The 72089-nt window shown below is 40.4% G+C and overlaps 2 protein-coding genes across 2 annotated transcripts; one reads left to right on the top strand and one right to left on the bottom strand.

The window, feature by feature from the left end:
- The first annotated feature begins 17454 nt into the window (after positions 1-17454).
- Positions 17455-20235, top strand: LOC139686883 (proteoglycan 4-like). Its single transcript, XM_071583958.1, has one exon. The coding sequence runs from the start codon at positions 17455-17457 to the stop codon at positions 20233-20235; it is 2781 nt and encodes a 926-aa protein (XP_071440059.1).
- Positions 20236-42233: 21998 nt separating this feature from the next.
- On the bottom strand, positions 42234-71864 carry LOC139686882 (tachykinin-like peptides receptor 99D). The gene is made up of 6 exons (XM_071583957.1): positions 71496-71864; positions 69319-69505; positions 68061-68296; positions 47989-48089; positions 46384-46474; positions 42234-42452 (listed from the first exon to the last, which is right to left on the bottom strand). Exons 1-6 carry the CDS (start codon positions 71862-71864, stop codon positions 42234-42236), a joined length of 1203 nt encoding a protein of 400 aa, XP_071440058.1.
- Between the last annotated feature and the right edge of the window lie 225 nt (positions 71865-72089).

Genomic DNA, 72089 nt, shown 5'->3' with positions numbered 1-72089 from the left:
TTTATCTCTTAATACCTTCGCTATTACCGCAGTGTGCAAAAGGAAGCACCTTTCCAAAGAATCGAATTGCTGTCCATCCAATGCTGTCTTCAAGTTTCAAATGGTGTCCAGAGTTCACCCACAGACCCCCAGAATATTGTACGTCTTCTTTTTTCTACAGGTATGAGAAGGTCAGAGGCATAATTTTCGGTTATGCCAGGTACCGAAAATAATGAGAAATTCCCTTATGGTCAAATCGTAATGAAGAGTTTATTTTAAACTGCTAATAAATTACATTTAATCAAATTAAATTTAAATGTCATACGCTCCATTATGCTTTTACGAGCGACCCATTTTTGCGTGTTGTACCAGGTTGTGCGTAAGCTTTGAAGAATTCTTTAGCTCAACTTGAAAAATTCCGGCAGAATTTTTCATTTCAAGGAGACTTGACCGCGCTTTTTAAACCGGAATATAACAAAAAATGAAATGAAAAAAAATCAAATGACCGTCAGGATCCGGCTGTGATGTTCGAACAAGTCACATTTTCGAAGAAAATATTCGAGAAGATTGAAGTCCTCGAAGAAATCCCAATGAAATAATAAACGTCATCGAATTATTGCGTAGGTTAAGGAAAATTCAAAGAAATTGTGAGCCGATATCACACAGCAAAATATTGTCCTCCTCGCAAATATTCCCACACAAATCTCCGTAAGAGTACAAACAGGATTGCACAATAAGTACATAAAATCAAGCTTTCCTATTTGAATCGCATGAATGGAACGAAGTTAGGACTCGAAGCTAAGCCTTGGCTTGAATTATCTAACTCTCAACAAACGCCTATACTCGTAATAGTCTGTTGCATGGTAACAGTTGGGTAAAACTTATACATACGTTTCACTTTACTGCCAGCGCAAGAAAAACATTACAAGCAGCTGTGGGAAGAGGAGATGGACATTTGTCATATACCTGTGTACACCAATATGGTGATATGCGTTATGTAATTAGATTATTAAGATCCAAAAACAATCTAATTGAGGCCAGAAGTATGAATTGACAATTCTTTCCTTCTAACAATTGTGCTCGTTGTTTTCCCGAAGTTTATCGGTACAATCGCTAACCGTTATTTTTTATATGCGATGGAATTTTTCTTTCAGCGGTGAGCGCAGGGTGGAGCGACGGAGAAAGGTCGGAGTTGCCTTGAAGACAAACTATGATAGAAGACTCCATCGTTTTTTTGTACGACTTCCATAAGTCTCAGAATTAATCAATATGGCATTAAATGAACAAAATTTACAAAGAAATCTTACACAGAGCGGACAGAATAGTTAAAACACGGAAAATATTAAGGAAAAATACCAATTTGACAAACTCAAAAAATGGAAATAGTTTGGTGAAGACCGTAGTGAAAGGAAACGTGGTAGGGAATAAGTGAAGAAGTGATGGCTGGGTGTGAATTTCGATTAAAAGGTTTTCGTGAACTAATGCTATGAGGAAATGAAGATAGAACAGGACAAATTAGAGGGATATTACGAATTTCTATGAAGGAGGCGATGATCGCAGTGAAAGATAGATGCGGCTTCATAGTTTCGGCGGGTGAAATGCCTTCGTATCAACTTCGAAGTCTCGAGTCCAAATGCCACAGATATGAGCGCTGGGTATTCGCTCATTTAAGTTTCTAGTACGATAAAATCCAATTTACCAATGAACTGGTGGGGTACCGAATTGAGTTCTCAATGAATTTTTATCTGATATTTTTTGCTGAGGAAATGCCAACATTTTCTTTTCCTATTCCACTCTAAGCACGTATTCTGTTGTTAACTTTCGCTCGCAAGCGACACCCTGGTTCAATTCTCTCTTCCCCTTTCTCTTCATCGTAATTTTCATGAGGAAGTAAAACTGGGAAGTGATCCCCTCCCTTAAGTATTTCATTCACTTCACGCAAAGAACCTCCCATTATATCCACAATTTGCGTAAAAAAATACCGGGTAAGATACCCGAGAATGTGAAAAACGTGCAGAAACGAGATGAAAAAATGAATAATCCTTTTATCTTCAGATACAATATTTGGAACGCATTGGACTTCATGGTGTAATAATATACACTTGCCTCCACTTCAGCCTCGTCTTGGAAATACGCAGTCTGTTATCATCCAGGTTTGCAACAGAGTGAAAATTTTGAATCGTTTCTCTTTGCTCACGCGATTACTGTAATCATTTCTGACAAACGTCGAATTTTGGGATGCCGAGATCGGTTTTTGTTTACAAATTATCAAGAGAAATGTTTGGAGCCCATAGTGGAAACTTCCAAGCTTGTTCTGATACAGTACTCTCGTCATTGTTGGCCCCTGGGGTAAGCCACAATTGTTGACCCGATTTTACCACGTGAGAGTAACAACGCGTTCGAAATTTACGGAGACCTTGTTATTTACCTCGCTATCTATTTTGCTCAGTTCATCAGAGTAAATTACCATTCGCAGAATAAATATTTGTTAAGTTAAACGGATGTCGCAAATTTTGGATTCATGCAATAGCTATTCAGTCGCGTGCAATTTTTCCCAGCGCCCAAGATCTTGTTTCAATTTCATAATCGCCATTGAAATACCGCTAAGTTTTAAGGAAATAGTTTATACGTATAGATATATATGATATGAAGGCTCACATGCGACGTATTTTGTGTTAACTTGCCCTACGAAAAATTTTGTAATATGGATGAAAAGGATTTATTTTATTATGAAAATAAGCAAAACATTTTGATCACAAATTAGTTTTTCTATACTCTCCGGACGTCTCGGGTGGACCGTATGCCGCCAAGGATCCCTATAAATACTCCTGGCTTGTCATTGTGTTTCTCGGAGGCCGAAGCACCATAATTCACCACGACCATGCCCGAGGATGTACGCTACTCGACCCACGTCTTTTGGGAGGGTTGGGTTAGAAATTGGGCGCCTTTTCCATCTGACTAAGCTCATAGAGTACGTTATCTCAAGTTAGACTGCTTACAAAAGGCAAAGCAAACAGTTGCCACTAGGAAACGGGAAACTATCGCAATCTATTTTACCCTCGACCGTCTACTAAAACGGCAACAGCATCGGGTAAGCGATTCCTCGCGTAGTTTCCAGAGCGCGGAGCCGTATTTCAACCACGAGATTCCTTCCCGTTCTCCGTTTTACTTTTCCCGACGACTTACTACTATCTTCCATCGCCCGGAAACGGTCGGGAGAGACGGCGGCCCTTCCTCGGCGACTCGGGCGGGGGAAAAGTTGGGCGGGCGGGGGAGAAAGCGACCGAAGTCCCGGTTGGAATACGCCACGAGAGATGCGCTCTGTCGAGGAGAGAGGGACGAGAGAAGGTGCGCACGCGAAGGGAGGAATATTGAAGCGTGGGTGCGAGGTGGAGATGGGTGAAGGGGTGTGTGTGTGTGGGCGGGGAAAGACGTGAGGTGATAGGGCTCGTTACCGAAATAAAAGTAGATGGTACGCGACAGAACAACATCGTCTTCGGTGTCCTTAACTCACGCGTGTCCACGGGAAAGGAAACCATGGTTTCAGAGATTTTCCTGCGCCCCATCTGTCCGCCTCGTCCCCGCCCACGGCGTGAATTAATAGCCGGTTTGAAGACGCGAGCGAGAGTTTGCATGAAGTCGACCCTTTCTTTCTTTTCGTGGGTGCTGTGGTGGTGATTCACGGAGCGACCGTTTCGAGATGTGCCCCCGCGACGAGGAACTGCTTCGAAAGAGAGGGTGGCGGGTGGGGGGTGGTCAGGGGTCATGTGCTGAGCGGCGGTTGCGCGCGGCAGTTGACAAGCAAATGATTGATTTTTATCGAATCGGATTCATAATAGATTTATAGAGAAGGGCGATTAATGCATAATTGTTCTCAAAATATTGTCTACGTGATTTCAGGGAAAGCATGGCGGAAAAAATTCCAGCAATCCTCAAATCCTTGTGAAACAAAAGATTTATTGTTGAATAAATTGCCTACCGCCTACAGTTTGAGGTAGGTTTTGAATGGACACAGGGTGAACATCATTACATCTGAATAGAATGGTTTGAGGTGTCACTTTGTAATGGCATGTAAAGGCATGACTTTGTAAGTCAAAACCTAGGTCGTGTATAATAAAATACACGAGGAATAACTAAGTATTTCTTTTCCGATCATTACATCTCATAGCCTCGCCCAAAAAGATTCAACCTGACTCCTCTTACTACAATAAATCCTCATTCGACTCCGTACACTTTTTATCTTCCTTCATTGCGTCCAACATGTTTATCATCATCCTCCCCCTACCTCGCCTTCCAAACGTTCTCCCCTCTATCACACTCCTCAATATTCCATTGTCAATCAAAATGCTTGCCATACATCTTTCCTGCATCCTTTGTGTTTCATCCAACAATCCCATCTCCTACCTCACCACACCTAACACTTCCTCATTTGCTTTCCTTTCTGTCCACTTCACCTTCTCCATCCATCTCCACACCCACATCTCAATGACCTCAAATGTACGCCTGATTCCATGCTTCGACTACCATGTTTCTGTAGCGTGCAAAACTACGCTCCTTATTAAAGCTTTTACGAGCCGTTTCTAAACCTTCTTACTGAACGTCCCTTTCATCAATTCCCTCCTGCTTGTAAAAGCTTCTTTGCCTATTAATTAAATAGATTAACTACTATTAGTCAAACCGAATGATTAATGAAAATGAATTGGATAGAAGAATCGAATAGTGGGTGAAAATAAATGCCTATAAAGGGCACTTTCAAGAAGCAGAGGAAAAAATTAACTGGGCACAATAATCAGGCATAATCCTCGGGCACAATAGTAGTTTACTGAAGACCATATTTGAAGGAATCATTGAGGGATCACTGAGAAAGGCCAAGGGTGAACTACGAGATGCAGGTAATGGAAACTGTTGTAAGAAGTCTTAGCGAATGAAAATGTTGGCAGGAAATAGAATGGTTTGAGTAGTTTCTACAAACCAGACCTAGGATTGAAAACCCGCGTTGATGAGGTTATCAATATTAAATGTCCGCGGCAAACAGTAAATACTCGTAAGATGTGCTCGGTTTAGCAAATATCATAGTTGCTGAAATAATCCAACTCACTCGAATGGATAATAGGACGACGGATACTCCACCCAGGGTTCGAACCCTGTTGTGATCGATAGTGAAATCAAATCGGCTTTGGTATCTGATGCACATAAAGTCGACCTTGCAAATGGGCTCCGATTGATACAAGTGAAATGTGCAACGCGATAGCCACTTTATTGGGAAGCCAAGCCTATTTTCTTTTTCAAGGATCCGGGACCGAAGTTTCCATGTGAGCGGTTTTGTGGCTATAGCATTGCTCATTCTGAGATATCGCAATGCAAATGGCCTGATAGAATTCTGAACTTAATATGAACCGTTTCGCAATGACATGAATTCCCTTTTCGCCTGATTTCAACACACCTGTTCTCCTCTCTTGATTCCTAAGAGATGAGCATGTCTCATCGATGTATCGGAATGAGCGGCCACGAGTGTGAAGAGACCCTTGCGGCAAATACATACTTAAAATGTGAATTTCCACATCCATATTAAGAAAATTAAAACCTTCAATATGATAGGAACTAATTAAATCATGACACCGAACCCAAGCACCAAATTGCGTCGGTAGTATCATCGTCATCATAAATTAATTATCATAAAGCTTCATAATTAAAACCATAACAGAATAAGTCCTCGGCGATAGTCGACTATATGAACTTCAAATCCAATTATCACATAACTTATACTTCATGTTTCTCGGAGACAAAAAAATCAGCCTAATGGTTGCTCCCATTCACGTGCTTTTTCTGAACAATTTTTCACTTTTTGAAGAACTACAGAAATGACATACATCGCGTAAACATGGCGAAACGCTAAAGAAATGTCGAGGCTGTCTTTTCAATCCTCGACCAGGGTTTATGGGTCATGGTTACAAAGTCAACTCAATGTTGCAATAACCCTTAATCGAATACCACTGTATAGAGAAATGTCTTTTTTTTGCCTTGTTTTTTCATTGTAAGATATTCCGGAATATGATTCGGTGATACGGGACACCGGATTTCACTAAAATACTAACGTGTCGATGACCATAAAGAAATAATGTCAACTTTTTTTTCAATTTTATTTCGTGGTTTCAACGACCAGAGGAATTAGGGAATTCTTCTCCTGACCTCATTGAAGGAATTTAAGGAGATTAAAGTTGGAACATGGGTTAATCCGATAGCCTTGGCTAAATATTTTTAATATTCCCTCACATGAGAAAATCGTATAAAGTCCCATTTTTGCTCAGAAAGTATTTCCCAAGTTATTAAATTGCAATGATATTAAACATACACAGATATTTCCATCAACACAGGTTCTTTATATCAAACCAATGCAAAACCTAAGTAAAAATTATTAGTTATATCATCCGTTTTCGTTTCAGTGAAAAGCGGAACAAGACAATTCGTTCCTCCATGCTTTGTTCTCAAATGCGAGTACTTATTTTTTATTCCCACACCGAAGAAATTTTGAAATAAATATAAACAAAATAGATATCATAATTCAAATCGCACCTATTCACGAACAAAGGTGCCTATTTAGTTAACTTATACATGTATAGGGGGACTGTTGAGACATCTAAACGGAAATCAGTCTTGGATTCAAATAAATCCCTAATCACAATTACGTTGTTTACATGAAAAATCTCCACTCAATTAAGCATTATTCTTCCTCTGTGCGCAGATCGAAAAAAATCGGAGGATTGTACACAATAATGCTATCAGCAATTTCGACATAAGAGATGCGTGTTTGCCCAGGGGGTAGAAAGCCGCGCTACTACCCTGAGGGCGCGAGTTCGATTCCGGGTACACTCAGCTTCACCCAAGCTGTATAATTTTATGGATACGAGATCTTCCTGGAAAATAAAAGATAGAACACGAGAAAAAATGTTCCCGTCCACCCTGAAGCTTGAAATTCACACGCTATATATGGATACTAAAGCGTTGATGGAGAGGAGAATGCTGGGAAAGAGAGGTAGAGGGAGGAAAGAATATGCGTTTTTGATGAAATTAAAGGATGTTGAAGTATGCACAGCAAAGTAATGCGTTATTTTAATATGTAGTTTAGGGTTTAAGAATATGTTACGTTAGTTGGGGTTAGGAGAAGAGTATGTAGTCCCAAGGTTCATCAAAATCTGGTATCTACCATCCTAAGCTGGGACTCTACTGCTAATGACAGTAGGGCTTAGTTCGAGGTGAACTCTGCTATTGTTTGGAATTTATCAATTTAAGAGGAGTTAAAGCTTCATCCGAAATTATTTCACTCATGCAATGAAATCAAACTGCTTTCTCTCTCGACCTTACGTAATTCGGTGATGTTGGACGTTTAAATTCAATGGGCTTGAAAAGGATAAGATCTGATAGCGAGGAACACTTAGTAATCAAGAAAAGGACGTCGCAGAACGCGGTTTGCAGGACAGGGCCAGCACGATTATCCATTGCACCCACAGCTTAGATTTTGTGCGAGTGGTTTCAAAGAGCAAAAAATGATTGCAGTTCGCTTTATCCTCAATCACTAAGCCAAGAGTTTTCCAGTTATGACTTTCGGCACATTGAAAAAAAAATCTACGAAAATTTTCATGAGATGTTTCTTCGCGAAGACATTACCCCATAAAAAAAAAATCGCACTGGCTCGCCCACTCCCGTCCTTCGCATTTCCCAAAGTGTCAAAATATTTTCCTTTCATCCTCCGCTACAAGACGGTTGCCGAGCTGGCATCATCATCACCGCCATCCTCCTGCAATACCGACCACCCAACACGGCCGATCAGGTCCGAGAATCGCGCCGGCAAAGAAACCTCTTCCGCCATTAAAGTGCTAAAAACAGAGGGAGATCGTTAAAATGAAAAAATAAATAAAAAAGAAACAAATTCCGGCCCTCGCTTCCCTTGGGAAAGAAGACGATCTTGTCTCGGTTTGGGGGAGGAGAAGGGGGAGACGAGGAAAATGTGGGGTGGGGAGAGGTCACCTTCCTCGGCCGCGACCTGTGGCCGGTGCTTCGGACTCGCATGCGCATTTTTTTTCATTCCCAACTTATTATTTATTTCTTTTAGAAAGTCACGTCTCCCGAGCGTCGTCCCGCTCCTACCGGCAGGAGCGGCGTCCTTCGACGGCCACGCGTCGCTCACGGCTCCCGACGGCAGACGCGTCGGGGGCGCTACGCAGGCGGCGGCGGCGGCTTGCGCTAGAGGGGGACGAGGGGGGGGCAGCACATCCCGTTGGACATAAACAGCACTCGCGAGAGGAGGGAAGCGGATGGGAGTCAGACTGACGATGCCCAAGCAATTCATTCGGGGCCGATCCACGGGCGAGAAAACATCCACGTCCGTCTAATAATGAATGGGTGTCGGAGCGTAATGTCTTAACGATCTCGGAAATTTCGGTTCCCTCCTCGCACAAGAAGCCGCCTCTCGTTCCCTTATCTTCTTTCTCATTTCGACTTAAACGGGAAAGGCTTCCCTCCGTTATTAGGTACAAAGGAGACGCCAGACCATGTGTCTCTCCTCAAATAAAAATATGGCTGTCCGAACACCAACGGCCGCGGATATAATCTTTTACCTCCTTTCCTTAAATCGTACGTATTTCAATGAGAAAACTGCAACTGCAGGTACTGCAATAATGGCATGGGAAAGGAAGGTGAGAAAACAGACACTCAGGCCAAATTCCAATTTCTCCTCTACATATTTGAACATTTCGTTCGCTGCATCAATTAATGAGCTCCGAGGTCCGTCCGCAAGTACATGCCATTAATTGTGGAAGACACCAAAAGACAAGTTTGACGTTGAGGAAATCATAGCGCATTTACAGAAATATCTTCCCAGGACACCTCGTCCGCAGTTTGGTTTTGCATTGGGGAAAGGAACTTGTGTCTCATACAAGTACTCAATGCGGTCATTTTGATCCAATATAATCGTTTAATATTAAAATGATTTTGTATAAGCTTTTGAAATATGGGTGCGGAGAGGGATGGAAAAGGTAAAATGATCAGAAATGAAAACAAACGAGGAAGTGGTGTTGGTAGGTATGGTGAGGGAAGAGAGGGCATTGTTGGGAGAAATAATGAGGCAGCGAAAATGGAAGCAGAGCCTTTTGATTGGCAATGGGATGTTGAAGGCTGTGACAGAAGGGAAAACATAAGGCAAGCGAAGAAGGGGTAGGGGGTTGGAGGGAATGAAGGAAGTATGCGAAAAAGAAGAGGGGCTAATTGTAGTGTTGGGTGTCAGGTTGTGTTTTGTTAGGAAAGGCAACGAAACATACCACCCTGAAGTAACATGAAGCACGCAATGACTTGCAACGCTACTGTTAGCAGGGGGGTAATGCGAAACCATGATCCTCAAAGAAAATGTTTTAAATACAATAGGTTCTCTTCAAGCGCACGCTGACCGTTAACTAGTGTTTTACTTTCCACCATGTTTCCAGTCTTTACATTGGAGCGATGTATGGTATCTGTAAATTACAATCACGTTTACATTGACGAAGGCCGGTGTAAAAATCTTACCACCAGCGATGACATGTAGGTAAATGAGAAATAAATGCACTTGAACCTTTCCACAATATGCACCGTTAACTCAATATATTTTTAATGCAACAATTTCAGAGTGAAAAAATCATTCGCCTTATCCCGGTAGCGCATGACTCCGTTAAAAGTTACTGTTGCGGCATCTCCAGCAGTTTCTTTGGAATTTGTCAATATATTTTCCTTGTCAAAAACATTCTAGGGCCGGTTTCCGCCCTTGGCTCATCTCTTTCGTTGTTTACCCACTCTTACCTAAACATGTCAGATTACTATTGAGATTTATGCGCTGTATTTTAAATCAAATTTCGAACATTTTACCTATCCCGGAAGTGTTTTGGACGAAAATGGTTAAAGTAGGTAGGGATATTAGGCGAAGAATTGCATTAGGCAAAGGAGCTTTACTAGTTAACTGGTAAATTACCAATAATAATCTATTTTTCTTAAGCTTGTTATCTACTTTTTTCCAATCACTACCTCCCGCGTTGTCTATGCGTATTATTCTTCATCAAAATCCCACGTGTAAGTTTTATAGATCATTGAATAACCTCCAACATATATTGGCCTGTCACTCCTATAACTTCATCTCTTAATTTCTCATCTTCCATGTTGAAGTATTTCAAGAGGCAATCACCCTTTTGGTGAGTCTATGAATTGTTACATGCATATGCCTATTAATACACAATCGCCGTCAAAGTCTAGAATAGAGTAAGACCATAGAGATGGGATAATAACCGTATGTGACTCCTAATTCATTTGGAATCGCAATTGGTAAGTCACATACGATTAGGAAGGTTGAAACCAAAAAGTAAGCACATTTTAAGTATATTGCAAATTAGATGTTCAGTTACTTAAGTTTCAAAAGGAATTGCAACAACCATTGTAACGTATTTACCAAAATAAAGTCGTACCTTTGCGAGCTGTGTTCAAGGAACTCAATACTAGTCTCAACTTGATACTAATGTGTTATCAAAAAAAGGTAATGATCCAACTCTCAATTAACCCTTCCATGTTGCACACGCGCTGCTTCAAACTATTCTTTGTGTGACACTGCAAGTAATAATGGCCATCAGAAAGAAAAGTTTACCGAACTGGGCACTAATGATCAGATACGAGACGGCTATCGTGAACTCGTGAAATATCGTCACGCAACTTTCGAAACTAGGTATTCTACGAATCGTTTGTTATTCGTGATGACGGTGGCTCTGGGAATGGGTGGTATCCAAATATTACGACTCATCCAAAACTTTATTTCTTTTCCTGGTTTGGTAGGTCCGTTTCCCAAATCGAAAATATTTTAACCATGGGAAAGCTTTCCCTATAAATCCTATTCCAATAAGTTCCGTCTTCTGCCAAGGACCAATATTCTTCCGCATAGCTTATCATTCGTGTTTCTTAAATAGGCAAGATGAAGGTTCAAAGATTGGTAAATCAGAAGTTTTGACGCTCTACTACTTGGGAATTTGGCGTTTCACTTCTCAAAACATTCGATAGGTTTTTCTCGAAAAAATGCACTCGTGCATTCAGGCAAAATTTAACCAAAGTATATTTTTACACATGCCGTTCTTAACTCTAGATTAACATTGAAATAACGATGGAAATGAACCGAACTTAAAGTTCTTCGGAGTGTAAACAAATGGTGGGGCATTCATGGATAACCAACATATCATGAGTACTGTGTTTCTTGAAGGGTTTCTTCCCATAAAATTTTAAAATAACCATACGATTCGACCCGATCTAGCCGTCTCCTCTTACCTTAGTTTCAAATCTTAATTTAAAGGCTTCTTTGGGCAATGAGTGATTTCAAAGGAAGTACGAGAACGGAAGTCGTAGAATAGCCACAAAAGAAGAAGCATACTCCTATAAGTTACTCCTACTGTTTAGCTCTATCCTAGAATACTCGTTCATAGTAAGGGATCCATATGAGGTGGGACATTAAAAAGATAGAAAAAATTCAAAGAAAGGCAGCAAGATACGTACTCGGAAGGTACAAAAGAACAGAGACTGTTACGGAAATGTTGGGTATACTGAAATGGGAGAGTTTTCAAAATAGGAGAAAAAGGAGTAGGTTAGGCGCGATGTATAGAATTGTTAAAAATGACGAAGCGTGGGAAAATTTATGGAAAGAGATGGAAAAACCGAACCTATAGAGAAAAAATGACCTTAGTTTCAAAATAAAAATAAGACCAGCAAAAGCAAATTGTCAAAAATACTCTTTTTTAAACAGAACAATTGTTGAATGGAAACAGCTGCCTGGAGGTTTGTTTGAGCCCTTTCCATCCAATTTTAGTAGTTTTAAGATGAAGTGTAAAGCAGCCACTGGGTGATAAACTTTTTTGGCCAGTGATTATTATACTATTATACTTACATTAAAATTTTGTTCTGTACGTGATGTGGACGGCGTGATAATTTGTATTGCAAAAGTGAGTGATGTGTTAATGGTACGTGATTTTGAACGGTATATGAAGTTGATGAGAGCGTGATTATGGACGGAATACGGCTGTTCGTTGTATGCATGGTGTGCACCTGTACGTCCCCAGTATTTTTTACTTGACTAATTATTAATTCCCCTATTATTTAGCTGACCGGGAGTGCTCCCAGTTTCAAACTAAAATATATCAATTCGATGTTTTTACCAGTACCAGCTATCACACCCACAGCTGAGAACCACTTCATCCGTGCTGCCACCCGAGTTAAGTGGCGACGAGCGGATAATCGCAGTCCGCTCTTCTTCTCGGGACGAGCCCGGAGGATTACAGGATATGAGCACGGATCACGCGAAAGAGTCGGGTTTCGCGAGGAGAGAAAGTGGTGCGGGCCGGAGGAAAATAAAAGAAAGCTGAAACAAAAGGGGATCACGATCCATCGAACCAATCAAGTTCATTAGCGGAGCACGAACCGGCGAATCTTGAGTCTCGACCGCCCGCCCGCCTGACAGCCTGCCCCCGAGGTCTCCTCCATCGAAATGGCAAGGCGAAAAAATGCGTTTGTGGCCTCGCACCCTCGCCATTGGGCGAGGGGGGTGGGGGGGAGTTAGAGCCGAGAAAGAATTCGCGTGGTTTAATCGGTGGGGCTCGGGAAACCTATGTCGTATGCGTCGGCGGAAGTGTCGATCCAGACGAAAGTAAAAATTCACGACTTTCCTCTCCGCGGAGAAAATCCCGGAAATCGTGCGCGAAACAAAAGCGATGCGATTACTTCATTGCGTCAATCCGTAGGTGAAGGATTGAAGGAGGAGAAATCACGTGTCCGATTGGGAGAGCTAGTGGTAATCAGAATACGGCGATCATTTCGAAAACATGACTAAAAGGTTGTCCTGGCGAGATTTCTGCAAATGCGCCATTATTTCCTCAACGTCAAACTTTTATTTCGGTGTCTTCCGCAATGAATGAGTGACATGCACTTGGAAGAAATAGTTATTAGAGAAAGGTGAATGAAAAACTAAATTCTGAATTTACCCACTCTTCGCGAGAGACGGCGAGGGGTCAGAAAATATAGCGTCCTATCTGGCGGACGGCGTGGGCTGCTCACCTGCTTCATGTGTTCTCCACATACTACATATTACAATATCTTTTTATTTAGCTATTAATACTTTCTACCTTCCTTAATTTCATCCGAAATTTTTATTCTTTTCCTCGCTTTATTCGCTTAAATCGCTTTCTCGACCACACGATTTCCCCTGCATCCACTTTTACTACCTTCTTCGAATTTCTCTCAATGGTCATTTTTCTCCCCTTCCAGGCCTAGAACTTCAATACTCTTTATACCTTCCATCCATTTTATTTTTATCATTCATCTCAGCATTCACGTATCGGAGGCTTCCAAGCAACGCTTATCCTCATGCCTCAACGACCAAGTTTCCGAGCCTAACAAAGTTACATACAAAGTTTTCACTAGCCATTTCTTTGCAGCTTTAATTAAGGTATCTTTCTTTAACCCTCGTCTCTTTGTAAACGCTTCATTAACCTACGCAATTCTTCTTCTAATGTCTATACTACTCTACCCATCTCCAACAAAATACTTCCTAAATAGGTTAACTGTTCTATCTATTCTAGTTTATATCCCCCAACTTTGACGTTTCTCCCAACAGGTATATAGCCAATTGGGAAAATAAATTCTAATCAAATTTATTCTCGTTGATTGGCATCTACTGATGTGGTTTGGATTGTAACGTTCTTTCGAGCCCTGATACGATTTCAACATTTTAAATCCCGTTCAGTACATTCTCTCAGTGTGGAATAGGCCTATGAATTCGAATTCATATAGTGATTAGAGAGGACATTGTTTCCATTTTTAATTTGAACAGAATAGTGAGTACTAGATTACAAAGAGCCCCCCGTGGTATTGAATCGTTTGACGTGTTACACAAAGAATATACGAGCTCGTTAAAATGCCGTGATTTAGCTAAGTATACGCGATTGCCGCAGTGGAATATCGCGCGATGCACCACGAGTATTGCACACTGGTTTATGACCATTTGCACAACATGGAGACGACGCAATGTCTTCTCACGAGGACAGCAGAACACTACCGGAAAACGAAGAGCCCACTTTTTGCGAAAGGGCACCCATAAATTTTCGGCCTATCGAGGCAGAGCATGTAAAAATTAGTGGGCCGGAAATTTGCTTAATGTGCTTTCTTGTGAAGCGTCGATATCGTATTCGCCACTACCGAAACGTTCAGGGCGATTAGTGCCGAATCGGCGAGATGAAAAATGAAGGAATTCGCGATCGATATTTGCATTAAATTCCCTCCCTCAACTCCTCAAGGCCAGGCGTACCGCCTCTAAATGTCGAGGTCAAGGCTTTCGAGCGCCATGCCGAGAATCCCGCGCATAATCAGATCCATTTCGCGACACACGGGTTCATGGCCTTGCCGCGGGCCACCATCACCCTTTCGCCTCTCTAAAAGAGCGATCTTCCCCTGCTCCTTTTTCCATAATCTACCCAGCATCTGCCTCCTAAGGAAGGAAATTGCCCCGGGTTTTTTTTTTCAGCAAGACCACGTACCTAAGCTTTTCATTATTGATGGAGAAGTAAATCGGTGGTATATCTCAACCCGTGACATCGGGGAATTCTTGCGGAATAATAAGTAGTCCCTGTGATTTATTTCGATGTCTTCTTTGTTCAAAAGCCTTCGCATCGATCCGTATCAATGCACAACGCAGAGACGGAACCTTTACGAGCGAGCGAGCGAGCGGTCAAAGAGTGCATTCAGTATATTTTTTTTTATTTCCTGCATGGATCCGAGAAGAAAGGTTTTTGCGCAGTCTTCGAGTCGGGATGTAAATCATCCACTCGTAATTTCGTCCACGCAAAAGTCAGCACCGCTGCCCTTGACCTTTATAACTGACAGAGGCCATAGTTTATGTGACGCTAGGGTTTATTCTATTGGAGTCAACTTTGGTGTAGTAATCAAGCCATTCGATGATAAGACGTGAGAAGAACGCTATTTGAAATGAACTCTCAGAAATGTAGGAAACGTTTCGCCAAAATATATCTGACCCAAAAGATCGAGATAACTTGTAATAATCACCGTATTAATTCTGAATCTAACAGTTTCAGGCTTAACTTGGTGGAATTCTTTCATGGTGAGGTGAAAGAAAGAGAAAAAAAACAACTTTGCACTTCCACACACTTTTTTAATATAACACGACCATGGTTTCGATGCTGCGCATCATCTTCATCCACCTGAAGATGATGCGCAGCATCGAAACCATGGTCGTGTTATATTAAAAAAGTGTGTGGAAGTGCAAAGTTGTTTTTTTTCTCTTTCTTTCACCTCACCAGTATTAATTCTGCATAAACTCATTAATTATGAAGTTTATTGTTAAGTAAAATTACTCCACTCTTTTTTTACCCTTATAAATAGTCTATTTTTTCTCAGTAGCGCAAAATATACTATATGTGTATTTAAGAATAATGGAATTTTGAAGGTTACCATAGATGGAGCAATTTTTGCCGGGATAATAATTAGAGGAAAGGTGATGGAAAATGTGCAAGAAAATATATACGTATTTTGGTACACCTTTTGAAATTTCATAATTGCGATTAATTTTCGACAAAAAAAAACTTCTCCGAGCTATTTTATGATAAAAGACATTTATGCTGAACTAGCTACTTAATGAGAAAGGAACTTTTTAGAATTTTGACGCAATAATATTTCAGTGACTTGCATGAGGTACAGGAAACTTTTATGAGCAGGTGAATCTGTATCCGAATTCTTAATCAGCACCTTACTGATCGTTTGTATATGAGTAATGGAAGCTGATTTGTATTTTTTTAATTCTCTAAGAATTATCGCCAGCATGTCTACGTTTCCTTTTGATTCTACCAGCTTTTCTGCTGTTGTAATTCGTATTAGCGAAAGGCTACACACTTCTTTGACTTAAAAACTGGTTTCAAAATATTCGGTTTATTTTTCCACACTGAGAATGAGCAAGAGGGTCATGAGTAAATAAAAACTGCATTTTTATGTCACAGTTCTTAACTTAATAATATAATAGTGAGTGTTTTAAACCTCGGCTGACTAATAGGGCGTTAGAATCGTTCGCCTGATTGCTAAACGACTGACTCTAATTGACGATCGACACACGCGCCAAGTACTCACAGAAGGCCCACTCTCCTTCCATCGGATTATGAGAAACACCTCAAGTAAGCAATTAAAATTAGTGTGGATCATCACTGGAAAAATGAATACCTCCATGTAGGTAGTATAAATACCGACCACAAATCTACTTGATGCTGTAAAACGCAATATCCTTCTTGAAGACAAGCCAAGGGTGGGCATCTTTTACGGAAGGAGATGACTAAAGATGAATGTAAAAAACCGACATTCCATCACAATCTTAAACTTATTACTCCTTCAACAGGAATCACAGCGACCGACACTGAAACGTCCAAAGAAAAAAGAAAAACTCGATAAAAGGATTCGGGAGGTTTCCCATTACCTGGCCACAGGTAGAGTTTTTCTGTCAAAAGAAGGTGCGTAATCATAAGCAGGATGAATATAAACACTAGGCCGGCCATCTTTCATTACCATAGGCTATAGATTAAGGGATTGGTTTACAGTAGCCCTCCAATCTCTTCTATCTCATGACAATCACACTATTCCTTCGTAGTCCCTTACGCTGGCTACATAACTTTCCCTTTCTTTCCTCTTCCTCCCATCATAACTCATCTTAAATGTATGTTCAGTGCTTCCCTCTTTTTTTCCTTCTATGATGCTTTCCTTTATGACCCCAAAAATGAAGCAAAACTGTAATTCTCACCGGGCACACCACACAAATTTTCTTCAAGCTTACTATCATTAAAAAAAGGTTTGACATATTTTTATGGAAAAGTTTGCTATGAATAGTAATTCAGAAAAAAATCATGACTTAGTGTGCTTTAGAATTCGTTCCATTTGCCTCCCTTAACTTTATGTCAGCTTTTCATATGGAGTTCTCTCTTCACTCATCATTCAAAAGCTTTCTTCAGTACTCTCAAGGTCGACACATTATTTCATTTTAATCGTTCTAGGTGACGTCGAAATTCAGCACCAGTGACTCTTTTGCCTGCTTTGAGAAAATTCTTCTAATTGTTTAAAGGTGCCCTTCATTAATTCAATCCATTGAAAACGCTATATGTGCCACCCTTTAAATTATTACAGTGTCATCATCATCTGCTAGTAAAAACGGAAGAGAAAGAATCAGAGGGCATGAGGAGGCGTTCGTTCCTCTTTTGCATTAGCTTCTTCTCAACTGCCACAAGCAAACAAATACGATATGAGAAAACAACACTGAATATCATTTAAACCAAGAAAGATAAGCTAATTATACAAAATAGTGACACTCCGATTTCCATCAATTTTTTTTCCTTAACAGGGCATTCTTTCTTTCCTTCCAGATCGGAAAAAGCAGTGAAGATGTCGCCTGTTTTGCTAGCGACGGCACTGCTGTGCTGCTCTCCCCTGTTCGCCAGCGCGGAGGGCCGTAAGCCCACGGTCGATCTGCTGCGCGATCCATCCCCACTCTCGCATTCGGCTTTCAACCGAGAGCTCCAAGGAGTATCACCATTGTTCGCCGCGTTCACGAGGCAGAGGCGACAGGCTACATTACAAGGCAACCAAGTAGTGAAGGACGATGGGGCCCCCTGCAACCACGCCTTCCACAGCTACCTCTGTTCCACAGGAAGGAAAGCAAGGCCGCACAGGCCACCGCTGGTACCGCAGGGGGACAGAGAGAACGGACTTCAGTCCTCCATCGTTGAGTCCAGGCTGAGGCTAAGCACACTACCACCGCCGACCTCCAGAAGTCCTTCCCCGACTACCACAACCCCACCCCCGCCACCTCGAGAAGAAGACCCGTTACTGCAGGGGTACTTTTCATCGCCTATCAAGTCGGAGTTGCCGGTGGTGGCCTCGCCTGCCGAAGCCCCCGTGGTGAAGACAAAACCCTCTCCGGGAGAGAAGGTTGGGGGTGGTAGCTTATGCGATCACCCTTTCCACTCCTTCCTATGTGCAAAATCTGGAGGGAGGCGGAACAAATTCGGAACGAAGAAGTTGGAATCGGAAATCCCGCAGCCATCATTCCTGTCCGAATCCATTCTCCAACCCCTTCAGGCTGCAAGCACCACTCCCAAAACCACAACGCGGGCATCTACTACTAGGTTTCCAGTCACAACGAGACCGGTCACACAACGACCAACCACCCCCCGAACTGTCACCCAACGAATAACGAGACCCACCACGACCACTCAGAGACCAACGACTACTGTAGCGCCGACAGAGAACCCACGAGAGGGTCAGAGCTCCTTTGCAGTAGGTTCTAGGGTCCCAGCACCTCTAGAGACCGCTCAGGCAATTAATGCTCCAAAAATAGCACCACCTGAACACAAAGATGCTTGTGGACACTCCTTTCACTCATACTTGTGTTCCCCTGGAAGTGGAAAAAGGAGGCGAATCTATAACGGCCGACGTCCAACTATTACAAAGGTTAAAGACCCAGATAACTCTTTGACTGGGGATAGCTCAAATCCTTATGGGCAACTAATCTTACCATTATCGGTGACAACCACAACCACGCAGAATCCAACATCCACCATAAGAACGACACCAAGACTAATAACCACGATTAGGCCGACAACCACAACTACACGTCCCATAACGACAGCTAGGCCGACCACACCGAAGCCAACAACGACCACCAGAAAACCAACAACAACCACACCACGGCCAACAACTACCACACCTAGACCAACAACTACCACACCTAGACCAACAACTACCACACCGAGACCAACAACAACCACAAGAAAACCAACAACAACCACACCACGGCCAACAACTACCGCACCGAGACCAACAACAACAACCACAAGGAGACCAACAACGACTACAAGGAGACCGACAACAACTACAGAAAACCCTAGAGAGGGTCAAAGTTCCTTTGCCGTTGACTCTAGAGTTCCACCACCCCTACAAACTGCTCAAGCAATCGATGTTCCAAAAATAGCACCACCAGCCTCAAAAGATATTTGTGGTCACTCCTTTCATTCATTCTTGTGTTCCTCTGGAAGTGGGAAAAGGAGGAGAATTTATAACGGTCAACCCGACAGGCCAGTTCCCAACAACATTTTAACTGGCGATAGCTCCAATCCATTTGGACAAGTAATTCTACCGTTGTCTGCGACTACTACAACTACCCAACAACCGACCACAACAACTCGAAGAACGACCACCACGTCAAGGCCTACAACTACAACACGAAGAACCACGACGACCTTGAGAACAACACAAAGACCGACGACCACGACCAGACGGACTACGACCACTCCGCAGCCAACAACGAGTACGACCCAGTACACATACACTCCACCAACTACTTCCAAGCCAACCACTGTGATTCCATTAGTGCCCCAAGAAGCTAGACCGTTTGAGCAATCAATTGCGGCCCCTCAGTCTAAGAAAGAAGATCCAAATTGCAATCATCCTTTCCACTCTTTCCTCTGTACCCCGACCAAGCCGAGAAGGAACAGATTCGGCGAACGAATAAAAATACCTCAGGCATCGCAATCAAATCCGCAAAGGGTACTCCCACCGTCGTCGCCTACACGGTCTAGACCAGTCCCTAGTGTCGCCACACCTGACCCATACTTCTCAGGTGAGATACTCCTCCCCCTTTCCGCCACGACTACTAAGGCCCCCTGCGTGTTAGGGGACCTGAGGCCGGAGTGCGACCCAAGCCTCAGAGGCGATGCCTCTTCTCCCAGCGTATCTGGGGTGAAGGTTCCTGTGCCTAAGCCACCGCCGCCACCGTCCCCAAGGAGGACACCAAACCCAACTCCTCCACCACAGCCACCACCAGTCCCAAAGCGCCCTCCGCCCTCATCCCCATCTCCAACTCCGTCGACACTTCCTCCACCTCCACCTTCATCGACGCCACCCCCTACTCCTCCCCCGCGTCGCCCCCCACAACCTCGACCTCCACCTCCGGCTAGGCGACCCCCTCCAGTGCCACAGCCCGACCAAAGGCCCGACCCCGCGGAGTTCGCCCGTAGCTTTTCTGCCACGAACGTGGTGGAGAGCAGCGGGACTCATGGCGGAGATCCCTGCGCTCACGCCTTCCACTCTTACCTCTGTGGGCCTTCCAGTCGCCGAGGGAATAGGCGGAGATCCTTCGGAGAGAGATCCTTAGGCAATCAATAAGAAATGAATCAATTAAAATCAACGATGGCGCATTAATTCTGAGGAAATCCCAGGATAGCCCATGATTGAGGCAAAAACCGTGCCTAAGGCAACCTTGTGTCAGAAAATAAAGTCGTATTGGGCATAAACGGTCGAAGAAACGTCTTCGTTGTGTGTTCAGAGGATGTGATTTCTTTGTCTTCATTCCCTGTTTACTCTTCACGAATAATTTTCGTTGATCTTTCAAAAAACGAGTATCTCTGTCATGCAGGAAACGTAAAATCAAAATTATCACTTTGGATAAAATAATCTCCACGTATTTCCTTTCGCTTTAAAGATGCCTCTTTGTGTCATAGCGGGATTTCCTAGTGAAAATTAAGTCATTTTTAAATTAAACACCCATCCTTATGATGTATTCCTTGAGCTTCACAACATTGCCAGTTAAACGTGCATTTGCAACTGGAACTTATTGTGGCATGTACCAGTCCAAAACTTAATAGGCGGTCGAAAGAAATTAACTCAAGGTTCTATCTAGCAGGCGGCGTTCCGAAAAGACACCGTCAAAAAGCAATTATTATAGTAACTTAGGTTTAGCCACTGTACTGGGACTCTTGGCAAAATGGGCAGTATTTGAGAAATATTCAGACAGAGTTTCTCCGAGGTTAACACGTGCATGAGAGATGAGCTAATTTTCGATTTCTGATTCATGATAAATTGAATATTTACGTAATCATTCTTTGGGATCTTGTCCCTAGCCATGCAGTAAAGTTGACCTAGTCCAAGTATAAAATTCGAACAAAAAATTAGCAAAACTGGAGAGATTTACTTTTATACATTACGAATCCGCAGGGTCACCCGTTTGAATCCGAAATCTTTTGTCATATACGAACTCAGAATTGCATATTTCTATTGAAAATGGCGACTTTTTCCTCAATAATTGTTTGGGGTTTCAACACCATGTTCTGGTTTATAGGAAATCCTAATTTCCGTTACGGTTTCGCTATATTAATCCTGAAATAAAAACCTCTAATTAACTGCTGTCATTCCGTGTGTATGCTTATGACGAATTTTTATCTAGCATGCGAGAAAAAACTGTCAGGAACTTTCACTTTCATCTTTCATGTCAGTCCATGCGCTTAAGGATCTTATTCCAGCGACTCATACAACAGCGTCAATCATAGATGGATATCTTTATTCTTATTTAGTGGATTCAGACGAAGAAAATTTAAATCACCCATGATGTACTCCCTCCGTTTTCAGAACAACGCTAAGAATAATGGGGCTTTGGCATGGTTTATTCCATATGAATCCAAGCCAGCAACGGAAAACATGAAGATGTTAAAAGCATCATTTTTCGTGGCCTGCGACTTCCTTGCCCGTGGTATCATTTTCACCCTTCACATCTCCGGCTGCAGCATGAGTTATGGGGGTGATTCTCGGCCTTTTTCTCCCACTCCCTGGTTGACGTAGAAAACGAGTGCCCGCGGTGTGTTGGGTGACACGTACTGACGGAGTTGCCTTCCTCGCTGCTTGGTTAACCTCTCCATACATTACATATCCGCCAGAAGATCAAGTCGCCCAATTTAGCACATGGTTGACTAAAGATGCGGATGTTAGTGCTTAAAAACTCTATCCAGCTATGCAAAACCTTGTGGAATGACAAAAAAATGACTGATCTAAAAAATACATACTCGTATATATATATATATATATATATATATATATATATATATATATATATATATATATATATATAAGTGTAATCAATTTGTGAGCGAGCTTTTGTTTGTAAATAAATGTTTTATGGAATTAAAAATTTATCGAATTTGGATTTGTTTCGTTTTTTCATTCGTAACTTGTGGTACCTCAAAGAAATCTATATCACTTTCAAAATATTTTTAACCTCGTAAACCATGTTTGCGTAAATCATTCTTAAACGAAGTGAGAACGGAATAATTTAATAATGACGGAGGTACTGGAAAGGTGAAAGCAGGAAATAAACACGTACCATCGCCTCAACTGTGAAATATTCCGTATGAGATTAACATTTACCCAACTATATACGACGACGGCGGTGAAAACTAGCTGTACCCATATGTTCAGACTGCAGAAAATCCTTGTTTTGACCGACAAAAGCAGTACGATTACCCTAAATTAACATTGACTGACGTCAACCGAAAGCTATGGCTTTCACTGACATAACGAATCCTAAGTTTCACATTTCAACTCAAAGATCCCAGAAAAAAAAGTCATCGCCAATCGTAAGCATCAACAGGCTGACTGCAATATTCCCCGAAATCCTGAAAAATACGTCTTTCCCCCTCGTCTCTTATTCCCGTTGAAGCCAAAAGAAAAAAAATAGAGACACGACACACAATGGATGAGGATTTAGAGGGCACACGGCACGCGGAGTGAGGCTCCAACCATTTAATCCATCTCGGAGACGCCGAAAAAATCCTGCCACACTCCCTCCCATCGATCCATCACTTGGATGAAAGTGAGAAAAAAAAACTGAACGCGGTTTGGCGCACGGAAAGCGGCCGAACTTCAAGAAAAGTGACGCATCACTCATTCTTCGTGTTGGAATGGAATAAAAAAAATGAAGGAAGGAAGAAAGTTATAAGATGGAAGAAGAAAAAAAAACAAATGGACCTGAAATAATAAATGAGAGATGTTACAAAATCAATGACCAAACGTTTAAGGTCAGCTAAAAGGGCAAAAAATAAAGAGGATAAAGAAACCCAAGGTGGGTCGCTCTCTTTGCAGATGGGGACGGAGAAAGTGTCATCTGGAGTTGCTTCTTCGGACGCGGCAGAGCCGGCCGGCTGGCTGGCTACACGCCGGGCCCCCCTCCACTGCCGGAGAGCGTGGGGCGGAGAGGAGTGGGTGGGATGGACCGTTGGGGGAGGAGGGCGGGTGAGTCTTGCGTGTGAGCAGGCTGCGTGCTAATCTCCAGATTACAGGGTACGATCCGCGTAGTCCACCTAGCGGTTGTGTTCATCATTATCAGACACACGAAGTGTGATTAAAAAATAAGTAACGAGTATTTAGTAATTTCGCTCATTGTATAGTGCACCGCGAGTTTTTGCCACAAGGTCAAACGACCAACATAGAGTACTACTTACAAGTTCAACGCCGTTTTTTTCGTGAAGTTTTGGTCAAAAACAGCACCGCAAATATATCCCAGCCCCACGTGATTTTTTCCCAAAAATAAAGAAAACCTTGAAGGGCTGTATTTTAACAGACATTAAAGAAATTAAAAATGCATCCCTGAGAAAGCTAAAAGCCATACCAAAGCTGGAGTTTCATAAGTGTTTTTCGAGTATAGTAAAAAGCGCTGGCATGAGTGAAAAATATCTAATGTGGACTACTTCAAAGGGGATAACATTGATATAGATGAATAAATAAAAATCTTTCCTAATAACTGTAATTCCCGTAATTTATTGAACACGCCTCGACATTCATCCAAGCGCTTCCACTATTAAATAAATGACCATCAAGTAGAAGAAAGCAGTGGGTACACTGGAGGGATAGACGATTTATCCGGAACCTTATACTTGTCAACGTAGTACTGCACAGGATCTAAAGCAGAAGGCACAAGGAAGGGCTGCCCAATGCCATTCCCACTTTTCGATAACGGAGGAAAAGGTAAGCGGAGCATGGGAATGGTTGGGAAAAGAGTGAAAGTAGGCTGGGAAATCAGTGGAGTAAACTTGAAGTCAGTAGGAATAAACTAGAACAGGTAGGATAATTCAGATATTTTGCAAGTGTTTTGGACGAGGGTGGATGGAGTAGTTAAGGACATTGAAGTAAGTCCTATGTTAAGTGAAGAAATTTTTATAAAGAGGCGGGAGTTGATGATAGGCATCTTAAATACGCAAAGAAAATACCAGTGAAAATTTAAATATAAGGTATCGTGTAAGGTATTGTGTGGTTCGGAAACTTGGTCTTTGAGGCAAGTGGGTAAGGGTACACTGAAACTTATGAGATCTGGGTGCGTAGGTAATGAAATGGATAGGTATTGAGGGGAAAGAGAGACGGTTTCTGGGATATATTCGAAGGCGGGACAAGTGGATGGAGGCGATACTGAGAGGTAATGGGATGCTGGCGACGGTGATACTCATATACGGGAAAATTCTGAGAATGTGAAGTAAAGGGAGGAGAAGAATAGACGTTTTGGATGAGATTAATATGGGTAGAAGGTATGCAGGGCGAAAGAGTGAATTAATGAAATATTGAGTGTGGTGTTTAAGGGGATTTGTGTGCCGCTAGCTACGATTCAATAAGTTTAGTCGTGTGACCTGCTAATACCCATCGTAAACATAGCCTTACTCCGTATACTAATTCATAAATAAGTATATAAAAATAAATTTATAAATTCTCCTGAGAGTCTCCGCTAAACATCGACTCACATATCCACATTAATCGATGTCCTATGATTCCCGAACGCTCTGTGGGGTAGGGCTTTGTGGATGCCTACCATGCTCCTTTTTGAGTGAGTGGCTCAGGAAAAATCTCACTCAAGGTTTCTTATGGCATTATTTTAGTCATTATTTATACAGAAAAAATTTACTTATCCTGCATCACGAAAGAACACACTATTCAAACGCCCACTTAAGGAACTGTCATTTCAAAATTATGGAAGCATTTACCAGCTTATAAAAGTAGTTTCGAAATGCTTTCTGTATTTCACCGTCGAAATCAAACCAAAATTTCCCGGTGTTGCTTCCCATCTGCGATTATGTGCTTTTTACGTTAGAGGGAGTGTCCTTCCTATGGAGTATGAATCCGTGCCTGAGCCTTTAGTGATCGACTGTTTGAGTCTTGCATGAGTAACTCCTCCCTGGGGATCCATCTCATGGCAACTTCCCCACCACTGGACCCAAATGATTAAACTACTTCCAAAACCTCGGTTTCACGGCTTCTGGCGTCATATTGCGATGTGATCACAAAATGACCCATGTGGTGTCGGGCCTCATTTAGACTCACGAACTATTAATAGCTCAGAAGCAATCAAAAAGGATAGATGGAGCACGGGAAAAATTCCAGGTTTTTCTCAATTTGAAGTGCGACCACATTTCTTAGTGTTGGTTGGTATTTCATGTTTATTTGTGGTGGGCTGTAGGATAACATTTTATGCACCCTCCGGATGTCCCTGCTGAGAAAACGTCGGAATGAACTGAAGCCTTGGACTGTCTGAAGGTGGAAATGAAGAGGTATCTGTAACATAAGGTTTGCCTTAGTATTATTCGCAAAAAAAACTTTCATTTGTATACTCGGATTCTATTATTATTTTCACCTCCTCTTTCGTGGTTATTATCCCGACCACTCTCAAAACCCCCTTGCGCCAAAAGCCTTCTGTGTAACTTCCTGTCGATCATACTTTTGGAGACACAAAGTGGAAGTAACAGATTAAATACAAGCATACACTCTCACTCAAGTAGTAGTAGTTTTGAGGGGAGGCGACCGACAGCTAAGGTCATTTGCGCCATTGGGGATGGTCAGGAAAGGATGAAGGGTGGAGAGAAACCCGGCGTCGGCATTAGCCTACTCTTTACGAAAGGCGTCAAGGGGTCCGCAGTTTAACGTCCCATCCGACGGACGGCGTACTCACTCAAAGTGCCCTCCACAAAGCACCTCAAATAGGGATCGAGATACCTCTGAAAAATATTCAACACCGCCGGGATTTGAACCCGCGCCCTCAGGGTGGGAAGTCAGTACGTTAGCCACCGCACCATCCCGATCCCCCACTCTCACTCAAGTATACCCTCTTCACCTCTCATAAAAAAATTACTGTCTCTTCTATGAATAGAATAAATCTTGGCTTTGCGAACGGTAAAAATATAATAAAATGAAAAACAGGACTTGAGTGAAGGCATTAAATTCGCAAATCAAACGCGAAGAGAGTTTAATCGTTGAAAGGCACCAAGAGTTCCTTGAAATAAACGTCGGACGTGTTCATAAATGGAATTTGCCAAGCGTCAGCTAATTCAATGCAAATAATAATTTTACATAATCATATTTTATAATGCTTTAAGGATATCTTCATTCTATTATGAGGCGAGAAATCTCCACTGAAAACAATTATTACCCTAATATTCGTCTCTATGTAATCAACTCCAATGATTTTTTCAGGAAGACATATTTCACGTCTTACCTATATATCTTGTCATTCACGAAGTTGAGTTCTGTAAGTGCTAAGAATTTTGCGATAGTTTTGATAAATCAGTATTTTCAACTTTCCAAAAACAGCGCCTTGAACCAATATTATAGATTTACGAATGTTTCGAGTTCAAATAATGCCTATGACGAACAAAAATACCGGTTAACGCAGAAGCAAATTTATCACCTCATTCATCAATCGAAAAACAAATTTCCTGACTGAATTTAAACACCATTTAAACGTAAAATCTCGCTTGGATGGCAATCACAGATGTGCCCCCGCTTGACCCAGCGAATGAACGTCGCAAACAGGTTTCTCTTGATATTATAAGTGGTTTTAATGAAATTCTTCTTCTTCTTACGCCACGGTTTGATTACGGCCGAGGAGTGATTTATTCCCTCTTCGACTACTGTACCGCGACCCATAACACGCGTTGAAAAAAAAGTTGAATAGGTATAACTGCATGGTGCTACAATCCAGTCTCGGCAAATGCAGTGCTATTTATCTATAAGGCAAGCGAGGATGACTTAGCTAACTTGGAAAGCCACCAAGCCGCCTACCGAAACGCACGCAACACGAAAATACTTCCATAGGTGAACACAACCTCTCGATCTATTTTATGAAAATAAGGGATAGCTAACGTCATGCGCAGTGATCATTTTTGTATGGGCGAGCCCACGTTTAGGATCCTGCCCTTCGAGGGATTCTATTGCGCATGTGCGCACGCAAGGCAATGTAAACAAGCTCGCATTGTTGGTGAGAGGAGAGTAAAGCGGCCTCCCCATAACTCTCCTTACTTTCCTTCCACCCCTTACAGATTGCTGTTCGTGCACATTGCCCCGCAAATCATACACGTAAATGAGACATGTTTCAGAGTGATCTTATCGCTACTTGCTTGTCATTTTGCACTCGACATATGTCCACCTTCTGAGCACTGGATTTAACTCCATGATCAATGCGACGAGGGGAAGTTTTGTGCTCAATAAATTTGAAACTACGGATTGACTCCGATCAAATATGCCAATTACACATCGAAAAAAATATTCTTACCCGCTTTTATAAAAATATTCTCAACTCCATCCGCGACCGAATGAATGTTTTCCCACGACATGCGAAAATATGTTAAGAAATGACTCGTCAAAACTTTGATATGGAGCGTAGCTATTTACGGCGCGGAAATATGGTCACTGAAGCAGGAGGATAGAAGTAGACTGGAGGCTTTTGAAATGTGGGTGTGGAGAGGGATGGAGAAGGTGGAGTGGACGGAAAGGAAAACAAATGAGCGGGTGCTGAATATGGTAGGGGAGAAGAGGGAATGGCCAGGAGAAATCCTAAGGGAGCAGAAAAAACGAACGTAAAGTATATTAATTATTGGCAATGTGATGTTAAAGACTGTAATAGAGGGGAGAATACTAAGCAAACGAGGAAGGGGTAAGAATAAGATAGGGATGTTGGAACGAAGTAAAGGGAGGGAGCAAGTACACAGAGATGAGGAGGGAATTGTGGAGTAGGATGTTGGATTGTGTTTTGTCAGGAGAAACAAAATATTTATTTGGTGGTTGGGTCCATCCAAAACCTACCTTAACCGGTACATTACTTTATGATATATACGAAAATAAACCCATTCATACCGTACTGCTCGCACGCATGAAAATGTACTACATATAATCCTGGATCTGGTGCGATGCGAATATTGTTGGGCCAATCAGGAGTAAACATTTCGACGAGAGCGTGCGGTGTGTCGCGTATCACTTCTACTGATTAGCTGAACGATCTTCTAACCGCACGGCCAACTTACCATGAATTCCAAAAATCTCTTGGTAGGCACCAGAGCGCCGAGATAGGAGAGAGGTGAAAACGTTCGTTATGCTGGCATTATATGCCTAGGATTGGATAATTTTACACCACTTCGAGAGACAGGAGCCAGCCGGAGTGCCTGCCAACCGCTGGGTGTCAATCTCATCATTCCACTCCGGTGAATTGGTTAAGCCTTTTGGAAATGATTGCGCGAGAAAAATGTACATTGGCTACTCGGTGGCACTGTTACGGTTATAACGAAATCCAAAGTTGAAGACGTTGTGGATGAGTTGGTGACATTGGGTCACTCGGCATTTGATCTTAAGGTTTTACATTGGGGATCTCTGTTTGAGTCCCAAAGAAGGTATTGGGTCATCCTCTGGACGCCTTTCGGTCACCTTTCGTAAGAACGTCTTGTTGACGAAGGAATTTCGGAAATAATGATGTATTCAAGGTAATGATGGATAAGTTAAGAGCAAGTGAGATGGCTGTAAACGCAGTCACCCAAACAAATTTATGGGCAGTGGTACTACGTACAACTCGGTTTTGCTATCGGTCGGAAAATTTAGACTGCGTGCGTTAGCGCGATGTTTAGGGAGCGTTTGGATCTCAAACCCCGAGGAGTTGTAAATACGTTATCACGATTAAATTATATAAAAAAATACCTAACGAAGAAATTTTACGATAATCTCGAAAATTTAATGCTCAGAATCAGAGTAATAATTCACAGAAAAAAATTTAGCGCGAAAGGAAATTAATCGGGAAACAGGTTTTTTTAAGCACACGCATTCATCTATAGCTCCAACTATGCAAAGAAACGATTTTTTACAAGAACTATCTGGTGATTTCTGAATTTCCCTAATGTAACTTGTCTTCAATGGTTTACGTAACACACACGTTAAAGATGAATAGATCATTTATGTCAATTCAACCTCACATCCGAAACTTTTACCGATTTTTAAGTATTATTTAAGTATCTCTCAGGGATTCAATTTCACTTTCACATCATTTTCATAGAGGCGACTTTGCTTGAATAGGGACTGCTAATGAACGCGAGAAGAGAGTTGACCTTTTCGAAATCAAGATGGGCAATATTCTGAGAGAATTAGAAGAGGAAATCTTTTGCTTGCATACCTTAATGAAGACATATCAGCTCTCAATTTAAGAAATAAAACTCAATGACAATGGAATACGCAAACAGATTATAGCAATGTTAAACTATTACACACACATTTGGGTTGATTTAAGAATAAGCAATTCTTTAGAAGAAATGAATCCACGAAAATATTTTTCGTTTTTGTTAAAAAAATGAATTTTCCTGAAAGAATTAAATTAAAGTTTATGTTTAATTTTATATCGTAAATATTGTCATTGAAAAATAAATATACTCCCCCATCGTCCTGAAATAACGAATAAAGAGCGAATACACTATTGACAACCCTCCCTTAAGTCCCGTAATAATTTAATTATCGCCCGAAAAATAATTGTTAATGAAATTAATCACTGAAAAATTCAGTCTCGGGGATTTTAGGTCAAGCAATACGAATCTTAAGGGAAGCCTTTGAGCGCATTTTGTCTTCGAAATTATGACTGCAAATGGTACAACCCCTAAGCAATCAATTACATTTCACAGATTTCATCTTACGGTGAAATCAATGGAATCAATTCAGACATTCCCTAAGAGAAAATAATTCGACTCGAAACACGCTTGTTTCAATTAATAGTCGCTCTTAAGGCGGAAAAGTCTGGTTTTGTTCTATAGGCTTATGTTTCGCAAGTAAGATTCGCCCGGCTGAAATTTGGCTTTTAGGATGACTTGGTGATGTAACTTTTAACATACCCGGGACCATCAAATGGGAGATCCGTTGGTAGAAACCCACTGGTGTCACCACGGCAAATATTCATAAAAGCGTATTAACTGATATTTTTGCGTAAAAATATCGGCTGGAGTATGTTTGAATGTGATTGAAGAGTCGCTTGAGTCATCAGGAGTGTCAGGAGCAGAAGAGCATGTGTGAAAAATATTTTTGAATATACGCATCAGAGGCGAAAGATTCATTCAACGACTGAGCTGAATGAATGAAATTTGGAAAAGATAGTAATTTTCCTGAAACAATCTAAAGGAACCCTTCGTTGGACTTTACTTACTACGAAAGGGAACGTCTTGATGGATTGTGTATGAGTGAGTACATAAATATCTTTGAAATAATGGGAAATGAAGATACAGTCTATCACCAAATATTATGACTAAATTAGGTAACGCACCCTTCATCGAAAACCTTCTCCATCTTCCTTATGTTCCGAGACTTATCTAGGTTTAAATGACAGCTTTCCCTCAAAAAGGCACATCGGCATATATACCTCTTCCTGGAGGCACGCTATGCTCTGTAGCAGGCTCTTGAGAATTTTGTCGCCCTAAATAATTCAGAAACCGCAGGGAGAAGCTGGAGGAGCAATGACGGATAAATCAAGGTTACGAAGTGATTGTGATGAATTGGGACAGTTAGGAAAATCCAAACGATTTGATCGAAGGAATTAATCATTATTCATGACCTCGCATCGGAGTGATGAAAAGGATATTGAGTTATCACGCGGCAGCCTGAGATGCGGTTCAGTTTCGCAACTCTCCTCGAGAGCCCGTTTACTTTCACTCGGAAAAATCCGTGCCCGGGCGCCGTCCCTCCCGATATGTCGTGCACGATGCACTTCGGCCAACCATTGAAACCTTGCCAACGATGCGCTCTCCCATCGGCAAAGGTTCGGGATCGGGATGCTGCGCTCGCCTGAGTCACTCACGGATGTCCAAGTCTCCTATTGTACGAAAAATAAGAACGAACGTTCGCGGGAGACGTTCACCCACCCTTCACCTCGATTAAAAAAAAGGTTGCACGTGCTTTGGTTATTTCCAGACGAGATCACGCGTGCAAGACGAGTGCACTTTCACCCTCTTTGAATGAATATTTACGCTGCCGTCACGTTGGGTGCGATCACCGGCCACTAATGACCGCAGCACCACCAGGAGTGGACGAGGAAAATCCACCCAGATATTTCTCACTTCATAACGAGTTTCCAATTGGTAACTCATATTTGCGGTCATCAAAGTTCTTAGGTGAAATCTCCGTTCAAAAATAGTCCCCTCGGGTGGAAGACATGGGAAATGAAGGACTGGGGAAATTTCGCAGTTCACTTAAGATGCAAAGATAAACGCCTACATAGCATTATGAGTGATTTATCGGAAGTATACAAATATGCGTTCACTGATAAACCACTGAACGCTAATTTTAATATTAAAATTGAAATAGCTAGACAGCTAGAAATAGCTATATATAAAACTTATGTGAAAGTGATACTCTCATAATACAAATATCGTCACTATCGTTGCTTCGGCAGTTTGTACAACTTTGCAGTACCCTCGAGATCCAAATGCAAGTATCTTGAGCATAAGCAGTATTTCCTAGAATGTATTCCATATTATTACTCACAATTCGAGCGCTGTTTTAAATCGTTTTAGCGTAATTTTAGTTAAAAAAAATTCAGGATAGTTACAGATAGAGCTTAAATAGGTCGGATTATTGATTTAATATATTAACCTCCTTCGGGAAGTGTTATCATATGGTTGGATGGGATTTAAAGAAGATTGAAAGATCGCTTATGCTTATGTTTCACTACGCCCAGAGTAAATAAAGATAGTCAAATAACTAAATTGAAAGTAAAATAATATATTGCTTCTTTAAGGCTCTTTTCAACTCAATGATCGTATTAGGAACAGTGAGAAATGAAAATTCGCTTTTCCATCATTCCAAGCCTTTTACACACACATAAGAAGGGGAAAAAAGCACAATACAAAGGCTAAGCAGATGAAGAAAGCATTAATATGATAAGATAATCAGTTTAGGGTATAGGTCTATAAATTAAAATTCGTCCTGCCGAAAATTAGGAATAAAAGCAGGTCACAGAAGAAAACTAGATTTAAGCCTTTGTGGTAGGGTTCATCAAAATGGAAATTTTGTGAAAATTACAACTATATCGACAGTAAAACTGTGCCTGGAGCTAAATTAAATGAATGTGGATCATAATTAGTTAAAATTCCTTTAAAGATATTAGTTATGGTAATATGGTTCTACGTGTATCTTGATCTACCAGTGGTGTAGTTAGAGTTTCTGGTAATTTACCAATCAACCAAGCAGTAGAACAAAAACACCCCCAAGAAAATTCCACCATGGACGGATTGCCCCCCCTTGCAACACTAGTGAGCCCAACAACATATTAGATATAATAAAAGTACTTCCTACTACGTATTCAGCTGAATCCCCGCAAAATTTAGTCAACCAACAATTAAAGAAGTCCTCAATTAAAAATGATGAAATAATATGACCTGTTTATCTTTAAAAAGCACAGACTCTATAAAAAAAATGCTTTTTATTGTGCATAATCCCTGTATTAATTACAATGAAAATTCATAATTGAATTTCACACGTAATATGAGAGAATACTTAACAATAGCCTACAGTAAAAAAACATGGAACTGTGTGAAATAAAGAATCAAAAATGTAATTTATGAGCATTTCGCAAAGGGAATAAAAATATGAACACGATCATGCTCGAACATGAGCATAACAATGCTTTTCAATTCGACCTGTTAAACGTATTCAATCTAATTTCTGTAATGATTTATCAAAATATTGATTAATTTAATTATTTATTGTTCGCGAGAAAAGAAAGGAGTTCGGGAGTATATTATTCTCCTTTGTCCATATTTGTTAAACAATATGATGTGATGATTGTGATGATTCTTCTGTAGTCGTAAATAAACCTGAGTTCCTAAAACTCCGATAATCTTTCGTCTTCGGCACTATAGGAGTAAAATATATAATAACGAAACATTTGCCTCCCTAATTAAAAATACTCTGATTACCTAAGTTATCTTTGCTCACAATTAAAATATGACAAATTAATGCATTATGATATTAGGAGGTGTGAGTTAAACTAAGAGGAAGCCAATTACAGTACGTAACTAGTTGCGACCTCGTGATAGTAGAATAAAAATTAACATATTCCACAGAATTAGTAAACGAAAAATAAGTTAAACTTGCCGTAAAATTACCATTAGTTTAGTATTTCGTATCTTCTTTGCAGTCATATGAACTAGAAATTGACGCACCACTACTCTCGGAAAACGATCACTGTCCAGAAATTTTTGAGAAAGAGTGGTATGAAATATTCCAGAAGTAAATGGATAGGCAGGTGTGTTTCCACCATTTTTCAGGTTCAAACGAATAAGCTGATATTTCCTATTCGTTCAAGCTGTTTTTTTGTCTCTAAAAATCCTCAATTAAGAAAATAATGGTTTCGTAGTTTCAATTCAACTGAATTATTTCAATCTCTTGAGCCTCAGCACGCGAAAAGGCGGGATCAAGCAGACAATTCTGATTCAAAAGAACAATAATTCATACCGTGCCCATATATTTAAAAATAAAATAAAGGGTACCAAAATAAGTGGTACGATGGATTGCTAGGCGTGTGTGTCCACACATGAACCAAAACAATAAACCAATATCCTTATACGTCATGCAATGCATGCGCTTTGTCATTGAAATCAAGGGATAAGGGATCATCATAAAATCGTGTGCTTTGGGCTAAAGGTAGATGCCTAAAGATTATTCATTATGAAACTGCCGTTTTCTCTCTTAATTCACTGAAACGGACATTTATAATTGAACCCTATGGGTAAATGTGTGCTCTTACATAAAGCTGAGGTAGCGGTAATAAACAGCATTGATACTCTTAGTTCGTAACTAATTCTTAGGTTGCGTGGCATAATGGACGAAGTGTCTAAATGGGCATCACTTTCCCTTTCCATGATATTTAATTGACTCAAACACTCATTATTCCTTCCTGTACATCATTTATCGCAAATAGACTATTTAAAAATCATTCGTTGTATAGACTGTCTCTCTCATAGCTCTAGACTAATATATTACTGGAATAACTATCTAAGTAGCTTTATTAAGCTTTATTATCAAAATATATTTTGGCAATTAATTCTTAAAAAATTGACTAAAATAAAAAAAAACTGAAATAAAAAATGAAACTGTAGAATCCCATAATTAAATGCTTTTATCTGGTCGCGGTTCGCCTAAAAGGTATTTTTTGCGGAATTATCCTAATTTTATAGGGGCGACAGCAAATCCTTTCGAAAAATCAAGCAAAAGCAATTTCCGAAACTTCCTCCGAGAGCGAGAATTTCTCAAAGAGGCAACTCAGCGCAAAATATTCGGGAGATAATAAATACAACGGGAGATTCTATCCATGCTGCATTAAGTTATTTTTGGCAAGAGGAATTTATAATGGTGCCAATACCCAAAGTGCATAGAACGTATATGTATGCTTGACCGGGAAAAACACAATAGGTTCTGCTCGAGTTTCTCGACGAAGATTTTCGACGTCATTTCCATATAGCTTCATCAGTGGAAAATACACGCTGAGATAATAGATTAGTCGAAACTCATGAAATAGAAAGGAAAGGGTATGGACGTTTACGCGGAGCATTGGTGACTCATCCGGGATATTAGATGAGTTGGGTGATGAAGCTCAGGTCAAGGGTCAGGCGTTTTTACGACTCTTACGTCTTGGTCCGAAACAAAAGATGTGGACAGTGTTGTAACTTGAAAAATTCCCGAGAGTGGAATAAAAACACTCTCCTTGGCGCTCTTAAGTGTACGGGAAGAGGACTGCCTGGTGGGGAGAGAGGGGAGAGGGAGAGGATAAAAGAATTCCTGCAAAATTTTAGGAACGAAACGGTCGTCGGGAATCGCAAATTTTTTTCGGATGACATGAGCCATAAAAGTTCTTCGGACCGGGAGGTGGGAGGTAAAGATGTTTGGATTCCCGAGGCTTTTGCTGATTCCACTCCCACCCTGGACTGCAAACCTTGGAGTGACAAACGAACTCGGGCTCTCACTTCATTCCTCCGAAAGGAGTTGATACCTGGAGCTGAATTAGCGTTCGTTTCGCTGTAGTGTCGATTGCCACCAAGGATGGAAGCCCAGATGCTTTTGGCTAAGCAACATTCCGAGGAAAGTCCGACCTTCGGGTTTACTTGTTTCTCACAGTGCAATTGCGTTGACTGCGCAAGGGAGGGAACAAAATTGGATGAAAGTAATCGATTTCAAGATTTAAAAAATTAAGTAAACATTCATCTAATAATAATGCGTCACAGAAACCTTGGACTCAATTCAGCATTTATTTGAGACCGATAGTGCGCTCGTTACCTTAATGATATTGTCCTCTCCCTCCGTCGTATTGTTGGCGTTCTCTGCTTTCATTATAAAATTCTCTCCGCTGTTTCGTGCTACGATAAAAGCCATCTCACCATTTTCACTTAAGAAAATACTTTTTTATTTTGGCTGATTATTTTTCCAATTAACCCATTATTACTCGAGATGAAAAAAAATGGGTGTCTTGCCCATCAGCGTCACTTTGGGCAGGGGTTTGTCGATGATAAGCATTCTATTGTCCACTATCTTGTGATTCACTCAGAATGAAAGATAATGATCGCCTTCAACGAACAGTTTCCGACTCGATATTAACAAAAATAATTTTATGCTGGGTTTTCCCAAAATTCAACGTAAATATTATGGATCCTTAAAAATTTAGTTTTCATTAGTGCAGCGGTATCTCATTCCAGACCAAAAAAATTCGGAATTAAAACGGGACTTGGAATAAAGACCATAACTACGAGGTGTCTTCAAGTTACAGGGTATCCAGTTTTTTTACTCTGGACTAGGTGTTCATAGAACGATGGTTGACCTAGAAATACCCGGGCACTCTTAATAAATAAATGACAGATTACTGCACGACTGCACCGTAGAGTGCACAGCTGGGTCGTACAGCTGCCACTAGAGCGAGAAGCGTTTTCAATATTTAAAATGTCGTCATAGTGTACAAAAAAGGGCGTAATTATCTATTTTTTCCACATATGTGGTTTAATATCCATCGAAATTCATCATAATTTGAGTAATGCATGCGATGAGGGCGGGATAGTATATGTGAAAATGTGAGTTTGTGGGTTTGATAGTTCGAAAAATGCCGAGCGTACGGTGATGAAAATACTCATCAAGCATGATCTGGTACTTTCCCGGCGAATAATGTTTTCCAGGATTATTCGGGTCTCCCACCGGGTCCACGTTCGTAGGTTTGCCGACGTTTCGATGGCCGCCGAGTCGTCCATCGTCTTCAGGGCAGGGCATGCCCTGAAGACGATGGACGACTCGGCCATCGAAACGTCGGCAAACCTACGAACGTGGACCCGGTGGGAGACCCGAATAATCCTGGAAAACTCATCAAGCCTCGGCCACGAACGACGTGGTTTCTCCGTGGGGTCAAAGGGACACCTACAGAAGCGTTCTCAGGGGCCCTGGAGTCATAAGAGTCGACGTTGTAAAATGTTTACGTCTAGTGAGAAAATATAATGAAAAGTAACGGTATTTTCAAATTTCTCGTGCAAGTGGTTGTCAGATACAAAATAGGAGTCTTTGATGGCATCTCGTATATTGTGTGTGTATTTATGTATGTATTTGTGTATATGTATACATGTATGTATGTATGTATATATATATATATATATATATACATTTATTTATTTATTTTTATTTATAATTTTTAATTCGCTGATAATCACCTCCGGTGATACCAGAACTTTAGAATGTTTATTTCCTTCCCCTCGTCCTACTCAATATTTTCTCGATACTTCACTGAATAAATTTCCTACGCGCGATTTCTTACTGATTGCACTTGCCAGAAAAATTCAAGCATGCTCTCACAAAGCGTTCACAACGCGCACTTAATGTACATTTCATTTGATAAGTTTTCCTGACGGCAATTAAATGTCTGTATCTAAAGAAGGCAGGAAAGGTGGATGCAGAGCATTTTAATTGGGGACGGGGTGTTGAAGACTTCGATAGAGAGGAGAATGTTAGACAGACAAGGGAGGTGTAGGAAAAGCACAGGCATGTTGCATATGATGAAGAGAGACGGAATGAATGTAGCATTGAAGAAGATTTTCATGAAGTATCGGATGTTAGGTTGTCATTTGTCAAAAGAGGCAAGGAAATGTATCATTATTTAGTCTGTGTCAATCCAAATCCTACCTTAAACGATATAATACCAATAATAATAATACGAGTACGTAATAATTAGCAGAGGCTATATATGCTTATGATACTTTTTCATTTGTAATTCCAATTAGAAATTGTAGTAAATTGTTTCTAAAAGACTAAAAAAAACATGATATCTCACCTATTTCCATATTATTGCCTACAGTTTCACACTTAATTTATAAAACAGATTTATGAAATGTATTAGACTTTAGGGGACTATATTTTCTGGTCCCACGGTTGTTGATGACCTAGTGCATAAAGTATTATTACTCATAATTATCAAGCAAGCTCAGCCTGGGTTTGGGCAAAGCAGAAAGTATGTTTATGGCGGTTTTCCGAAATGAAAGATATTAACACCTTTTTTTCCTCTTTAAAATAATGATGATATTAAAGTTGCTACTTCAAGGAGAACTTTTCTCCTCCACACCCGGAGGCCATGTGAAGGTATCGTGTCGATTTGTTGGCAGTGTTAATTATGGAAGGGAGGATTCACTAGATGGAAAGCTAAAGAAAATATCTCCCACGCTTAATTCTCACACCCTCAAACAAACCCCCCACGCCCCCATTCACGGCTCCAACATTCCCACACACTCGACGCCCCCCTCTCCTACCTCTCAGGGATTCCGGATAAAAAAGTAATTTTTCCCGAAGGTTTAAGCGTCTCCTGAGATTTTTTTTCGTAATTTCGATGAAAATTAAGGACAACTATTTTTCTCATAAAAATTTGTCAAGCTGCGCGGATTTTAAATTTGCACACTTTCTGCGTTCCCTTACATCTATAAAATAATAGGTGAACTACCTCACTGGCGTGTTGCGGAGGATGTATGGGTGAAGCTCCGTGTACAGCTACGTACCTATACATATTTGTACATACAAAGTAACACAAACTCTTACACATGCCTGCATACATGTTTGTACATCATACAATAATTGATGTGCTCGAGTGAAATTTTAAACTGTGCTTTCAGAATTTTTGTCGAAAGTAGGAGTGGTTAAGTCCGATACTGTTTTTATTATGCATCGTGTAAGTGAAGAACGAGTACTTTAACATATCAGTATCTACCCATTTGATTTTATCCTTGCGGTCAAATTTGTCAATTATGTTGGGCGATAATAATTCCTTGGGTGCAAAAAGTGAACTTGGATGTTCTTTAACTATCTATAGTATATGCATTAAGGCCGTTTTATACTATGCTTATTTTAGAGCTAAATACTTAGGATACTGAATAATTAGGATACTGATTACTTAGGATATTTAATAAGGTAGGATACTTAAAATAGTATCGTGTAAAACCGGGACTCGCATTTGATAAATGATCTGAAGTTAATGGTCGATACTGAAAACAGAAATAAGTATGATACCGGTTTTTCAGCCTATTTCTAAAGCCAAATATCAATTACTGATGCGTGACGGTGTTTCAAGAGACTACCGTTTATGGATCTGACTCGTGAAAAGTTTTTATAGAAATTCATTTTTATGGACTTCACTGAAAAAAATGTGCTCGTGGACGCGAGAAGGCTTCCAAAGATTCATAGAGCAATAGAAGATTCGGGAGTATCTTTATAATACCAAAGAATAACTTTTTTTACTGCCAAATTCCAGTTTAGCAGTTAATTGCGCAGCATTGCCATAATTTCATTACCATTCCTTGACAGTCTTCTCCGACTTCAATTATTCGCCCAATTTCTCATTTTCGTTTTCAGTATTGTAAATGTATATCAATTAATATTTCTTCAAATACGACAGCCATTTACCAGTCAGACTTATGGACGGAATCTGATATGACGACTAATAAATGCTAAATTGAATCCAAGAGTAAATTAACACTGCTCTCGAGGCAAAAAAAGAACAAAGCGTCTAAAGCTTAATTCACAAAGAGGTGGATCACTTAAAAGGATTCATCTTAAACTTAGCGCCAAGATCGCACCAAAAAGTCAAAATCTCTATTTCAGTGAATGAAATAAGCATAAAGTAATATTTATGGTGTTTCCTGTTCTCTTCGAAAATCAGGGGCTATCAAACTAATTCCTCCAAAATATCCGTCACACTTACTAGTTTTTCGTAGCAATTTCCAACAAATATGGCGGATTTTCCTCGAACCTTTTCCATATTCCTTAAATAAAACATTGCCCGCCATGGGTTCCAAGTATTTGCCGCATATTCAAAATGTGGCTTAACCAAATAAAAATTGTATCTCCATGGGGCTTCCTTCCCTACACCTGCAATAATTGATTTGTAAAATTTAAATTTGTAAAACGGGTTCCTAATACAAATGGTTCAAGGCTAGAGTGTGTGGCTATCTTCCTCTGGTCCAAATTATTTATCTGAGAACTATGGCTACAGGATGAGTAGATTTTTATTCGAGGCATCTAAAAGATTCAACATTACCTTGTGGCCATGCTAATAATAAAAGGATGGCGTAAAAATGTGAAGTATCACGATGTAATAATAGTTTCAGGCGTAACTTTGTGGAATTGTTTCATAATGAATAAGACAAAACTTTGTAACTCCACATGAAAATAATCTTTATTGTGACCTAGGTTTCACTGCGGTACAATGTTTTCCGACCTCAAGATACTGCACCGCAGTGACCCCTGGGTCGTAATAAGGCTTATTTTACATGCGGCGTTACAAAGCTATGTTTGAACATTACTCATCGTGAAGTATCACCAAGACCTCTCGTAAAATTTGGTCAGTAATCAGAGGGAAGAAGATTCGACGCTAGATAGAATTTCTTGAAAACAGCTTAGGTGGGTTAACTATCATGTAACAATAAACCGTGCATATTCATTCGCAGTAAGAAATTCACATCTAATCCACAATGAATCACTATAGCAAAATACGCATCTGTGGAAAGTAGAGAGAAAATAAACAATAATTTGGTAATTGGGTTCCTGAGTACAATAAAAAAATCGTGGAGTTTTCTTTCCGGGAAAGAAAAAAAGAGAATGAAAAGAAACGAGAAAGAATGGACAATGATAAATGGGCAGAATGGAAAACAAACAACACAAACTTCTAGGCATGGTAGGGGAAGGGAGAAGGTTGTTGGGAGAAATTCATAGATGCCAGGACAAGTAGATGCAGGAGATAATGAGAGACAATAGGATGATGAAGACGGCAATAGATGAGAGAATATTGGGAAGAAGGAAGGGAGGGAGGGAGAAAATAGACAGATGTAATAAAGGTGAAGAGAAAATACGCAGAGTTAAATAACGAACGACTGTAATGTGTATCTTTGTGTTTAAGGATATGACGTGGTAGTCCAAAGGGTAGAGCATTGGACTACTGACTGAAGGACCCAGGTTCGATTCCCGAGAACCCCTATGGGCACCGTCAACTTCACCCAAGCCGAGTGCTTTTCGAGTATTACATCTTTCTGGGAAACCATAGAAGGCCCAAAGTAAGGACATGCTACTCCGATGGGTGAAATTCTCTCGCCGTTCGGCTTAGTACTAGGTGAGCTCTACCTTCACCAATCAAACTGAAACCCACCACCACCACAGCCTTTAGTTGAAGGCTGTGGTGGTGGTGGGTTTAAAGGCATTTTGCATTATGTTATGGCTACAGCAGTGTGCAGTGCCAGGGTCCATCGGAAACTTTCTCTATGCCAGTAAACTGCTACTAATAAATAAAGTTGGCGGTAAGGCAGCTCAAAAGTTAATAAAGTACGTGGAAAGCATTAAGCGTTAATAAATAAGGTACAAGGCATGGCAACCCAAAAGTTCCTAACACGCAGCCAGGACCAATATACCACAATGCATGAGTGGCCATTCTCCTGGTATTCGCCTCAGCTGGGTGACTTGAAGAAAATACGCGTCTATGCATAGGTACAGGTATTGACGCTTTGTACCATTTGCTTCTTTCCCCTTGGGACATGTTAGAATAGGTATTTCTGATCATCGCTACAATTATTTTGAACATTAATTAATTTTGAGTCCGTAAAAAAGAGTGCAAGTCAGCCGACTAATTTAATCACCATCAACGCCGAAATAAATGTTCAGTGAAAATGCAGAAAAATAACTTTACTTAGTAGTACATTGGTACAAGCTTTCGATGTTAAATGCCCGCTAAACACTAAGTCATACAGTTGCAGCCTCTAATACCTCATTTGAACACATAAATATTGCAATGAATTGAGTAATACGTTACAAAAATGCAGCTATGAAACTAATAATGCGTGATATTATACGTATACCAAAGAAACAATTTTAAGAATATCCTTCTTTGTTTCTCGTGATACACTATTTTTCTTGCGACGCCAAATTCAACGGGAAAAACATGAATTGTCTTGATTATATCATTCACTGTTCATAAGTGCACGTCAAATTTCCCAATTATCACATCCGTGTTCATTTGGATGAGAGAAGTCAAAGAAATTTAAATGAAGTGGCACACTATTTATTTCGATCCTACGACCAAAATTTGATTTCATCTCTCGAGCTTTTTTATAACTATTTCAACCTTACACAGTAATCCTTTCAAAGGAAGGTGCTTACTGTCCTTGAAAATAACATTAATCAAACTGGTAAGGTATTTTTCAAGGTTGGACGCCTTAGATACCATAGATCAAGCTCATTAACATCCCATGAATATCCTTAAAGGCACAATTTCACTCCCATAAATTTGGACGCCTCCAAAGACTTCCAAATCTCGAATTCCCCGCAAACGGAATGACGGGCGTAATGGATTCACTTGGTAGAGCCGGGAAAGGGATGGCGACCGTCGAAACGCGCGCGGGAGGCGCTTAAAGAACGGGGACCATCCCGACGGAGACTTGAACGCCTGGGCGACCCTCTTGGTTCGACGACGACCTCCGGGCTCTCCCCCGCACTCCTCACCCTGACGACACCGGCAACGACACCGAGAGCCCTACGAGGCGATCGAGTGGGCAGGGAGCCGCTCATCTTATCTCCTCCCTCGCTCCGTCCTCCTCCTCCGGCCCCTGCTGTAGGAAGACCTTGGAGGAGCGGCAGACGGAGTTCCGGGAGCGGCGGTATCCCCACGTGTCCTCCCGCCGGAAGGAGTTCACGGAGCGAAGCGAAGTCTGCGTCCGCGTGGACGCGCTTGAGGCCGTCGAGGAAAGCCGGAAGCGGCGTGCGAACTCCGTCTTAAACTTGTCCTGTCGGAGGAGGGAAGGAGGATTGGATAGAAGACGCGACAAGAGCAAATCGATAGTATTGAATATATGGAACACTATACACGAGTACAATTCAGGGAAACCGTGCAATTTAAAAATAAAAGTTATATGGTGCTGCATCGACAATTTCGATAATATTGCCTGTATCGTATATCGACTCCATCGACCATATGTTTTCTCGACTGTAATGTCTAGATCCAATATCGAAAGCATCATTCATGTCCTCTATCAACAATAAGGTCAACTACAGTGACAGTATCTCTAGTGTCGTCACATGATAGGTTGTTGTCTCTTCTTTATGTAATATTTCCAGAAAATCAACAGAATTATCTACGTAGGTTTAATCGTTTTATCTGCGTATGTTTTCTTTAAATAGGCGCATTTTTTAAATACTTCTTCCGCATGATTTGAATATACATTTCCTGATATGGAATATTCTTGCTTGTAAGTATATTCTTTTGAGTTATTATCTTCCATTTTGTGCATGCTAAAACTGATATATGTGTAGAGATGTCATGATTGGGAGTGTGCATGTATGGATAACAGTGACCTAACACCCTCCGCCACACGCTCACGGGCGGCTTGCGGAGTATTATGTAGATATATCGACAATATAGGCCGTAGTTTTTATCACCATTATCGTTCATGTCACTTTACTAACAATGCCGCGCATATCGTATGGTTAATGAATCGCCAAGACGCACTGTACGCTAGTGGTTTAACTCCACTTTCTAAATGTACTAGATAACGCTAGAGTACTTAACCCGGGAGTCAGTTTGATAGTTGAGGGTAGAGCTCACCTAGTACTAATTGTAAACCTTTGTGATGTATGAAATTCACGCATCAGGAGGGTAAGAGGAGATAGCCCCTTTTCTGTGTTCCTACGGTTACTTAAGAAGATATTGCACCCAAAAAATCACACAATTCGGGTGAAGCTGGGGTTGAACAGAGGCATGGTGGCTATATCCCGTGCCCTCCGGTCAGAACCCGAAAGCTAATTCCAGGGGGGGGCTACGTCATATCGACGATAATTGTCGATAATTAATATAATGACTCAGTAAAATGGACCTGACCAATTTTAAATTACATCAACATGGCGCCGATATACTGTAATATCGTAGTCCTGGACGAGACGGATGTTTTCTACAGAGACGGCCTTAAAATAAGTTTCATTCATCATCCCAATAGACTCATGAGACCTTCCCAAGTGACCCTGAGAGGTAGTAGAAACAAGTTTTTTCTTTGTTTGGGTGTGGAAAGAGTGAATTTTCCGTGATTTACAATGATACAGTCAAAATTTTCCTAATCTTAAGAAATCTAATATTAGGAATTTGTGCCTAATTAAATCCTAAAACAGGGATCATACAAATATTGCACAATATCCACAATTATTATGGAATAGAACACTTTAGATATTATTAGTCGATAACTTTTCTAAGTATTAAATAAGTTAAATATTATGTATAGGGCGCACAGCAATAACAGTCAGGAATTCCACCTCTTAAAATAAGTATATAAATCTGAATTTACTCCTTCAAATTAAAATAAAAAAATCACCCTCATCTGTCACTAATTTATTGCGCGTATTATGTTGTAGGGAATATTTTAAGGAAATAATTTTAAGAGAAATAAATCTCATTACCCTAAAACTTGCAGTTGTCTATTAAAGCAAATATATTTCTATTAACATCGAAAACTACAGTATAATCACAACTAAGTTAAATAAAGTTAAATTAGGTAAAAATATATATTTTTAACAGTTGACTCCATAAGGACATAATTTGGCAATTCACGCGTAAATCTATTTTTTCGCCTAGTTAGCGCAGCAGACTGACTAAAAGCCTGAATAGAATTGCGAGGATATTATATTCATATATCACATTAGCCTTTATGTATAAATGAAAGAATGGGTGGAGTATATTATTTTTTTAAAAAGCAACCAAATTTCCAAATCTCGCTTTATGGTCATTAGTCGAAAGGCGTAATCACATGATTTCCCTGAATTTGACGTGCGTCATAGAGAATAAGGCTGAAAGGCGTGGTTATGCGTCATTCGAGTAATCTTAGCTAAATAGTGATGTGGCACATGTGATCTTTCCCGGACGTAATTTATAGCGGTAAAATGACACTGTTTTCATCAGATTAGAAGGCATATTACTTGGGCGTTTTCATAACTGATACACGCGCAAATTACATTAAAATTCCTTTACTTTGCATTCAATTAACTCAACTGAATTATTTTATGACATTAACTTATTTCTGACAGTATCGCGAAGCGACAGAAAAAAATGCACTGACTTCAACGAAGTTAAAGTACCGAACTATTCCAAATATTTATCAAACAAAAATCACCAATACGGTTGTCGCGTTATGGCAACTTTTGGGAGATGATATGGAGAGTATTATGTTTTTTAATTGATTCACACTGCCTTGGGTAACGATGAATTACTGTCCGCCTCCTACTTCGGCAAAGGCGAGAGAAAGTTACCGAATTACCAAGCGCAGATAAACCTTGACCAGAATGAAAACGACTTAATTCATGTCAAGATAAAGAATTAAGCGAAATTATTGTCTTACATCCAAATATTTCATCTCTTCCGGTTCCGATGAGCCATAATCTTCACGCGGCATCCTCTCATGCGACACAGTGTCGATCGATTCTGTGATTCAGGCCCATTATTTGATATGTTTCCAGATATTGTCAAGTTTTGTCAGGAAAAAATTCTATTTTCACTCTTTGGAGTAGTCACATGGCTGTATTCACACTTGATTAAAATTTTACAATGTAATGCTCATCCGTTGAACCCGGAGAGAATTCAATTTTCATTTCAAATGAATACAGGTACAAACTCATTCGATGTATTGAAAAATCATAAATTTTTCCCCGACTTTACAAAAATGCTCATGATATGACGTATCACCCGTGGACAATAAAACGTAAACTGTATATTCAAATCTAATGAAAGGAGGGTAACAAATGACCGCAATCGTCGACATTTCAAAAAATACTAAAACATAAATAGATTAAAAATTAAAAAATAAATGCAGTTTATCTTCATGGAAAAGTTAATCTACTCTGATGGAGAATACATTTTTATATTGCGTCAGGTATTTTTATATACATTATATCCCATATTTATCCCTCAGCCTCAGCAATTACTAGAGGAGCAAAAGAAGATCTAGGAGTAAGAGGTTTATTTTCAAAAAGGTTTGCTTTTTAAACTCTACTTAGAGACAATATAGGTACTTCTCAAAATCTGAGAAGAACAAATATTTTTGCGAGTAGAATAAATTGAGTTCAAAGGTAAATTTATACAATTAGCCAAGCATCATTAAAAACTCCAAAAGTATGGCAAATTGTAAATATATATATATATATATATATATATATATTATAAATTATATAAATATTATATATTATATATATAATATAAAAAATAAATATATAAAATTTCTTACGTCTGGGAGCAGCTAAATAATGTATGGCACACGCAAAGCAAATATCAGTCCATCACTTTCTATCCAAAAATCCGATGAAATCCATATTTTAAAATGTCTGACGCATAGCTTGCGCTGATAATAACAGGGTTTATTTGTACCTCGGAATATTCATATGCATAAACCTCTTATTAACAATCGATATTACTTATCATTAGATTTTAAAAATAACTCCACATTATAGTATTCATCATGGCATATTAATTGGAAATGTCTCAAGCTATTCAATATTGTGAAATTGCTTTTCAAAACAGAAAGGAAATACTTGAATAATCTCCAATCTTTATCCCTTTCATTAAAAACTATCTACGAAATCTGTTTAAAAATTTGATTAAAATTATAGAGTAGGAATCAATACCAAAACTTCATAATTAATATAAGGAATGACGGGCATACAAAATAAAATATCACTCACGCTGTATATTCCATATATAATGGGGTTGCAGCAGCTGTTACTCATAGCCAACCAGTCGCAGCAAAACCATATAATATTGATGTACTTGTAACTGCATAAAAGAAACATAGGGTGCATTAATTTACAAGGCAAAAATTGGTAGTACTAATGTTGTACTGCAAAGAAAATTACTAAGGCTCTCCTTATTGTACTATTACTATGCTAATAAAATATTTTTAGCATTTCTAAAGATAACTCTGGTCGATTTCACATGAGTAATTTACATAAGGGATGAAAATTGGAATACTGCTGAAAAAATATATATATGATCCTATGTGAAATTTACAGCGATGATTTGGATTAACAAGTTTTCTATTAAATGAGTCTGATTTAAAAATAGTTGACCTAAATAGGTGAGTCGAGAAATATTTAATTAATTTCAACGAGAGAAGAGGCCCTTGGGATTACTAGACTTTTATCCGTCCATTGATTGAAAAGTATTTTCCAGACGAATGAAAAAATTGCAATTCCACAAATTAATTGCCGTGGAAAATAAGAATGAATTCGTGGAATATCAATGTTTTCATTAATCTGCGCGAAACAAAAATTCCACCAAGTAACTGCTCGAACATTTTCATCATCAAAATAATTTATATTTTTTAAGCAAAGCATTTTTCCTTTTAAAATTAATCTACATGGTAAAATGGTGGTAAAAATATATCCTTGAACTCCACGGAGGAAATTTAACTTCATAGTTCTCCATAGAAAAAAATCATTAAGCATTATTGACTCCAAAATTACTAATTATATATTAAGTTAGTTGCATGTGGTAAGATTCTAATCAAGCCTATACTTGATCATGGCAACTTTGTTCCAAGTGACATTATTTGACATTTCCTTTGCCATTTCTCGCCATTAAACCAATTGACAAAATCAACACATTCCCGCAATTATGAATGGATAAGAACCTCTTATACCCCAATGAGTTATAGTTATTAGCCCCCCAAGCACCATCCCTATATGAGCAACTGAGGAATAAGCAATCAAAGATTTTAAGTCAACTTGACGAAAACAAATGAAAAACTAACTAAAACGCCCTCAACAATCTTAAACCAACAAAATAAAAATTAAATGAAACACCTAAAAAGTAGGGCATAGAAAAAATACGACAAAGACCATAAACCCCCGACTTCGAGAGAACATCAGCCAAAATTATGCACCGCATGTGTACGTTACACGTACCATAACAGGAATGTAAAACCGTAAGGGATAATAAAAAAGATACCGTTTTATAAAATAAAAAGGAATTTAGAGATTAATTGTTCTAATAGGATAGAAGACAATCGCCTCTTTTGAAAAAAATATGGCTAGAAACACTTAAGAGGTAGCAAAAAAAAAGAGGACCAGCCTCGCCATTTGAGAAAAGGAAATCACAGTGAACCGCGACGGATGAGGCGAGGGCCTATTCATTGCCAGAGGAACGCATGCAACGGGGAGGTTCGACAAAGAGGAACGAAGAGCATGAAACTTGAGGAAATTTTTCTGAAACCAGTCTCGCAAGGAGTTGTAAATCATCCCTTTTTTTAAGCTCGGGAAAGTTTCATGACGAGGGAATCGCCAACTCACTGGTTGATATGTGGGAATATACCCTGCATCACGTTGTACGTCTGCAGCGGAAGCCAGCACACGGCGAAGAGCGCCACGACTATGAAGAGCATCTTTATCACCTGGAAAAAGGAAGACCTGAGTAATTGCGATGAAAATAAACAAACTATATAAAAACATATATGTGTGTGTATGTATGCATGTATGTGTGTATATATATATATATATATATATATATATATATATATATATATATATATATATATATATATATGAATACATATGCGGGGAATTCGTAAAATCAGTTAGGTTTGCTGATGACCAAGCTTTAGTTTGTCAGTCAGCCAAGGGGCTGCAAGCATTGCTCAGTGAATTGGAAATTCAGTGCGACAGGTATGGGATGAGAATCAATATTAATAAAACAAAGGTTATGCGATTTTCTACAAAGAAAAAGGCCAAGCTTAACATTAAAATAGGAGGGCAAAAACTAGAGCAGGTAGAACAGTTTACGTATCTCGGTAGTGTTTTGGACCAACTCGGTCAAAGTAGTACGGACGTAAGGAGAAGAATTGCGCTAGGCAAAGAGGCTTTCACAAGGAGGAGGGAGTTGATGACAGGGACTTTGAGTAAGGATGTTAAGAAAAGACTCGTAAAAACTTTGATATGGAGCGTAGCTATGTACGGCGCGGAAACGTGGTCATTGAAGCAGGAGGATAGACGTAGACTGGAGGCATATGAAATGTGGGTGTGGAGAAGAATGGAGAAGGTGAAATAGACAGAGAAGAAAACAAATGAGGAAGTACTTGGTATGGTGGGCGAAGAGAGGGGTTTGTTGGGAGAAATCCTATGGAGGCAGGAAAAGTGGCTGAAGGGGGTATTGACCGGCAGCGGGATGTTGAAGACTGTAATTGAGGGGAGAATGTTGGGCAAATGAGGAAAGGGAAGGAACAGGATAGGTATGTTGGACGGGATGAAGGGAGGAAGAAAGTACTCAGAGCTGAAGAGGGACCTGATGTAGAGTAGGATGTTGTGTTTTGCTAGGGGTCTAAAATTATTTAATTAGTAATTATGTCCATCCAAAAACCTACCTTAATCGATAGATTACCTAATAATAATAATAATATATGCATGTATGTATCCACTCAAAATTATCGTCTTTGAAAATTTTAAAAAGCAAAATCATCCTTGATGACAATTATTTTGGAGGTCAATCAAAATTTCTCAGTGATATACTGATGGAACTCACGTAAAAGTCACACGATGGATTAAACGTGACCACGTTGTGGAATCAAGCGCCGCTGGGACTGTGTGCTCTGTGAGGTTATAAGCTAATTATTAGTCTACCGATCAAAGATAGATTTTAGATGGATCAATTGTCACACCTCTATGCCGCATATAACACAACACCAAACACCGCAACAGGCGAGTGATGGCATATAAAATACGATTGGTGCTCCTGTTGGACACCCACGGTGTCCACACCCATGCTGTTCCATTCCCAATCACGTGCTTACCCAGGAGACAACATGGAATGAAATAAGCTACCGGAGCACTGAAAATTGACGAGAAATATTATTATTAAAAGTAACCTACCGGCCAAGAGGTTTTGTTAGATCCCCTACACAAGCACTACTATACTTACAATCACCATCTAATAAAGCACTGAATGAATACTCTAAAACCCCACAATACGATAAACCAATCTTCAACCCCACTCACTTCCTAGCTACTTTGAATCCATCCAAAATGCCTATACATTTCCACCATATCCTTACCCAACCCAAAAATGCATATTTAATGTACACGACCATGATTTTATTCCATGACGGTTTGTCGTGTGGAAATAATATGGTTCGGACAATTTTACTACCCGATATAAAATTAAAACTTGATGGGATTTTACTAGCGTTTAAAGAGTGCCGCGGAAATGCTAGTAAAGTGAAGGGAGTCGACAACTTTGTTATATGTGGGTAAGTAACTGCATGGCTTTTTTAACTCTATGCGTATTTTTACTTTCTTTATCGCATAAACGACGGAGGCAATTGGGGAACTCTTGCTATGACAAATATCACCCCTATTTCATACTTTCCATCGGTCGTCCTTCGAGGTCGATCGAATCTTATTTAAATGCATCAGTAAATTCTTAACTCTTAAATTTTTCTAGATCGAATCCAAATATCTATCTTAAAACTGCAGAAACCCTGGCTTCGGAACCATTCACAAGGATCGAATTCACATTCATTTCTGTCCCAAAAATAAGTAGAATGATTTTTCGCCACCAATGTAGATATCTGGAGTGGGGGGATTTATGGTGGGAAAGGTAATGGGAGATCTTGGGAAAGCAACGCGACACACGTCAGTTAACTGTGCGCATTTACAGAGTACGGATTGCTACTAGACTGGACCCCAACTCGACGGTCACTTCACGAATCCACGATACCACTTTCCATGGAGCAATTATATGCGATACAATCGTGCAGTAAGCTTTTGAAAACTTAATGCAAAATTTTAGAAGCTTAAGCTGTTAAGAAAATTGGGTTCGGAGACCATGGCCATGGTTAAGGATGCTTATGGGGATGGAGAAATGTCCCAAGTGATGATTTTCTGCTTGCACAGGATATTCTGGTAGGTTAACGAAGAGGTTGGCGAGGAGGTTGACGATGAGGAATGCCCTGGACATCCATCAACAACACGGTTTGATGAAAATGTACAAGAAGTGAGAAACATGCTCAATTCTGATTGACCCCCAAGTGTCAGGATGTCAGCAGAAGAGTGAAATATTCAGAATGCCTCAGTGCATTGCATTCTGACAGAAGATTTAGCCATGAGAAAGGTGCACCAAGATGGTCCCCAAGGTGCTCTCAGAAAACTGCTTGTGTGACAATATTGCTTTGGACCTCTTGGACCACAGTGAAGGTGACCTGAATTTTTTTAGAATCGGTGGTTACTGGTTACGAGACATGGGTATTTGAGTGCGACCTAAGTATAACTCCTTTGAGAACCATTTTGGACCACTGGATGTCGAAGAGGCCATGACGAGGTGCCTGAACGAAGTTCCTGTTGATGCCTAATAGGAAGCATACCACAGCTGGCGGAGGCACTGGCCTTGGTACATATGGGTGCTCTTAAAAAGAATTTTAGTAATTTGTACTTTAAACTGTCGTGATTTTTTCCCCAGATTTATTCAACATATTTTTGGAACAGACCCTGCATGCTTTATCACGAAAGGTACCTAAATTTTTCAGCTTTAAAACCAAATTATTCTTACTAGCAACCTTAAGACTTAACGTGACTGTGTAACATTGTGAATCATCAGTTAACTCTTTTCTTGGAAAATCGTGCGGATTAAGTTTGTTATTTCATAAAACAAAAGCAGAGACTCGTTTGAATGAAATTTCGCAATAAGAACAATTTTCAGATTCAATTATTGACCAAATACATATCGCTCAAATACAGAATTTCTGATAGGAAAAAAATAATAACTGAAGACTCAAAATCTAATTATTTTGTTTGAAAATTGAAACAATTAATTTCCGAAACATTTACCTCCAAGATAACTATCTATTGCAATCGCACAAGATATGTAAGCACGTGAAAAAACCTGACCACATCCATAAAACTCTTAAAGTATCACAGCATCTTAGAATCCCGTGAATCGTGGATGATTTCACGAATCGACTGCTAACTTAGAATACGATTTCGCGATTTCTTGGAAGCGGTAAGGCAACAAGTCGGGCAATAAGTACGCCGTAAAAAGATCATCGATGTGAAAAATCGGTGTAAGGTACCAGATAAGATAAGGAAATGGACATTTCACCATCTGACTGCCTCATAGACGTAATTTCTTCAGGGGAAATTTTTCCATCCTGAAGCTCAAACATGACCTAATAACGACAGCTTTGTCTCTAGGGAATCCTGTTAGTCAACCCTGTCGTAAAGCTCTGTGTGGGGAAATTTTTATTTTGGCAATACCAATTGCAGTTTCTTGCGTAAACATTTCAATTGGCATGGTAGTTACACGCCTCAAGGTTGTCCGCTCACTCGTCATTCCGAAGAGAATTTTCAGATGAACCTTTCCGTCCCTTTCCCGCAAGGTAATGCGGACCGTCTGACAAGTAGTAAAGTGATCCTTGCCATTAGTAACGAAAACGATACTCGATATTAAAATGAACGCGAAAGACTATCCCGACATAAAAGCTAGCATTTTCCAAAAATAAGTTTCCACGTGGAAGTTGATGTGCTACTAATAAAATTTAATGAAAAAAGGTGATTTGTGGCAAATTAAAACATATTTTTAAGCATTAGTATACCGGCTGAGGGTAGGTTTATAATGGACCCTCGCACAAAGCACTAGAATACTCCTAAGCCCAAACTAGCTTGACACATAATATCATTAAACTCAATATTACAAGACTCATTCTTTAGTTCTGCATTCTTTCTATCTCCCATTATGTCGCCCAAAATTGAAATTCTTTTAAAAACTAATCCCACCATAACTTTTTTACTAGATATACGTCTGTCCATGCGATTTATTTTAGGTAAAGGCAAAGTACTTTTGAACTTAAAAAAGCTAAGGAGGTGATGATAAAAATTAGCCCCCGTCTACTACTTGACGATACAAGCTAACTAATTACGGAAACGGAATGGGTGACCAAACTTCAAAGCAAAGCAATAAATTTACAAATCGCAAAAGAGTATAAACTTCAATTGGGTTAAATAGTGTCCGTAAACTGGTGTTTGATGATAGGAGCACGACTAAAACAAATTTTAACTCACCAGCCGTCAATGGAAACAGGCAAAATATTGAAAACTGAAGTGTTCTTGAAATTCATCACGTAAATTTAACATGAATAGATCAGGGGGGTAACAGTGTGATCTTAAATGCGTAACTTTTAGAATTATAGGAAATTCCCATCAGATAAAATGTTTACGAAATATTCCAAGCATAACGAATACTGACGAACCTTTCATAAGCAGAGCCATTCAAAAACTTTCGAAGCTAACCTTTACCAGTACTGCCATAAGCATAACACAGAATTTTCGAAGACATAAAATGTAACTACTTGTATAAATCTTTCTCTGAGGACTCTCTACTGAACACAATAGTCAGCCTATCTATCTCAACTCATAAGGCTCGAACCATCAGCGAAACAAAGAACTTTATAAGTGGGACAGAGAACAGAGTGACTTTAACCTTAGTATTGGTTATGTGATGAAGGTAAATTGCTCAGACTACATCTTTTAATTTTCATGGAATGGCAAAAAACCAGTATCATCGATAAAGTAATAATTACAATTCAAAGTATTTTTCGTCTGAGGGCACTTTATAATTGTTTTCATATCAGGTGACTCCAAAAAATTTTATGTATTTTTTTCTTGACCTAGGCGAATTCGAGATATTTTTTAGACATTTTGTTCTTTGAAGATTGGGTTACGTATTCTTCTTTTACCATTCTTATTTTTCTTAACATTATGAAGCATTGGAACTGACTCCGAACAATCGCACCTTTCAGTAACAACTAGATGTACTAGCTTTTGTGGTATTTTCTCATCAACGCGCAAAAATTTCAAATGATTAACAATCTCATAATGGTTATTCATACTGTTACCGTTTCATTCCAATGCGGATTACTGTCGAATGTCTTGACATGCTTTGAATTAATTTAAACTTTTGCCGAGTGTCTGCTGAACTTAAAATGTCATGGTCACGAAAAGATAAAAATACAGTCATACGATTAAGATAAGACTCAATGCAACAATTTCAGAGTGTAAAAATCAATAGCTTTGACCGGGATGTGATTTTTTACGCTCTGATATTGTTGCATTGAGATGCATGTTAGCGGGTGACTCCGTTAAAAGTTGCTGCTGCGGCATCTCCCGCAGTTTCTTGGAGGACAATACTCATTTGCTAAGAATGCAACAGGAAAGCAGCGGAGGAGGAACCATAACATTTTCCTCAGCGATGGGTAAAATCAGACGTTTAATGAGAGGAAATCTAATATAGGAGAGGAAGTCTAGAATATCTGATCTATCAAATAAATACCTCTATAAATATTGTCCTTTGTTGCAAAAACTTCAGAGTGTAAAAATCATTCGCCTTGACCGGGATTCGAACCCGGATCCCTCAGAGTGCTTTAGTCAGTTAAGCTATCGAGGCGTCATCTTAAACTCTAACATTTTGTCCTTTGTTTTTGGGACTTTTCAATTTACACGGAAAGACTTTTTTTTTAAGACAGCATCTTTTATATTCATTCATCATTAAAATCATTACTTAACCAAAAGAATCTACAGGAAAATTTGGTAACCGAAGTACATACAATGCCGTTTTCCAGGTAAACAGCGCTCCATTCCGAAAAAGCATTCCATCATTCTCGTCAAGGCACAGCAACTGATATTGATAACATTCTCTTTTTACCGTCAATTTCGATGAAAATATAAGACCCCTCCCTCTCCTCTCTCTTTCCCCCTCTCCTCCCCATCGCTCATTCCCGCTACTCATGACGCCACGCCGGGTGCCTGGTTGATTGTGCAACCGCAACGGCACAAGTGTCGCGGAGAGAAGGCGCCCGGCACAATAAATCGCAGGCAAGTGCAAACGACACCCATTACGCCACTCACGCGTTCCACTGCATACCAGTTGCTCCCCGTTCCAGCCGTCGCGTCGCCGCCGATATTCGACGCCACCTCGGCGCAGACCGAACGCATTTCTCTCGCCTCCTCTCCGATCCTCAAAAAAAAAACGCAGCGGCGACTCTCTCCAATAGGCGGGAAGGGAGCGCCGTGTCACGAGCGAGGCAACGCGTGACCAACGCTTCAGTTCACCTTCGCAACATCATGCAAATGCCAACATGTCTGCGATCATATTTTCTTTTAAATTTAATTTCAAATTTTATTTATTCTCTAAGGCGTTAGACACGGCAGGAGATGAGAGAAAAAAACTTTTGGAATAAATTCGATGAAGTAGGACAGGATCGGGGCACGTTTGGTAGTCTACCAGCTTCTTACCCCGAGACCCCGGGGTTCGAACTCCCAGAATGTCGAAATGGTATCCCGATCCATTATTGAGTGCCGTGCGAAGAGCACCTCCGAGTGGAGTGCATCGTCCGTCGGAGGGACGTTAAAATAACGTCACCTCTTGGCGCCTTTCATCAAGAGCAGACTAATGCCGACGATGGGTTTCTAACCTCTCCTCTTATTCCCCGAACATTTCCAACTCCTCTAAATTTCCCACCCCTCCCTTAGGCCGCAATTGATTTGGCTTTCGGGTTCCTCTCCTAAAAACTACGACAACGCACTATTCCCAGCGGGCAGGACAAAAGAATCCGAGAGATACTGAGGAGCAATGAGATGCTGAAGACGGGAGTTGATTGGATAATTCTGGGAAAGTGAGGCAGGGGTAAGAAAAGAAGAGGCGTATCGGATGGAATTAAGGGAGCTAGATAGTAGGCAGAGTAGCAGATACCTATTTTGAGGACCTTTCGAAATCCAACCATTTCACTTATCGGAATATCTTAACCAATATTTATCATATATTTTGATAATTGTATACATATGCTTTGCTATAACTATTAAGCGAAAGTCACAACTTCGCGTTCAATTTCACTCATTCTTCAGGTATTGTCGAAAATGAACTAATATATTGCATGTAAGGTATAATGGGCGTGTCAGTCTCTATAGCCCTTCTAGACCCAAGTTCGATTCCGGTTGAATAAGGATAAATATTAGATGAACTCCACCGAAATTTACAAACAAACCTTCAGTATGAATACTCGGGTTATGAGAAAGGTTTAATAATGATATGTTGATGCTTTCTCCTCAGGAGAACTTCGGCTGACGCCCATCAGTTCGTGGGTAGTAGTTAGAAAATCGTTAAACCAGTGAGTTCTTAAATAAACACACCCCACGCAAAAAACTCAAAGGAAACAACTAGATATCTTAGGGTGATTCCACGTGTCATTGCAAGCTAAAGCGTGCCATGGTCGAGCATGCGCTGGGTAAAACGAGTTGAACTACAAACTATAAAAAGGAATCAAATTAATTAATCAGGATCAAGTCAACTACTTGTATGTTATTTTTTCTTTTCTCTGACCAATCGGGCGCATATATTAAAAAAGGGGATATGCGGACCTTCCTCATAGAAACCTGATCACATAAGTCAGGTTTTGGTACACATGCAACAAAAATTTGGAGATGCATCCTTTCTTATTGGGGAGGCCATGTTTGCAGTAAAAATATTAAGGGTAATATCTCTAGCGACAAAAAGACTGAGATCACTTATGATAAGATATCTAGGGCGAATGCCAAGAATAAATTTCGGAAAGCGTCAAGGGAATTCAAAAGGAAAATATTAGCGGAAAATTTGAAAGAGAATCCGAAAGCATTTTGGTCATACGTCAGAGAAGTTCGGGAAATAAGTCAACCGTTAATTCACTAAAAATGATAAAGGCAAAAGAGTAACTAGCGGTTGGGAAAAGGTAAACTTATTAATTACTTCTTTCAAAGCGTCTTCACTAATATATCACAGAATATAACATGAACGATGGCTTACCAAATCGTGCCGGTCAACCAGTGCCCAAAATTGAAATCTCATGTAATGGAATAGAACGGTCGCTGAAAAATATTAAGCCTATTAAATCCTCAGGGCCCGATGAAATACCCGCTCGTATATTTAAGGATCTAGCTTCGGAAGTTGCGCCGTATCTAGAAATAATATTTAAGAAGTGGCTGGTAGATCACAAGGTCCCCAGAGACTGAAAAACGGCTAACGTAACATCAATATTTAAAAACGGAGATGAGGAGGAAACGAGTAATTACATACCTATTTCCCTCTCATCTATTTCGTGCAAAGTTATGGAACATATATTTGCTAGTTCGATTATAAGACATCTCGATAATCAGAAGTCATTACTGAAAGATCAGCACGGTTTCCGGAAAGGTAGATCCTGCGAGACACAACTTGCGCTTTCTGTTCATGACATTCTTATTTTGGGAGAGATCAATGTTCCATTGGACGCGATTTTTCTAGGTTTTAAGAAAGACTTCGCCAAAGTACCTCATAGTAAACTTCTTGCAAAGCTATAAGCATATAGCAAAAATATCTGGGGTTGGATTAAAGACTTTTTGAATTCCCGGGTTCAAAGAGTAGAGATAGATGGAGTTAGCTCAAATGCAGTAGAAGTTACTTCAGGTGTCCTCCAGGGAAGTGTCATCGGACCTCTTTTATTCCTACTTTACATAAACGACATTGAGTCCGTAGTCACTAGTAAGATACGTTTATTTGCCGACGATGCAGTGGTTTACCGTGATATCAGTGATCCTGAGGACACCGTAGCTTTGTCAGATGACCTTAATGCTGTACAACGCTGGTGCGACACTTGGAAATTATAATTTAACTTTAAAAAGTGCGTATTCATACATTTTTGGATAAAGAGCCATTCCCACCCAAACGCCTACTGAATTGGGAACATGGAAATGGCATGTGTAGACTCAATTAAAGACCTAAGCGTTACCCTCAGTCACGATCTCTCCTGGGTGAAACACATACGGGGAATACTTGGACAAGCGAACAAAAAATTAGGATTTATTAGAAGAGTAATTGGTAAATGTGATGAAACGGTCAAAGAGAAATGTAATATGTCGTTGGTTAGGCCTCATTTAGAATATGCTGTAAGTATATGGGATCCTCAAGAAGTTGGATTAATATCCGAATTGGATCCCGTGCAGCGTAGAGGAGCTAGATTTGTAAAACGTTGTCATGATAAACTTAGTAGCGTGTCCAAAATATTAGAGCAGCTAGGCTGGGAATCACTCACGGAGCAAAGGTTAAATTACAGATTGAATCTCTTGCATACATCGGAAGGAGGTCTCTTTAGTGGCGATGTTGAAAATGTCTTAGTACCCCCATCGTACTACGGTAGGAGAGAGCCTGCTAATGAAATAAGAGAGATTAAGTGTAGACAAATAGATTGAAAATGTATTTTTTTCAGGGGATCATAATAACCTTGTTCGACCGCGGTAGGGTAATGTTCGGGTAAAATTATTCTAATTTGTATTCACCCCCTGCCACACACCCTGGTGGTGGCTTGCAGAGTATAAATAAATACAAGTACCTCTGCCGCGAGTACATCTGATTCACCGGATCAAGCGCTGATGATGTTCAAAGAAGTTCCTCTAGATTTGTCAAAAAGTGTTACGAAAAAGAAAGGGCGATTGCGGTCATTAATCAGGTAATTAACTTAGGGGACACGAGTTCACTTGAATATACTCAGCGTCACTGAGGGGTTAGTTGTATTGGGGTCCCATATTAATGGCACCCACTACATCGCCACCCTGCATTCAATCCTCCTCCTGGGCCTCTCCAACTTCTTTCGACATCACTCTCTTCTTCCTCACCATGCATAGATCCTCTTTGTTTGTTTTCCTTTCCGTTTCATTATGAAATTTCCATTTTTCGAGGCGACGTTGGGGAAGGATAACGAAAGGCACGGAATGAAGGGAGGCAGAATGCATGCCGAATCGAGGAATAGTTCCATTGTATCGCAGGGTGTCACAATGTCACACGATTGGTGAGACTTAGATATTTAGCAGCCTTTAGCCTTTGCGTCCATTCCAAATCTATCTTAACCTATAGATTACCATATTATCGACCGATCAGACCACCCGGATAAAATAAAAAGATACCGACTTCAGCACTAGCAGATATAAATTTTCTTTTTCCGTAAGCACACCAAAAACAAGGTTAGGGCTCCCAAAATAAATCAAACCTAAATGTAATCCGACATTCCTATCGCAAATACATCATGTCACCTAAGTTGACGCAATGAATGATGTTGTCCTGACATCCCCTGCCGCACACCCTCACTTTGGCTCAAATGGCAGGCATAACGTTGACGTGAAACACGCACAAAATGAATTCTTACTCAAGCGGGTAGCACAGACTTGTTATTCACAAGTCGGTGACTCATCTGATGCCTTCCCAACACATGCGTGGGCAGATTAAATACGGTCCAAAGGAAAGGAAAAACTAATCCCACGGTGATTGCGAGAGTCGCGTTGACTTCTGAGGTAATTGGCGCCATTTATGACCGGTAGCTAATTAGGGGACTAAGTGGGTATGTTTGCAATGTCTTCGAGGTGATATCTAATAGTAAATAAGAAGCCACGTGGTGCAATCACGAATGGCTCGAGGTTTTGGTGCGTGGAAACAACTGCATCCAAATCCCGATTTAAGCCACCTTTCCTTGAATGCGTGCCTTACGATGCGGCGGCCGTTCCACCAATCAGGAGGAAGTGATCGTCCGCCGCGCCCCCCGTGTCGTGGATGGCATATACCATAACGCCGCGCCGTTTTTCATGCGGTTCGTCGTTTCGGACGTAAACATTTAGCTCCCGAATAATGTGAAAACAGTGGCGGAGAAGTGAAGTGTGTTCCCGTATTCGACTCGGTGGGATGGCAGTCATTAAAGCCGGAAAAACTGATTGCCTTGTTATTTGAGAATCCATTTAGCTGCTGAATTCTACACCAATTAACTAACTACTAATAAAATAACTTAATCGATTCCACTTAATATGAAGTGGAATTGATGTAGTTAGGCAGTCACCTAAAATAATACCTTCACTTTTATATTGCATGACTAATGTGGAAACACCCCCTTGCCATGCTCCGTAGTGTTGGCTTGCAGGACGTAATGTAGAAAGAGAATAAGTTGAGCCAGAAAGGTAAATGTTTGAAAAACTAGACTGAAGTTTTCGGTATATCTCAAATGGCTTCCGTTTTTTTCGACATCTTTTATTCACAAGGATGAGCCGAATTCAGTATTTCAGGATTCACTACGCCGTATTTTATGATTAAGACAAAATATATAATATTTGCCAAATAATACTAAATATTCCTCGAGATAAGGCATATGCATCGGTAGATAGTTGCCGCGTACATATGAACAACATTACATTCGCCACATTGGTGGCATGGCACAATAACAAACAAACCTTCCGTTGTGCTTTCATTTTGTAAGTCATTAATGACGAACAAGGATAATTTTGAATATTTTCAGGAGGGTTTCACATCCCATGGAATGAAACCCTCTTGCGGGGCGGAAAGTGCATCACGACATTAACATAAGTGGCACCACTCAATTATGTGCGCACAAATGCTAAAAAATTCGAAAAAGAAAAACCGTTCGCCATCGCATTCCCATGGAATCCCCTTAAAATCCCGAGGGCGGCTTGCTTGGCTGATGCACTTGGTGGAAAATCATGAGATCCGAGCTCGATTTCCGATTCAGGTGAATGATTTTTCCTTTTGTAGTTCTCGCAACTAAGAGAAGGAATAGGAGAGGAGAATCTAGGGCTACAATCAGCTTGGATAATGTGGCTGGGGGGGTTCAGGAACCGGTAATGCGTCTTTCATTAACTAATGCCTCCCCTCTATCCTAAGTACGTCAGTATACTGATACACTGATAATGGAGATCACTAGCAGAACTATTTGTTGAAATGCAATAATGCCAGTCGTCATCTCTGCTGTGTATGATTTGCGAGGAGAGCAAAGGGTTTCAAGATTATAACTCTGGAGTTGATGAGCAAGAATTCAGGTATTTTGCGTAAAGTGAGTGTAAAGTGTAAAAGTGAGGCCCTAACTTCTCACAGGACGAAATGCTAAATGCATATATTTTGAATAATTTTCAAGTATTCTTAAAAAAAAGCAATTGTGCCATAATTGTTATGATCTCACTACCTGCGTTTGTATAATATTATATCCTCATGGATTTAGGCGTAATTTTGTTTGATGGTTTCGTTTACCATTGCCAATAGAAATCCTACTTGCAATTAAAATTAATAAAATAATCATCACTGCAACAAAAAGCAAATTAATTTATCACATTCGTTGATCAAATGTATTCTTGATTAATTTCGGTGGTAAAATGTTTCCTTATCTTCATTACAAATCCAAATTTATTTGTTTGCTAAAATAGCTATAAATATATCGGATACATCGCATGGTTGAGATCGAAGCATTAATTTCTCGAACGGCAATTTTTTACTTCACACGCGATTCATACCCCAAATGATGGAAGAAGTAGCAGCCTCAATGGTAGTAAGTAGTGTTATTTAAACATGAGATGGTACTTCGATATCTGTGGTCATTTAATCACCGCACAAGGGTTCATTACGTGCTAAATTGAGGTGAGAGAACGTCAGATGAAGAGTGCATGGGGTTTTTTTGTGTAATGAGTCAAAGTCACTACGAACAGAGTGATATTTACATTACTGTGCTCAAACATAAAAGTACACAGCTTATCATCTTTGAAATATGGAGATGAGTAGCATCCATGAAAGAATAAACCCCTAAAATTAATTTTAGGAATGGAATCTCAGGCTAGTATCGTATTTACGATGCCCAGGGACTTAAAAATTTCCAGTCAAATCCTTATGCCGTTAAACTCATTTTCCTGTAAATTTATCGATCGTTATCTGCTGACTCCTTCCTGCCCGTCGGAATGGAAATTCGTTGTTTTATTCCTCAATATCCCAAACGGATCCCGAGATGAAGTCTTATATTTCGGAATAAACAGGACGTCCCTTTTCCGAGCGATTCTCCGTGAAGTTGGGAGATGAGATTGATTGCCGCGATATTTAGGATACATTCCCGTCCCCAGTATCATCTTCTCGCTGCACTTGTGTGCCATAGAAATAGACATTGTGTATTCAGGGATAACTGTTTTTTTTAATTTCGTAACCCTGTGCGTTTGTTACAGGGTACGCATTAACATTCCTCTCATGAATAAACTAGGCGCGTTCATGATCTAAGATCTCCTAATTTTTCCAGACCCTCTTACATTACACTTACATTAGAGAGCTGAAACATCTGCTCCCTCTCAAAATAATTTTCCTATCGACGTAAACATTTTTCCACAACACCTAAGCTATGATCCCATGGTTGCCGAGAATGTCTCAGGAATCCTTGGTGCTCACTGGAAAAACCGACTGATCCGTGGCCGAGCATTCTTGGGTTATTTTCCACACGAAAATAGTCGGCATTCTTTGAACTATCGCAACCAAGAACATATATTTTTCATATCCGTAAAACAATCCCGGCATGTCCCACCCAATTGACGGTGAATATCGATTAGTGTTAAACCATGCAAGAGGAGTAAACGGAAATGAACGTTACATTGTACTTGTACTTAATGTACTGTTATTGTACATTAAACTACTCCAGTTTTAACACTGAAAATGATTTTCACTCTAGTGGCAGTTATACAAACCGTACGGGGCAGCTAACTCGTATTTCACGTGGTTATAAAAGAATCTTCGCCTACTTTAACCTCAACTACATCTTTCTAGTCACTCCCATTCACTAGAAACAAATTGGAAGACCTCACATGGCCAGCACAACTCTCAATGAACTCACATTTAATTGCGATCCATGGAATTCGTGCTCGATTGAAGGAGAAGTACTTCTCAGACTTATCTCCAAAAATATGAGCCGTGTGGGACGCTAAATAATGTATACGAAATTCGATGAAAAATTATAATACCCATCAGTCAGTTTTTTTAAGTATCAGGTTAACGCTTGGAAATTAAATAAATCATTACAGCACGATTTTACTCTGAGATTTTATCGTTTGCGATATGATATTAGGGTTGATGGAGGAGATGAATATTTCGCTGGAGCAAATTCTGGAACTGCATAACAATTTATCGAAATTTAAAAATTGTGTTCGAAATTTAGGTTTAACAATTAAATCAGATTGAAGTTAAGTGCTTGTTGGATCTAAGCGAGCGACGATCACAGACGAGACCGATCTAAGGACACCGTACCTTCATGTATCACATTTAAGTGGAAAGGCTATTGACATAGATGTTTAGCAATGACGATATTGATATAGAGGTCTTTCGAGAACTGATCCCCATAGATAACCTCCCTAAAACAATAAACCGTGTGACAAGGATAAATTTAAGGAATTAATGCTATGTGAATAATGTCACAGCCCCTTATAACATGAGAGCCTATGTGCACTAAGTGTCGATACTTTCTCTCTTAAAGCAGCACTAACTCTGTTGACCAAAATATCTTAGGAAAAGTGTAAAACATAATTTCACATTTCGTTTGGCCACGTTTAAAATACGTATTTGAGGATATAGTGTACATTTAGAAAATGGCAAATATTCAAAAAGATAGGCAAAATCTGTGAAAAATTGTTACGGCTGTCACAGTATTATTAGAGAAACTAGGCTTCTTGGTCTTTCAGTCACCAAGAGAGCAAGCTAAGTCTACTTTTAACAAAACGAAAGGAATGCGAATGGCCCTGAGGGTGTACTTTTGATGAGGGAATTATTTGAGATCCCACATCACGAAATAGACCTTGTCTTGTATATCGGTAGAATAGACCACCTGGATAAAAAAAATGAGAGGCAAAGATATTTATCGTTGGCCAGTCTTTGACCATCAAAAACATAACTTTAACGGTGGAATACCAATAATAGTGTACATATGCATATACATGCATATTTTATAACAATTTCTCATAGTTGAGGCAGCTACTTATGAAGGCAATTGTGCACTTGTCTTGAATTTGAAACTGGGATATGTGAAACAACAAAATATATACTGTGAAACAGCGTCGTTCCCTTCTTTTTCCTACACAATGGAGTTCTATCAAGTCACCTTATACCATTAGATAACACAACGTCAGTGTCTACATGTTACGCTAAATTACAGTCCGAAAAGCACTACAATAAAGATCGGCTGAAACCAACAAATTCAACATGGGAAGGCATTCCTCACAGACGTGAGCATAAGGTTTGATTTGCATTTATCTGAAATGCCATTGAATTGGGATATTAGAGCTCTGGATTTAAGATTTCCCCAAAATCAACGAGGTTTTTTGTAACAAAATGTTTTAATTAATAGTATTTGAACTCGCTCCGATAAAAGCTTAGACACAGATGCTTTTAAATTAATAAATATTGATAAGAGCTAAAATGAAGGCTATTGCTGTGGATATTTAGTTTTTTTTCGTGGCATTACAATCATGCACCACGATTTTCACTTTCGGAATTATTTATGTTCGATCGAATGTCATTTTGGAGTCATCATTTCTGTGCCTTTTACACCGGCATTCCACTCCATATTAGATAATTTCTTTCAATTAATGAAATTTCCCTGATTTCCTTGATTTTCCAGAAATATTATTCAATTCCCTTGGCTGTTTCAGGTGATTCATATCATCCAGTCCCGTGGCAACCCAGGTTATATCATGGGATGAAATATCGAAGTCCATAAACTAGTCCCCCGCCCGCATGATATCCTTTGATTTGTTCCATTGTTCATTCGAGCAACACAGACACACGCACACATGGCCCCGTATTCCTTTCTCGCCGTTTCAACGCTGCCTGGCTGCCGGGATAATGTAAGCACTTAGTGGTGCACGCGCGAGCAGCGTCCTTCGTTCTAATCGTGCACCACAGGAGGGAAGGACGTGGGTAAACAGAAGTGAAACGGGACGGAGCCGTAAAATACGACCGTACGGGTGCAAAAAACGATCACGGTAGCTCGCCGCGGTGCAGCCGATGTTCTTTCTGATATCCCTCCGCTGCTAACAGCGCTCCCGATGAAATGGCGACCAAACCACACGCGTACTTGTATTCGAAGGTTTTATTGGCGCGCTTGATGAGCGAGCACCGGCAATAGCGAACGAAGAGATCGTTCCAAGGGTTTTTCCTAGCAGGCAGCGACACGACTGAATCTTGCGCGCAACAGAAAGGATTCGAAGGAATAAATTGGACGAAGGCTAGTATGATGAAACAGGCTGCACTAAATATGTTTTTATCGCCAATTTCCAGAAAAAGTTCAACAGACGAGGAACTATAACCTACGTTAAAACGGGATTCTACCATACTCCATATTGGTACGAAACTCGTAAATTGCATTGTGTTTATGGACAGATTACATATATTATTGCATGCCTCTAAGACCCATTAGATGATACATTCTCTACATGTATAATATTGGTATATACATCATAAGCATGAATGCACAATGAAATAGGAAAAAAGTATAGGTATTAAAAATGAGCCAAAAAAGTATTTCGCACAAAGTTAACGATTTTACAGCAATGGTTTCGAACAACTTTAGATTCTAGTATGACTCTCGTCTCATTATATGTGTACATAAATGCATACGTCACTTTGCATATACACCTGTATATATATGTATATAATAGAATGCATAAATATAGAAAGTTATAGTCGATATCGACTGAAATTTGTGTCCGTGCCAATATACGTATTTTCATCTCCGAAATTCTGGAGTGACACGTTTAGGTCGGGTAAATAAAAAGTTGGCACTAGGAAGCAAGGAGTAATTCAAGTTCCACAGACGAATCTAAATACACTTTGAACTCAGGATTGTGAATTGCAAGCAAGAAGAGTCTTTGAAGATAAATAATTCCAATGCCTCTGTATATTAAACAAACGCCAACGAAGCCATCCAGTTATAGAGAGAATAGCAGCACTTTTATTCATTGAGGTCATCTGTATATTTTAAACGTTAAGACATACAAAATATAAATACCATGTTTGCAGGAATAACTGCTAAAAGTGCATTACGTGTACGTGAGTAAAAGATGTTACTTGGATTTGAAGCTCAAGCCGAATGATCCACCTATCTCTTCATGCAAAATGAATTAGGAATGCAGATTCACGGACGAACTTCAACTTAAAAAAGAAAAATCACTCAAATTTTTAATGTCGACGGCATAACTTACCCAAGCACGCTGAATGAATGGTCGTTTTGATTTTGAAATCATAAATCCCATTAGATTGACTTTACGACGCAGCGACTCGACCCATGACTATTAAACTTCTATTTTATTCCAAACTCCTCACTCTAAAAGCTGCAGAATCAAGGTTCACGGACACCAGTAATCAAATCGTGGATTGAAAGGTCGACATTATAAACAGATAGCCTTTGATGTTTCAAATTTAGACGAAAACTGTTGAGCAAAATCATATTTTAACTATGCAATTTTTACACATCTTCCGATCGTATATCCTGGTGGTCATAGCGGCCTACTTTGTTGCGAAGGTGAAATTACCTCCATGACGCATCAAGATTCATGTGCGTGTCTCTTGTGTTCACTGAGTTAAATTAATTCATCTGAGACTATACCATGGGCCTCATATACTTAGACCTCACGCCTTTAAAAAACGGCATCCAGAAGTGCAGAGCTTTTAAATGGTCATACTCTCTTTTAATTTTAGACAATTCATTATCAGTACTAAAGCCTTTTAAAAAAGGTTGCACCTACTATCTTTTGAATCGCCCTGCGAAATCATTGCCAAATTATCATCTTCTAACGCCTATATTTGGATAAAGTAAGTTTTCTTCCCTCTCATTCAACCTTTTTATTTTTACAGTAGTCAAGAGGATCGGAATGGTGCGGTGGCTAACGTACTGGCTTCCCACCTCAGAGTTCCCGGGTTCGAATCCCGGCGGCAGTATCTCAATCCCTCCTTTGAGGTGCTTTTCGTGGAGTGCTATTGAGTGAGTACGCCGTCCGTCGGATGGGAAGTTAAGCTGCTGACCTATTGGCACCTTTCGTTAAGAGTAGGCTAAAGCCGACACCGGGTTTCTTTCATCCTTTCCTGTCCATCCCTAATGGCGCAAATGACTACAGATGTCGGTCGCCTCCCCTAAGACTACTACTACTACTGTGGTCAGCGTAGAGATACTTTGTGTGTCAAGGTGTCTTCAGCAGCTCCTTCAAGTTTCCAGTTGTAAATACATAATCCTACTTTAAAGTCCTTCCTTACTTCGTTATTAGTGTGGAACAGGTCCTAATAGATGTCCAATCCCTATCAAGTACTTTAAATGCCCATACTGTTCTCCATTCTGTCCAATAGGTTATTCCCACCCTTTCATCTCGACCTTCAACAACCAACTACCTCTCAATATTTCCTTCAAACATCCTTTTTTCAAATTTTGGGTATCGGGTATCTTAACCATTTAAGCCAAGAGACGCTGGACACTTATAATAAATATTCCACAACAGCCATCTACCCTATGATTGTTATGATTTGCGAGGGTAAAGGATACCTTTACGATAGAGAGGCTCATGGCTCCAGCTACTAAGGACAAACCAAACGTCAATTAAAATCAGGCTGAAGAAGCATAAAAGACCCCTTGTGCAACATAGTAGATGAGTTCAGGTTCCGCCGAGCCTATCATGTGAAGCATATAAAAAATTGGCTGTGTTAAGGTATATGTTTTCGGTAAAAATTGGGCTATATTATCCCCGTTTGATTTCAGAAGCAATCTAGACAGCCCCAAACAATGATCTAATTTTGATGGGGACAACAGTTATCCACTAAGCGCTGCACGGAAAAGATACCGTAACACCTACGATGAATGACGGACCGCTTGCTACTTTAAGTATTTTTTAAAATGGCCCACCGCCATCACAGCAAGACATATAAAAGGGCGACAGATAAAACTACCTCTTCAGTCAATTCCTGATGATGTTCTCAGCAGGAAGAACGAAATATCGAGTCTTAAAATAAGTACTCAATACGCAGAAGGATATAGGGGAAAAATTAAAAAGGTAGGAGGGGCAGCGGTTGATCCACAGATGAGGAATGACCTCTCCCCGATTCCTCCTGCCGAGGGATATCGCCGAACAGGTCGCTGAATGTTTTTTGTCAAAACTTGAGGACGAGGTTTTCTTCCATAAAAATCCCTGTTTAGTTTAAAATATTTCAAGAAGGGAGATTATCAATTTAAAATGAAGAGAGACCCGAAGCTCCTATCATTAACCTTAAGCATTTAATCGTTAAAACAGAAATTGAGGCGGATCGGTCGCACGTCCTCCCGCTTTATACAGCAGGGCTCTCGAAAGTTCTTAGCGTGCTTTATGACAGTAGTTTTATCACTCTTCTACGGGATATCATCGGATCAAACCTAAGTCTCCACTGACCCAAAATTGTCCCCTAGATCGGGAGCAAAACAGCCGAAAGAAGAGACGGAGCACCAATAGTCACGTGGTATCGAGAAACGAAGAACTGGGGAAACCTCCTCCAGAACCGTACTTACCCGCTTCTTGTTCTTGAGCACGTTGGCATCCCTCCGTCTCTGGGCAGTGCCCGGTGTGGTCGCCCCCCACAGCCGCAGGCCCACCTTGGCGTAGGCGACGGAGATGACAGCCAGGGGACAGGCATACTGGACGGCCGCCAGGGTGTGGCGGTAAGCGTTCATGGACGTGTTTGACAGCCCCACGTTGCTGCAGAAGGGCTTCATCCAGCCCTCCGGCAGCACGTCCTTCCCGTCGAACTGGGGGACTGGAAGCTCTGTCTGAATCCGAAAGATCAGCATGGCAATCACAATTGAAGTCATCCGATCGCGGAGGGAAAAATTCGCTATTTTCACACATTAGGCTGGTATGCAAGATAATAGTTTATATTTTAAAAATTGACTGTCTAACCACTTGATAAAATACAGTTAGTCATGCAATCCTTAGCAGGATTCTCAATTGCCATAGCAAAAAATTCAAGACTCCTTGATTGATCAAATCACTCATTTCTTGCATTTGAGCTAAACTGAGGGGCAAAAATAGCTATTAAAATCTTTGTCAATACCCTTCATTCGGGGGTTAGATTCCGTCTACCATTCTGACCACTACCGAGAGAAAATGGGCCTATTGTGAGGTATAGACATGGTAACGAATCACGTGAATGGCCCTCCAGACCTAATTTGAGTCAAAATCTGTAGCGAAAATATCGTGGGCAGATTAGTCTCTTAGGAGCCGCGGTGACGTTAACTCTGGGATACCAAAACTTCAAGCAGAAATATGACCGAAACTCTGGCTACGAATTATCAGCAATTCACCGGACCAAAAATAAAGCAATTAGCCCAAAGGTTATTCCGATAATTGATGCTAGACTTCACCTAATAATAAACCGAAAGACGGGTGGAATTCACACATCGTCGTAGGGGTGCCAGATCCTTTCCCTGCACCGCATGAGTTTTCCAAGGAAAATCTGGTGCCGGAAAAATCACGCAGCTTGGGTGAAGCTGAGGTTGCCCAGATTCGTCATCCGGAATCGAACCCGGGACCTCCGGTTAGTACAGCTCAGTGCTCTGTCCACTGGTCAACCGATCCTTCAAGTCACGTGAATTGTGGTGTAAAATGCCTCATGTTGCTTTTAACCCTGCTTTTTCGCTCCCCAGTAATATGACTCGTCACTCAGAAAAAGGATGTGACTCACCGCTTCCAGGAGCGAAGATGGCGTGACCGAACCCTCTTCATCCCCGAACCACTCGAAGCTGGGGTATGGGTGGAGGAAGGCAAGCTCCTGTGTGACTCCGAGGGCGAAGGCCATGGGCAGAGCCAGGGTGGCAGAGACGAGCCAGATGGCGGCGATGACAAGGCGGGCTCTCAGACGCGAGGGCCGGGCCCCGGACAGAGGGCGGACGATGGCCTGGTGGCGATCCACCGCGATGGCCATTAACGTGAATATGCTCACGTTGACGCTGAGCACCTGTGGGGAGTTGAGGTTAGGAAATGGAAATTAAATGAAGCTACAAGACGGAGTGTACAAATGGGGAAATCAGGCGTGAGAATGCGGAGAAAAGATGGGATCAAGGAGTAAATGTAGACTAGGGAAGAACTGAGAATTGCCGTTGCAGTAGGACAAGGGGACAAGTATAAGATTTATGATGAGAGACGACCGACTACTGAGGTTACTTGCGCCATTAGGGATAGGTAGGTAATTCGCTAGCGGTGGGACTTTCGCGGGAATAGGGAAGGGTGGAGAGAAATCAGATGCCGACTTTAGCCTACTCTTAACGACAGGCGCCCAGGGGTCACGCAATTTAACGTCCCATCCGACAGAGGTCGTACTCCACTTGAAGTTTTCTTCGCAGTGCGTCCAAGCAGGGGTCGGTGTCACATTGTAAAATCCTGACACCGCCGAGATTCGAGTCCGGACGCTCGAGGTGGGGAGACACTACACCAGTCACCGCAACAACCCTCAGACAGGGCGGAGTTATCTACATCTACATCTACATAATACCCCGCAAGCCGCCGCAAGGGCGTGTGGCGGGGGGTGTTAGGTCACCAACCGTAAAAAAGAAAAATACCACATGCAAAAAAAAAACACGGAAAATTACACCCACAGCAGCGCACACACTCATGCAAAAATCCCTTCATCCAATACTCATGCAAACACATACACCGCAAAACAACTAAAAAACTGCACCCCATGATGCAGCACGAAAGACATTCTACAACACGGAAGCCAGGACACAACAAGCAAGAAATTGAAACATCACTACCACATGAAAATGCACCACGAAACACTCGACCCCCAAAGAGTCTCTAATTGGCAGGGAATGCGACCCAACGTTGCAGGTAGCAGGAATTTGCCCCCGCGGAGAGGGACGAGGGATTGAAAGGGAAACTTAAAAACAGATGAACAGAACATGAATGAGGTCATTCGGAAAGAATGGGTTATTATAGCAAAACACATAAGGTTAGTGGAAGAGCATGCATTTAAATACAACTAATTATTTTTTAGACGCTGAGGGTGGCAAGTGGAATTTTTGCTATCTATAACCCTGCAGTTGCTATCCCGTATTGTCCGTGGGAAGAAGGAGTCCTTGAGTCGGCTAGTTCTGGCATCTATTTCCCGAATTTTATAGTTATAAGCTTAATTTACCAATCTTTGGATTGAAAATGAAGAATAGCTGAGCATTTATTTAGTCCTATTACGGGTATGTTTGAACTGGGCCTAGCGATGCATTTCTGCGAACCCCAACAGGGATAGGTCTGACGAAAAATTGGACGCAGAATGGACAAGGAAATATGTACAACAGCCATAAAGATGTCACACTGCAAAGCGTTTTAGATTCTTAAGTTTTTTTAATTTTAGCAAAAAACTCAAATAATACGAGTACTTATGCCACCCATATGCATCCCAAACAGGCTTGCTACACGTACGTCGTTAAACCGATCGATATTTCAAGAAGTTCAACGTAACACTTGCCTCTGGGGATACATTTTGTTTGCGAGTCCTGGAGGATGAAATAAACTTCCATTGGCTGCTCCACTGAACTGAATTACAATGAACTAGATAAACATTTCAAAATTCAGCTTTTAAATTACAAATGTTAATTCACCAATTCAATTCTTAATTTTAAAGTTACAATTAAATTGAAATTTATTGTGTCACATGATACTTAAAAATCTCATTCGTAGTGCCATAAGCTTCTTCACTTAAAACATTTTACCGCTGACGCATTGCCCATTTACGCCAATTGTATACAATAAGGCGGGAGGATATGATTAGGAAAATGAACAAAGCTTGATCAGAAATCCGTCGATTACGAGCCGTCGTCATTTCACATCAATAATTTATTTGTATTAAATAATGCTTTCTCCTAGACTGCACGTGGAGAGGGGAAAAATTATAGCATTTGATAAATACCATCATGAGCCCAGAGGAGATGAAAACAATTTTAAACGATCACCTGGACGAAGGGGCAGAAGGGACACATAAACTCCGGAAGGTCCCACCGCTGGAGGAGGGCCGCCTGGAACTGGAAGGGTATCGAGAAGAGGCCGATAGTGATGTCGGCCAGCGCGAGGTTTGCGATGAAGAAGTTGGTGGAGGAGCGACGCATGCGGTGCGAGCCGAAGACTGCCCAGATGACGAGCGCGTTGCCACCGACTGCGGACACGGAGAGAAGGCCGTAGCACACGGAGAGGAGGGCAACTATGCTCCCGGGCACGGAATAGAGGGTGTCGCAGGAAGCGGGAAGCGAGGCGGGGTCTTCGGACGCGTTGAAGGAGAGGCAGCTGTATGGGAAGGGGATGCTCTCCGTGGTCGCCGCCGCCATCTTCCCTTGGGCACCGTCCGGCGAAGAATGGAATGGAACAATTCGCTATTGCCCTTCGACTGACATCACAACCACGGTGCTCTGAAATCAGAAGAAAGATACAGTCAACTAGGTACACTCTATGGAACTTTGGAGAAAACTTTCGATCAGGTCTCACTTGCTAAATTGAGACAAGTTTCCTGGGTGTGTGGAATGAATCAAAAGTCAATTAATTAGATTTGCGAC

Source organism: Hetaerina americana, unplaced genomic scaffold (assembly GCF_022747635.1).
Source record: "Hetaerina americana unplaced genomic scaffold, ioHetAmer1.1.p SCAF_15, whole genome shotgun sequence".
NCBI lineage: Eukaryota > Metazoa > Arthropoda > Insecta > Odonata > Calopterygidae > Hetaerina > Hetaerina americana.
This window is presented reverse-complemented; position numbering and strand designations above follow the sequence as displayed.

Bases quoted from the DNA above. Each gene is read 5' to 3' on its own strand.
- LOC139686883 (XM_071583958.1), top strand. From the start codon at position 17,455: ATGTCGCCTGTTTTGCTAGCGACGGCACTGCTGTGCTGCTCTCCCCTG.
- LOC139686882 (XM_071583957.1), bottom strand. From the start codon at position 71,864: ATGGCGGCGGCGACCACGGAGAGCATCCCCTTCCCATACAGCTGCCTC. The intron at 68,297-69,318 runs AGCTTGCCTTCC...CAGTCCCCCAGT, and splicing joins CGCCCTCGGAGTCACACAGG to TCGACGGGAAGGACGTGCTG. The intron at 46,475-47,988 runs GTGAGTTGGCGA...TCTTTTATGCAG, and splicing joins ATATTCCCACATATCAACCA to TTACAAGTACATCAATATTA.